Here is a 53,895-nt window from a genome sequence, read left to right as displayed (position 1 = left end):
ATTACAGTGTCATCCAAAGAGTCAGCTAGTCCAGGAAAAGGTTTAATTCTGAGAAGAACACAGCAAGCATGGAGAGACCTTAAAAGTGCACTATGGTTTTGGGGGTGATTGCCACTGCTGCAATAGGAACACAGGGACCTTTGGGAGGTCTGCACAATGTATGCAAGTATAGTGTGGGAAAATTCTTAATGCTGATTCTGGATAGTTTAAAATTCTCCTCTTCAGATTACTATTCCTTATAGCATACTTGTAAAATTCCAGAGAAAAATAAACACATTCACATTAAGACAACAAACACAAAATGCAAAATATGGTATAGGATAGGTAGGTAGATAGGAATGTTTTTATACAACTGATAAACATGCACATATGTAAATAACTGTGGGAAATAAGATATTTAATGTAGAACACAATTTTCATTGGCATAGTTTGAACATTAATCTCACCCCTTTCTTTCGATCACAAATACATTTTTCACTTATTCATTTTGTTACTTTTTGTTTTGGGGTTTCAGGGATTGAACCCAGGGGTGCTTAACCACTGAGCCACATCCCAGCCCTTTTGATTATTTATTCTGAGACACAGTCTTGACAAGTTGGGAGGCTAGCTTTGAGTTTACCGTCCTCTGCTCTCAGCCTCCTGAGCTGCTGGATTACAAGCATGTGTCACTGTGCCCAAATTTTCAATTGTATTCTTAACATTTTTTACTGAGTATATATTAATTATGACTATAAGGGTGTGTGTGTCTATTGGTGTCAATATAAATTTCAAGTTGTGCAACATTTGGAAGCATATTTCAATTTTCAGATTATATGTAACTCAGCATTCCTCAATGGCTTATCAAAGATACTAATCAATTTCCTAATAAGGAAAATGTAATTTAGAAATAATTAATTCTTGAATCTTTCAAAGCAAAATTTTTTTAGCAGCTTTGAAATGATCTATTTATCATATATTTAATTATTTGAAACACTATCAAGAGCAATACAAAAAAGAAAAACTCCTGGTTTTTCACTTCCAGAGAAAGCACCTGGGCAGTCCCTCTTCATGTTCCTGGAGTTAAAACATGCTAGATTCTCCTTACACACATTGTCCTGACTCTCACTTTTACCAACACTTTCTGTTATTTATACCTTCATCTTATTGTCTTTAAGAGGGAATCATCTATGGGTATTTTTTGCCCCTTAAATGAGGATGTCATACTGAACCATATTAAAATTTTAAATTCAACCTATGCAATCTAAGCCATATATTTTTTTTAAATCCAGCTTCAAAAATCACCATATATTTAAAATCTACTGAAATTTTCTCAGGCCCTTTGTAAAAAATAGGTGGTGCTTTGTACATTTATCTTATTGTATTTATACATGACTTTGCATCAGTTCTCCATAATTGAAAAAAGAAAGTTGAATTGAGATGAATTTATCAAACTATACCTAAATCTCACAAGGAAAAGAGGACATGAAGTAAGTTCCTATAATTCAAACTAGTTGTGGAGAATTTTCTAAGTTCTATTGGAGAAAGAAAAGCAGTAAGTGCTTTAGTGTTAAAAACCATAATAAAGAAAGAGCACTGGGGACATATGACAGTTGATGGAGTGCTGGCCTCGCATGCACCAGACTCTGAGTTCAACACTCAGCACCACACACACAGAAAATTAAAACTTTTTTTTTTTAAAGAAAATGTCTCTATAGTTCTATGCAACTTCTAGATTTAAACCCAAGTTTATGTTCCATCTGTATGTGACAAGATGTTCTGCGATGATCAACAAAAACTCCTGAAGATCCCAGAATCTAGGATAGAAGGTGAAAAACCTGGAAGATTTCCATAAAGAAAACTGAATAGTCTCATTGTGGTGAGCCGCTTCTGCCATTTCTGCAGACTATGGTCGCCATTACGAGATGGCGCTGGCTCCGCTGAGAGAGTTGGCACATGATTTTTCACCACCCTGTACACCACCCTGTGAGAAAGCTCCACGCGGCAGCTTTGCATTGGGGCTTGGGATGCTTTATTAAGGCTGGGAGGGCATCCGGGAAGAAGAAGAAGAGAAGAAGAAGAAAGAATAAGAAATATCAGGGACCTGAATAAACTGCTGAAAGAAGATTCCCGAGTGTTGCGTCTTCCTTGCGGGCAAGGGGTCGCGACAAGTGGTGCCGAGACCCGGGAACCAGAACTTTCAACAGTCAGGGGTGGTGCACCGGTTAGTCCCAGGTAAGTGGGATCCGCGACCAAAGCGGGGTTAGTCCCAGGTAAGTGGGATCCGCGATCAAAGCGGGGTTAGTCCCTAGTAAGTGGGACCCGCGACTAAAGCGGGGCAGTTCCTCTGTAATGAAAGAGGAAGCCTTGCATTTTATTGCAGCTGCACCGTGTACTTTCGCTTCTACTTTCGCTTCCGTCTTCTGTGTTTTTTTCGTTGTGTCAGTGTGCTTTTGTTTTTTGTGCTTCTTTTGTTGTTGTGTCATGGGTGCCGCATCTTCAAGTCCACTTCTTCTGGCCCTAGATGGCCTGTTACGTTCCAAGGGACTGGAAGTGAAACATAGTACTTTACAGAGATTTTTACAGAAGATAGATATCGCTGCACCGTGGTTTGCATTTTCGGGCAGCCTTACTGTACCTAGTTGGGATAAATTAGGCAAAGATCTTGACTTTGCTTCTGAGCAGGGCATATTAGAGGGTGGGGTGATACCCCTTTGGAAAATGGTCCGTAGTTGCCTTACAGATGGTAAATGCCAAGAAGCTGTGAGTGAGGGTCAGGCCGTTCTTGAACAACTACATGAGGAAAAATCTGAAGGATCACATAGTGAAGTGGCAGAGAGTATCAAAAGTAACAGTAGTGAGAAGGCAAAAGAGCCTGAAGATAAAAATAGGAGAAGGCTCTACCCAGACTTGACCGAATTCAGAACGCCTGAGAACACAAGCAACTCAGAGAGTTCTGAGGACCTTGATATATTGTTACAACAACTACATAAGATAAAAATGAAAAAGAAGAAAAAGGAGACACAAGGCGCGCATGCCTACTGTAAGAAGGGGGAGGGATCTAATATTGGTCAACAGAATTCTGAGGAGGAGGAGGTTGAAAATTTAGAAGAAGATATGATGCCTGTTGCCCCACCCCCGTATGTGGGGGGGAGCCAAGGTTCCTGGAGATCTTTTCATGCGCAAGTTTGGAGGACAGTTAATATAGATATGGGACTTGCATACCCTGTATTTCAGGACAATAACAGGGGAAGATATCATGAGCCTTTAGACTTTAAGATAGTTAAAACCTTGGCAGAATCCGTCCGCACTTATGGCATAGATGCCGCTTTCACTCTCACTCAGGTGGAGGGACTTACTAGATTTTGTATGACTCCCTCAGATTGGGCTAGTCTAGTCTGCGCTTGTGTTTCCCCAGGGAAATATTAGGAGTCCAAAGTTGGCTGTTTAATGTTTCTGGCAGTACCCAAGACTCAGAGCGAGGTAGGAGGCTTAAAATTTTTGCAAATAATTCACAATTATCTAATGCTACATTACCCTCCGCAGCAGTCTGTCTCCAATCTCCATTCCTGTTTCTTTTGGCTAATGTTACATTACAGGGGATGCTTAATTGTTCTAATGTTACTTGCTACTTGTCTGAGTGTTGGAATGGCTCCTGGACTATGGCAGTGATTATGAAAATTCCAACCTTTGTCCCGATCCCGGTTACTGCAGATCCAGAATCCTTTCCTATTGTTGAATTGATTAGAACCCGTAGAGATTTTGGAATTACGGCAGCTATAGTGACAGCTGTGGCGGTATCTGCTGCTGCAGCAGTTACAGCTGGAGTAGCCATGGCCAGCCAAGTACAAACTGCTGCCACTATTAATCAGGTTATTCAACAAACATCCACCATACTTGAATCCCAAAGTAAAATTAATCAACACATTTTATCTGGGATTTTGGCTGCTAATCAAAGGATAGATCTGCTTCAAGCTCAAGTTGAGGAACTGTCTGACCTAGTACATTTGGGTTGTATTGATCAACGTGCACATTTATGTATAACCTCTGTCAGATTTAATGATTCCAGAAATGCCTCCCGCATCATTGGCGAATATTTGGCCGGAAATTGGTCCATGGCAGCGGAAGACATGATCCAGTCTCAACTAACCCAGATAGCTGTCTTGAACAGTACCCGTGTCGATCCCGTGACTTTGGGTCGATTCACCGATTGGATATCTTCTACTTTTTCCTTCTTCAAAGAGTGGGTGGGGGTAGGCATTTTTGGTGCAATGTGTTGCTTCGGTGTTGTACTTTGTTTGTGGCTTCTCTGTCGCCTTAAAACTCGCCATGCACAAGAAAAGGCTATGATCATACAAGCTCTTGCAGCTTTAGAAAATGGCAACTCACCTCAAGTCTGGCTTGCGCATCTTAAACAGTAAACCTTTGTCATGGTCGTTGCACCCCAAGTTATTATAACATTGCACTGGGATCGACATGACTTTCCTTGTTATTCTCTTAGTGTTGGAAAGCCCTTGCACTCTGCCGGTCTTGCTGCCATTGCACGCAGATGGGTTTCCACACTAGTGCTTTACTATCGCTTTAAAGTCCGTGCCTTTCTTTCAGGGTGCCGTCAACTTGTTTGTCGTTATAAACAGCCACAGTTCAGCCTCAGCTATCCCCCTTCGTCCACCATCGTCACGATACAGGATGCGAGGCAAGGCACTGCACTTGAGTGATCCTTGACGTGGACCTCAAGGAGAGCATGTCCTATTGCATGCGGGTTAGACGCATCCACGCCCCGCCCCACGAAAAAAGGCGTCGGCTGATATGGCCTCGGATCTGGGGAAGGGCCCTCCTTAGGACTGAGCCATACTATGCAGCCACTTCTGCACAGTGGGATAGGACCTCTACTCTCGCCTGTATTGTTTTAATAAAACAGAAAGGGGGAACTGTGGTGAGCCGCTTCTGCCGTTTCTGCAGACTATGGTCACCATTACGAGATGGCGCCGGCTTCCACTGTGGCCTGTGATAAACAACTCCTTTTTTGGAGTGTTGGCACGTAATCCCTTATCACCCTATGAGAAAGCTCCACGTGGCAGCTTTGCATTGGGGCTTGAGATGCTTTATTAAGGCTGGGAGGGGCATCCGAGAGGAGAAGAAGAAATATCAAGGGCCTGAATAAACTGCTGAAAGAAGATTCCTGAGTTGCGTCTTCCTTGCGGGCAAGGGGTCGCGACACCACAGACCCCTTGACTGTCCCATGGCTTCTGGTTATCAGTGCTCCAATGTTCCCTGCTAGATCAAAGGACACTCAGAGGACCCCAGAAGAATTCTGCAAACTCCACCTTCACATGCATTTCCTCCCCAGCTATAGCTCACTGAATCCTAATGGATGGTATTGAAGTTTTACGTGATGCAGGTGGCTAGATAACTTAATTTTAAATTTAATGTAAAAGCTGGAAAGTAATTAAATAATAAACACCATTTTTTGTATAGATTATAATTTTATTTGTTCTAATTAGTTATACATGACAACTCAATGCATCTTGACACATTTTACACAAATGGAGCACAACTTCTCATTGCTCTGTCTATACAAGATGCAGAGTCACACCAGTCATGCAATCATACATGTATCTAGAATAATAATGTTCATATCATTCCATCACCCTTCACATCCCACATCCCCTCTCCTCCTCTTAATTCAAAGTTCCTCCATTCTTCCCTAGCCCTACCACCATTATGGATCAGCATCTGCATATCAGAGAAAATATTTGGCCTTTGTTTTTTTGGAATTGAGTTATTTTGATTAGAATGATATTCTGCAGCTCCATCTATTTACGTTCATATACCAAGATTTCATTCTTCTTTAAGGCTGAGTGATATTCCATTGTGTATATATGTTATATTTTCTTTATCCATTCATCTGTTGAAGGGCATTTATGTTGGTTCCTAGTTTAGCTATTGTGAATTGAGCTTCTTATAAACATTGACGTGGCTGTGTCACTGTAGTGTGCTGATTTTAAGTCCTCTGGGTATAAACCAAGGAGTGGAACAGCTGGGTCAAATGGTGATTCTATTCCAAATTTTCTGAAGTATCTCCATACTGCTTTCCAGAGTGGTTACACCAGTTTGCAGTCTCACTAGCAATGTATACCATTTTACTCACATCCTTGCCAAAACATCATTTCTTGTATTCTTGATAATTGACATTCTGACTAGAGTGAGATAAAATCTTAGAGTAGTTTTGATTTGCATTTCTCTAATTGCTAGAGATGTTGAAAATTTTTCATATATTTGTTGATTAATTCTATTTCTTCTTCTGTGAAGTATCTGTTCAGTTCTTTAGTCCCTATACTGATTCGATTATTATTATTATGATGATGATGATTGGTGTTAAGTTTTTTTAGTTCTTTATATATTCTAGAGATCAGTGCTCTATCTGAGGTGCATGTGGCAAAGATTTTCTCCAATTCTGAAGGCTGCCACTACATTTTTTGTTTGTTTCTTTTACAAAGAAGTTTTTAGTTTGACTCTTTCCCAAAAGCAGGCCCAAATCTTCATCCTGTTGGCTTGGGACCTGATTTCCTTAAAAAGACTCCTAAAGTGCAAAAAGTAAAATCAAGAATCAACGAGCGGGGTGGATTCAAACCTAAATGCAAACACCAGTTCTACTGAGGGGGTGTCCCTCTTGATGAAAGCTTTGTATATTAAATGTGTGTTTTAAGAGGTTTTATATCAAGAAAACAGGTGGCAAAGGATATGAAACAGGAAACATTGACATAAGGACTTTATGATATCTCAAATCTTGTGTCAAATAATGTAAAACCCTGCAGGTGAGAGGGTAGTATAGTATTTCTGCAGAATTTAGCAAAAAACATTTTCTTTGTGTATTAATCATGAACAAAGATTAATACACAAAGAAAATGTGTATTAGATTTTTATACTAATATGAATTGGAAAGATATCTATTGGAAAAGGAGCTCTTCTGAAATATTAGGTCCACCCTTTTATGGAAACTGCATTTAAGAGTACTTGTTAGAGCCTTTTGGTGATTATGTTTTTTCAGTGTGTTGTAGAACTGAAATTGTAGAAGACAAAATACTTAGGACACCCCATAGTTAGAAATTTGATGAGAGTTTAGCAACCAACAAAAAGTGTAGTAACTTCTTCTTTTTTTATTCATTTTATTTGTATATGTCAAAATACATTTTTATTTCCAATATAGTGAGTTTTGCAACTAGTTTCATGTTGAAACAAGGCCTGCTCAATACTACCAATAAAATCAATATAGCACAGTAGCTGTTCAATTTTAAATACAAAGAATAAATAACCTAAATATAAAACACTAAAATATTAGAAACATGTATTTAATCATTCTTCACAGGCATCCAACTTCACAAATATAAACCACAGCTTGCCTAACTGTTGTGCAACCAGAGCATGTTACAGTCTCTCAAACTCATCAACTACTGTATATTTTACCTCCACATTAGACCATGACCATGAAAATTCTCTGTATTCAGACCCACCATTCATACAGTTCAAATATAACCAAAAATAAAATTCTACAATTATCCTTGTACCTTCAAAATCAAGAATTTATTTCTTATATGAATACTTTAAAGTCAATTGAGATCAGGTCTTTTAAGTCCTATTTTCTGCCTTCATTGGTCACTTTTTGTTTTTGTTTTTTATCGTAGTATGTTAGATTCTGTAACCTCCACATTCATTTTGGCAGGTAATGAGTGATGCTGAAAATATAAATAAGTGTATTGTTTTTATTTTTAGAACACCACATGTGCTGCTTGACTATTTTCTTATTTCAGATGTCTGTTAATGCAAACTAGGCTACTCCATGATAGTGTTAAAAACAAAATGTACTAACAATGTGATATAAAGACTTTAAAAGTTAGGCATTATGTGGAGCCCTATCTTTACAGAAGTTTTGTACTGTTAAATGCTTTTACTTTTATTTTCAGCTTTCATTTTCTAGTATTCCACCATAATTAAAATTGCATAAGATAATTGCTTCACATTTCACATACATATATTTACCTGTAGTAACTTCTTCTATAGCATGTTTTAAGGTACTATTCTTGACAGAGAATATTATGCCAGAACATTCAGACTTTTCCAAGTTTTGTAAAATTTTTAGAAGATTTGTATCAATACCAGAGAAACATAGCATTCTAAGAAAGAAGATGTTTATATTAAAGTCAAAAAACAGATTGGATCAGAGTTTTAAAGGGATTGTTTAAAAAAAAAAAAAAACAGGGACTAGGAAGGTGTGGTTGTAAGAGATAGCAGCACCTAAAGAGACTTTAAGCATTTCACACAGAGACATTTGAAAATGAGCTGAGGGCATCGAAAGAATTTGCAAGACCACAGCCATGACATGTTTAAAAATGTAGAAGGGAAAATTCCCTTGAGAAGGCTTATGGGGCACCCTGCTTGCAAACAGGGCCCAGGAAGTTGCTTTACCACACTCAACCAGAAAGACATTCAGAAACCACCAGGGCAGTAATTCCAGGGACCCAGCTACGTGTGAGTTGGCAGCAGACTTTGGCATCATCTCTGTGGTGCTGGCTCTTTAGGAATGTAGGGTGCTTATGTTAGGGGTCACAGAAGTTTCCACTGTCATTGTTAGAAAGGCCTGGGAGGTCAGGCAAACTGTCCCTGCAGGCTGCCCCTGAGAGGGTGATATGTGAAGCTGTGAAAGTGAAGCCAAAGTTGGAATGGAATCCCCAGAATTTAATGGATGCAAGTAGCATAAACTCCACCAAGGAATCCTGCTGGCTGCAGAGAAAGCCAAAGGAAAAGAGAGCCCTGTGCTATGCCCCCCCCCCCCCCCCGCAAGGGGGAAAAGGCAGGCATTGTCAATCCCTCTGGAAATAACATCTTGCAGTCAAAGGTCCTAGATGTTCTATGTGAAATTCCATGTGGAGTTATGGTTGCTCAGCTGGGTTTGCATTTCCTTTGGCCCATCCATTCTTTCCATAGCCTTGTTATTTCCTTTTTGAATGGGAAGATTTACATTCTACCAGTGGATATTGGATGTATATAATTTGCTTTTGACTTTTACAAGGGCTCACAGCCAAGAGTTTACCTTCAGTTTCAGGTGATATTTTGGACTTGGATTTCAGGGCAAAGACTATGGGACCCTTGGAGATAGACTAAATTCATTTTGAATTGTGAAATGGACGTGAGTTTTGGAGGTCTGGGGTTGAAATGTTATGGATGGGTGTGAAGTGTCTCCCAAAAGTTCCTGAGTTGAGGCCAGAATTTGCAAATGTAAAATAATTGGATTGTGAGACCTCCAACCTAATTAGTCTCTCCTAGTTTGAATGAATTGACTGGGTGGTAGCTTTAGGCTTTGGGTCTATTGCTGGAGGAGGTGAGCCATGGAATTAAGCCCTGGAAACAGTCACCTTCCTTGGATTTCCTTTCCCCTTCCCAGTCTTTGCTTCCTGGCAGCCACATCCTGAGCAGCTTCCCTCTGCAGTATCGTTCCTCAATGTGCCCACACCACGGGCACAAAGCCATGGAATTGGCCAATGATTAAACTGAAACTCTGAACCTAGGAGCCAAAAATGTGCTTTCCCTCATCCGAGTTGTTTTTTGGGTTTTTTTGTTTGTTTGTTTTGGTTTGGTTTGTTTTTTTGGACCAGAGATTGAACTTGGGCACTGAACCACTGAGCCACATCCCCAGCCATATTTTGTATTTCATTTAGAGACAGAGTCTCACTGAGTGCCTCACTGTTGCTGAGGCTGGCTTTGAACTCACAATCCTCCTGCCTCAGCCTCATGAGCTCTAGGATTATTGGCATGCACTACTGTGCCTGGCTGGTTTTTGGTTTTGATCAGGTATTTTTGTCACAGCAATGCAAAGCTCACTGACACAATTACTCAGCACAATCATAGATAGTTTAAAGTGTTTACAAGAGATGTCAAATATGGAAAAACATACGATAATCAATAAATCAGTCACATTATATTAGCAGAATGAAAAATACATGTCTACAAATGGATGTGTCGATTAAATATTTCTGGTATATACATATAATGGTATGTCATTCATCCTTAAAGAATGAACAAGTGATACATGCAACAAGGTAGCTTAATTTCAATGATGTTAGGGTAACTTCAGCCAGAACACAGATCATATACTGAATGATTACATTTATTTCACAAATATGTAAATTCAAAGATACAGAATAAATTTAGTATTTTCCAGTGACTGCAATTAGCATAATATGGAAAATGTGTGTAATGGATTAGATGGTTCATTTGAAGTAAAACAAGTATTTGGGGACAAGATGTAGCGGGAAGTTGTGCAATGGAGCAGTGTGGTAAATAAGACTAAGCCAATAACCATGAACTGTTGCAAAGCTTAACTTTATGTCACATAGATTACATCTCATTGATAAGAAATTTTGGTGCCGAACTGCAGACAGCCTTAGAGGTTTCCCACTTACAGGTTGGGGAGTGAGTGAGAGTTGTCCACCACCCTCAGTGTTAACTGATCCCCATAAACACCCCTAACACACTGAGGTGAAGGAGGGCACAGATGGAAACACACAGTGAGCACCATCAGTCTCTCCTCAGTGTTACCCGATTCTCAATAACGACTCAGGGCGATGCCCAGTAGAGGAGTTCCTCTGTGCCATCCACTGTCCACATTGGCACATGCCCAGGTCCTCTCTCCTGGGCTCTGGAGAGGGAAAGAAAGAAGTGGGGTAAGGCTGCAGTAGTTATGGAGGAGCTGAAGACAACAATGAATCTTCATGGTACCAACAACTCCATAATGAATCACTATGGCTCTCGTTTATTTTATAATTCATGTTAGATCAAGCAGCTAGCTCCTTGTATGCTTATCAATTAACCCAAATCATATACTCTTGGAAATACAAAGATCAATAGGTACTTCCTAAGTAGAACCCCTTTGCACGTTGTTCTCCAGAGTGGCAAACAGATAAACAAAGAACTTGTTAAAAAACAAGAGAACAAGAAGAAAAAAAAACATAAACTCCCCCATGACACCAGCAATGCGACCACAAGTGCAGTGACCCCAAGGTCCCGGTGATGTTGGGATGATGCACAGTGCTGCCGCTCACTTGAGCAGCTTTGCTCCTTTTATTACTTAGTTTAATCACATCAATCTCTAACCTACATTCTAACCACCTCTAAATATAAGCCCCTCTTTCTTAACAGATGACCCTTTTTTCCTCAATTCAGGCAAATTCCCCTGATACCCTGCAGGAGTGATGGTCAGTCAGAAGCACAGTGTGGCTGCCAGCCCTGGTGATGTGCCCCTGGCCTGGGAGACCCGGCTTACCTTCCTTGATGGTAAATAAAGTGAGGCCAGTGTGCCACCTGGCATGACAGATGACTTCAGGACTCCTGTCACCTTCTTGCCTGTTGGCCACAGATGATGTATGTCTTCCCACCTCCTTGCATTCCAGAAGCACTGGACATGTAGATTGTATCAGTTTTGAAAGTAATCATGATCTTGTGCTGGTAGACACACAGATATGTCCTTGACAGCCTGACACCTGGCAGGGGACACACAGCCTAGTTGTAAGTCCAAAATCATCTTATTGGCTTCCCCAATTTCAAAGAAAAAAGCTTGGTTTGGGAGGCTGAGGCCAAAGAGTCGGATCATAGGTTTGTGGCCAGTCTCAGCACCTTAGCAAGGCTCTACACACTTAGTGAAACCCTCCCTCAAAATTTAAAATAAAAAGGGCTGGGAAGTGGCTCTGTGGTTAAGCATCCCTGTGTTCAGTCCCTGACATGAAAGAAAGAAAGAAAGAAAGAAAGAAAGAAAGAAAGAAAGAAAGAAAGAAAGAAAGAAAGAAAGAAGGAAGGAAGGAAGGAAGGAAGGAAGGAAGGAAGGAAGGAAGGAAGGAAGGAAGGAAGGAAGGAAAGAAAATTGTCGAGAAGTGTAAATTTCCCAAATTCCATCCTCCTCCAAGACACTTTTTATATTCAATGTAAATACAGTACACATTTTCTACAGTAGTATAAATTCCAAAGAATTATAGAATTATATGTGGAAGCACTTTTATTTACATCCTGTAAAATTAGAAGAACCTATGATCTCCCTGGACTTCAATATTAATGACATTTTGTCTCAGTAGTTTAAAACCACTGTGTTTACACTATCAAGCTCACTTATTTTTTTTAATTTGTTCTTTTTAGGTATACATGACAGTAGAGTGCATTTTGACATATTATACATACACAGAGTATAACTTTTCCTCTAATTAGGACCCCATTCTTGTAGTCGTACATGATGTGGAGAATCACAGCTCACTTTTAACATTGTGAAATCTGTGCTCCCCTGTCCTTACTGAGGCACCGTATCAGGCTGCTGGGCACCTGTGGCTGTCACAGGTCAATGGTGGCTTACAGGGTAGCGAGAGCGAGGGAGCAGCCAGCGTCCCTTCCAGGGCTCTACAAGGTCTGAAGTCTGCACAGTGAGTCTCTGCTAGGGTTAAAGCTGGCCCCTAGGTCACAGGACATGCCCTGTGAACCCGGGATGGAGACAGGTGAGTAAAAGTCACTAGGTCAGCTACTGAGACACAGTTAAATGATGTCAAGAAGTGAAATGCACTGAGAAAACAGGATGAATAGCAGCATAGAGGAGAAGCTCCAGACAGGAGTGGGACTATGGGAGGGCTCCTTGTTGGCTCTGGATCCTGAGGACAGCTGAGAGGAGAGATGGGGAGGAGGAGGGAGGGGAAGAGGCAGGCTCACTCCCAGGTACTCCCTCTCAGAACCCTCGGGAGGGGCCTCCTTGACTGCAGCAGGCTCCTTAGAGCCGCAGTGACATCTCTGTTGCGCAGGCTGTAGATGAGGGGGTTCAGCACAGGGGTGAGGATGGTATAGAAGGCCGACACCATCACATCCTGCTGCGCTGTGTGGTAGGAGCCGGGGAGCATGTAAGTGTAGATGGCCGCACCAAAGAAGAGTAGCACCACTGTCATGTGGGAAGAGCAGGTGGCCAGTGCCTTCCTGCGGCCCTCGGCTGAGCTGGTGCTGTGGATGAGGAGCAGGATGAGGGTGTAGGAGCTGGAGATGACCAAGGTGGGCACAAGGAGCATGAGGACGCAGCACAGGTACATGAGCATCTTGTAGAGGGAGACATCCGAGCAGGAGAGCCTCAGCAGGGCAGGGGCCTCGCAGAAGAAGCTCAGGATCTTCCTGGACTTGCAGAAGGGGAAGCTCATGGTGATGGGCGTGAGCAACAAGCCGTCCAGTGCTCCCAGGAGCCAGCAGCCGGACACCAGCAGCCGGCAGACCCTCTGGTTCATCAGCAGTGGGTAATGCAGAGGTCTGCAGATGGCAGCATACCGGTCATAGGCCATGGCCGACAGAAGGAAAAACTCAGCCCCTGCCAGGGTCAGGTAGAAGAACATCTGGATCCCACAGCCTGCAGGGGAGATTGTATGGTCTCCCGTGACCTGGCCCACCAGCATCTTGGGCACAGTCACAGAGATGTACAGGAGATCCATGAGAGAGAGCTGGCTGATGAAGGAATACATGGGGGTCCAGAGGCGGGGCTCTGAGTAGATGAGAAGAATGAGGAGGGCATTCCCAGCTAGGGCCATCAAGAAAATGATGAAGGTCAAAGTGTAGAGGAGGGTAGTGTGGGTGGTGTTCCCAAAGAGTCCCACGAGGAGGAAACTGGTGCTTAAGTTTGATTCCATGAAGTTTCCTTCCCCACATGCATATCTAGCAGGTAGTTTCACCTACGAAGAGTGAGGGTTGTCACTCTCCCTCCATCATGCCTACGTGACTGTCCCAGTCTGCTTGGGTAAGATATGCACAAGGAGCTATTTCCCCACACACTGGGTTAAACCGAGGTGTAATCGTAAATTCAAATCTCAGGGAAGTGAAGCTGTAGGCGGCCCCAGGAGCAGATTAAGCTGCTCCAGAATCTCGGGACCTGCGGGCTCATCCGGGTCTCACTGCTGGAAGTCAGAGTGAGGCAGCTGTTGAGGTTGATAATGTCAGTGGAGCTAAAAATCACACCTCACATCCTCTGAAAACCACAGTCTCCTCCAGTATCCTCTCCTCCTATATCTCCATCATGTGGACCCCGTGCAGGGCAAGGAGCAGCAGTGGCTGGCCACCCCTACAAGGGATTTAATCCACTAACCATCCTGCAGGAACATGATATGTACAAGAAATGGCAGAAATAAAAGTTGGAGATGCTCTAAATATCAACTATTTAGTTTAAAAACAAATTAAGCACTTATTTTTCCTTCTGAGGGTGCTGTTTCTCCCCTAAAACAGTGCCTGGGAGCTCAACATTCCGTGTGCCGTGATGGGGGAATGGAGTTGAAGGGCCATGGGAGCAGTTGTATTAAGACTCGGTGCTGCAGCCCCTGCCCGTCTTTGGATCCTTCCAGCCCTGAAGTCCACTTAGAAAACCAGTAGAGTCATCCCTTAGGATCCACAGCTTTGCTCAGGAACAGCTCCACCTGAGATGCACCTGCAGGTTTTCAGCTGACTGGTGTGAGTCACACTGGGCATGAGGAAAATCGTCCTGCACTCAAAGTTAAGGAGATGTCAGGCTGCAGACTACTGAGGAGTGGGAATTCTGTGCTGTCAGGCTGGTTGTCCCGGGACTGCTGCACTCATGGTAGAACAGCATGCAGAGGAAAAGTCACACAGCACCTGAGTCCCAGGTACACACAAAGCAAAGCGCAGTGAACCGTGGGCAGGCAGAAAAGGCAAGCCTTCAGGAAAGCTGAAGTGGGACTCGTGCAGGAGACAGCAGCAAGGATCAGCAGCTAGTGTTCCCTGGCCTCCCCTCCTTCCTGGTACAGAGTCCAGCAGACCTGGCAGAGCAAAGCCTTGTGCTTCGCTTCTCTGTTCCCCAGTGAGTGAATCTGCACCACAGCAGCCCAGCAAAGTTGTCCCCGTCCTAAAGATGGGCGATGGGTACACTGGGGAGGCAAGTAGGGAGTTTCATCAGCAGGTTCTTGGCCTGAGGGAACTGAGACACACACCTGCTGTGTGACCTCCACGCTGCTGACGAAGCCTGGACCAGCTCCCCAGGGGAACCTAGGAACCTAGGAACTGCAGCCACCACTTGTCATCTATCCATCTTCCCCACGCTTGGCCTGCACTCAGGACGGGACGCCTGCTGTCCTAAGCCTCTCCAGAAGTCCACCTTTCTGGTTTCTGTTGCTGTCCTGCTCTTGAATTTTTTCCCATTTGGTTTTCCAAGTATATTGTAACTTTCCACTTACAACAAACATGGCAAAGTTGTACATATTTGCCAATTTGATGGGGTAAAGCTATAAAAATCTCCATCTTTTTCAGTAGGACAGGCATATTGTTTTTTAAATTATTTTCCCAGCTTAAAATCATGTTTTCATATTTGGTATTCATTGTCTCTCTCAATGAAATAAATCTGAATTTCAGAAAGGCAGGATTGTGCAGAACACACATAGTCAGACTATGAACCCAGACAGGATTGAAGGTCCCAGCTCTCTTCTCCTCAGTCTGTAATTGTTCTGTGCACCACCCAATGACCGCTTCAAGTCCTCTTCAACACAACCAAGCATTGCCCTTCAGTACCCTAATCAAGCAAGGATAGGGGCCATGTAGGCACTCTCCTGGCAGACTTGTAAGCCCATAGTAGGTCCACAAGAAACCTACTCACAGTTCAGCTATTTCCTAGTTGTGTCCAAGTTCACTCCATAGCCCCAAAGTTCAAAGGAATTCATGCCTGACATGTTATCACCAGAACAGCTTCCCACTGTCCCTTCTGTTTCTGTGGGAGTGCCCGGTCCCACAGACTCGGAGCCATGTGGAGGCCGCCAGGGGAAGGCAAAGACTACAACTGAAACGGGCATCAGCTAAAGCTGCAGTCCAGCTGCCCTGCTGGCTTCAGACTGCGTGATCTCAGTGGAGACCCTAAAATCCCTGTGGCTTCTCAGAATCCAGTCAAGCAGCACATGTACTCTTGTGTCTGTGAATCGCAAGACACATTCAATTCCAACACCTGGCTTGGTCTAGGCCTTCTTTGGGGCAGGGTAAGCCTCCTTTCTCATTGCCCTCTGCCTCCAGGCCCAGAGACCTCCCTTGAAGGTCTGTCTCTTTGTTACCTAACTTAAATGGAAAAGCATGGGACGCCAATCTTGAGCACCCTTGCGCACTTCCCAGCACAGGGAGGCACAGGCATTGACTGGGCTTGTGTCTGTTCACACCAACTGACTCCGGGACTGAGACCCAGCCCATCTCCACCTTGACTCTGAGGCCTGTCTGCTTCCCCCAGGTTCCAGCTACCTCCAAACTCCACGCCTCTGCCTTTGCGCCTTTGTGCCTTTGCATTTTGAGACTCCCCCAGGCTGTTCCGTGCCTGGTCTTACTCAATCAAGCTGTCTGAATTCCAGCACCCTACCCACTGCACTGCCAGCTCCTGCAAGGGTCTTCTGTACCCTAAAGGAGCTGACACCTCTAAGGGGACCCAGAGCTTTGACAGTGCCATTCCCAGAGGCCTCTGTCACCTACTGCTGATTTCATTGCCTCTTTTCAAATTCCAACAAAAATTCTGCATGAATGACATGTATATCTATAATTAAAATGGAAGGTATTTTAAAAGGGTACCTGTTGTATAAGTATGAAAGTTAAAAAATATGAACTTTTTAAAAATTATAGGTGGAGGATGAATGTATTTGAAAACATAAAACCACAAAATTCTCCCTACATAAATTTTATAGTGTAAAAGCACCCATGAGCTGTACACTGATAATATGAATGTTTTACTCACGTATATCACACTTCAGTTAATAATTTATAAAGGGGCTGGGGATATAGCTCAGTTGGTAGAGTGCTTACCTCACATGCACAAGGACCTGGGTTCGATCCCTAGCACCACCAAAAAGGAAAAAAAAAATAGTTTTATAAGGTTAATCTAGAAAACACATAAACAGATTCAAGAGTACAAAGAGAAATCAATAATGAAGCTCTCCATGGCCCTGGATCCTAGAGACTGAACCAGGGGATGCCCAGTGCCACCAACAGACTCCAGGTGCTCACGGCAACACGGGGTGCACTTGGCATCACCTCAAGCAGTCGCAGGGGTCACTGCCTCTCAACCCTGCCCACTCGGAGGGACCCAGGTCTGAACCTAGAGCAACACTCCTTCCTCGCCTCCTGCTCATGTGGCGTGAGGAGGTCACATGTTCTAACCATTCACTGTTTGTTTGTGCTAGGAGGTACAGTGCTTGTTTCCTTCCCCATGTCCCCTAGCAATACCATCATACCTGGCACATAGGAAAAATTAATTAGCATCTGTTAAGTGAATAAATAACTGGAGAAGGCAAATTTATGTTCAAAAATTAAATTAGTGCCACCCCTTTGGGAGTGAATTAGTAATGGCTTTTAACTTAAAGAAGTTCTTCCCCTACACCTTAGGCATTCCAAGGAAATGTACAAAAATATGAACCTTGAAAGAAAGTGGGAAACCTAAATACTTCTCTATGGAAAAATGCATGCATAAATAACAACATTAATGTCAATTCATTGAAACTTTTCAAAAAAACAGGGCTGAAAGAAAAGAGGTCAAAAAATGATCAGTGTGACACCATTTAACAAAACACCACCCTGCAAAATCTTGACATATTAACATTTTAAATATGAGTACACATATTTGCTGCAGTCATTAAAAACTGATAAGCAAGATACACACCCACTGCAAGGGAAGAGCTTTTTCTGAGAACAGTGAAGCAGGGACCCAAAGGGACACAGGCAGGGCTCCAATGTGTCTATAACTTATTTTAAGAGTTGATATTTCTTTCAAATTTTTGGAGTGGAATTTGAGCAAGGTGAACACTACATTAATTTATATGTATATGTGTGTATATATATATGTATATGCATACTCAGCTATGAAATATTTTAAATAAATTATACTAAATAAGTTATTTCCATTCAAAAGGCAAAACACACTATTTCTTAGTGGTATAGGTTATTAACTGTCATTAGTCTTTGCCCGTATTAGAGGACAATGATCACAGTAGACAATATTATATGTAAATCATTAGATTTGGTAAATGTTCAGATGTCAGTCTCAAAAACAAAATGAAAAGATAGAATACATCAGTAGTTATTCCCTCCTGTAGGAAACCATTCATAAGCCATCAGAGAAATAATGTGTCAGTTAAATTTCAAAGCTCTGTGTCATGCAAAAATGTTTCAATCCTGTTTTCATACCTGTGACCGTGGCTTTATGCTGACGCTCCACCTATTCTGGGTAAACATCATAGGCCTTACAAGTTAATGTTTAAAGGTAACTACTTTAACTAATGGAAAGTTTTCATTGCCATTGCAATTTGAATTGTTCTAAAAATGAAATCACAAGCCAGGTATGTTGACTTGCACAGTTTCAATTACATATCACCTAAATACACCTGGTTCTGTGGAAAGTTTTCCTGTAGCTTGCAGCCATTTGCATGTCTTCTTGCAGATCTCTTACCATTCTTTTATGAAATTATGTTCAGTAAGCATAAGAATAGGATTCTCTCTGCACATAGCTGGTGATCTGTGTCACATGGCTTCTTATGTCGGTGCCCACACTGCCCTGACTGCTAAGCGCTGTGCCTGGTGAGGGAAGGACAGCCAGTCTGCACCCTGAGTCAGGATGGAGAACCGTGATCTGTGGGACTTCCAATCTGCTGCAGCAGAGACTTGTCAGCATTCTTTTGTGTGTGTGTGTGTGTGTGTACCAGGGATTGAACTCAGGAAGATCACAAAGATAAAAACATTATTCTTAGAATTGGAAAGAATAAATACATGTAATTTTGATTTCTTCTTCTGGTTCATTCTGATCAGACACCAAACATCTTTAGCAGCATTATAATATCATCTATGCTCAGATTTACATTTCTCACTAAATCAAAAATTGGGGATATTTATTCATATGTTTAATAGTTATCTTCAAAATAGAGAATTCACTGAGAAATCAAACTTTTTCCATGCACATTTACATTTAATTTACATTTAGTTGCTGCTATAAATTAGATATTAGTGGTTTCTCCAGCTTCAGTCTGATCATGTAACTTATAGCAACAAGATTCAGATTCTTACAGATTTCCTAATTAGCTGAAAGACCCTCTATGAGCCACTCTAGGTCTCTGCCTTCGCTCACACCAAACAGGGATAATAACACTACAACCTTATATATGTGCCTTCTAGCTAAGCAGACTGAAGACCATGTGAAAATATTTGCTGAAGTCACCTAATATGTGTCAGGAAACATACATAATGTTCTGTCTACAAAAATGTGCCAAGTCTATCCTCACCAGTTAATCCCTTCTTAGTTTTGGGTGGATTCTATTTATTTTCACTCTCCACACCAATTCAGTCTTATGGCAATGGCATATTATTCATGATTTTTGAGTTGTTTCCCCATTTGATCATTGTGAGAAGTAAAGGAATTTTCAAAACTGACTTCAAATGTGAATATTGTCATTTGATTTTATATTTCCACTCAAAAATAGACATAATTGAAAATTAAAAACAGAAAAGTCAATAAAGCAAACACTTGATTGCTATAGTTGGGATCAGAAATGTCCCCCAAAGCCCAGGGTTGAAGGATGGTCCCCAGGGTGGTGCTACTGGAAGGTGTCACTTTCAGGAGGCGGGGCCTGGCGGGAGGCAGGTAGGTTGTTCAGGATGTGTCTTTGAGGGAATGTTGGGACCCCAGCACCTTCCCGTCTTTCCTTGCTTCCTGACCACCGTGAGTGACAGCTTTGCTGCACCAGGTGTACACCATGATATTCTGCCTTGCCACAGGCTGAAGTGATGGGACCAGGCAACCACAGGGAGGAACCTCGGAAGCTATGAGCCAGAATGATCTTTCCTCCTTGTAAGTTTTTTATCTCAGGTATTTTGTTACAGTGATGGAAACCTGACAGTGATTCTTAAAAAGATCAAACAAATGGATAGATTAGTAACCATATACAGAGACAGAAGAATCAATCATCCCCACATACGTATACATTCCACTTGCAATGGAATTGGTCTTATGGTGATTACAGGAGATAAAACAAGTCAAATAGAGAATACAAGAAGCAAGTAAGAGTAGATTGGTTCAAATTTTTTTGAGATATTAGTTTTATTATTATGCAGGTATTGTGAGGCCAAGATCGGGAGAAGGCAAGGAATGAATGAGGTTGAAATGCTGTACTCACAGATCTCAAGAGAAAAGGGAAAACTGTGCCATGCGGAGAGTGGGGGAATGAGGGCACATCAGGAGGATGAGGGAGCCAGGAGAAAGAGCAGACAGCACACCGCTCAGACACATGAAAACCTCCTAAGGTGAGGTGTCGGGCCAGGAGGGTTTCATTACAGCAGGACCTCACAGGAGTGGCCGGTCTCCCAGGACCTGCCATGGTGAAATGTGAAGCCATCTAATGATCCCAGGAACCAGCAGCCAGATGCCAGGAGGAGTCTCAGTCCATGGCTCATGTGGACAGAGGAACAGGGAGGAATGCAGACAGCCACATAGCATCATGGGCCAGGCAGCATGAAGGCAGTACTCCGCACCTCCCACATCAGGTGAAAGCTCATCCAGGTTTCACAGCCGAGGACTGAGATGCCCTCGTTTTGGCCGATTGGTTCACCAGCATTTGGGGCACAATGACAGAAGTATGTATCAGTCCATGAGTTGAAAACTCACTGATGCAGAAGCAGATGGGGACATGCAGAGAGGAGTCCCTGTGGCTCAGAAGTATCAATGCAATGTTCCCAGACTCGGCCATCAGGAATGTTCTGAGAATGAGCAGAGGCGGCCAGGAGGTTGAAGGACTGGCCAAGATCCCCAACAGGAAAAGGTGAGTACCAGAGCCTTCCTGCCAGCCACATAATGGACCAAATGGTCAAAGTGACTTTAACCAGAGGACAAAGCAAATCTTTTGTTATTTATCAGCATACAGTTATCATTCCTGGCAAAGTTTCCTTTAGTGTATTTTATAGTCTCAACTTGAAAAAAATTTCAGGGTTTCCAAGATCAGATGTGAATTTGCACAAAAAAAAAGAGACATCATTTTAGATTATGATAGATTCTCCACCTGGAGTGGGAATGTACCCTTTATATTTAACACAAGGTATACAGCAGAAATCACAATGTCATTTTTATGAAAAAGGAAATTGAAATCAGAAAACACAATTCCCCATGAGAATGATTTGGCGATATCAGTGGGCTGCCGTGAATGGACATTAGGGGATGGCCCCTGGGACCTGTTGGCTCTCTGTCTGATACTGTGTGTCACACACCTCAGTTGTGGCCACCAAATTGCAACAAGGAGATCAGAAACTTCTCCCTGTGTGGGCTGAGTCACTGGCTAAGAACTGAGAACCGGATCTTGGCGACAGTCGTGTCATTTGGATGTAGGTGTTTAGCAATCTGTGGTTTCCGCCCTGCCCACTGTTACCTGCTCTGTCACTCATTCAGTTGCTCACTCAGAGAGCAGCTGGCTGCCATGTTGGGGCTGACCTATGGAAAGGCCCAAGTGGCCCTGGCCATCAGCCAGCCATCTAGTACCTAGATTCTGTCAATGGTCATGGGAAGGAGCTTGGAAGGGGGCCATTCCCATCTGGGCCCACAGTGGATAGCTGCCCCAGCCAATATCTTCACTGGTTTTGTGAGAGACCCGGGACCTGAGACACCTGCCGAGCAGTACCCAGATCTGGCTCAGAAAACTTATAACAATGTTTGTTGTTTTAAGTGGCTAAGTTTTAGAATAGCCTGTTACACAATCATTGATAATGAACATATCATCTATTGTATTTTTAAAATCAAAACAATCACAGTCTATTTGAATCAAAACTATACACGAAATGGGTAATGTCCATAGAAAAGTATAAAAGAATGAAGATAAATAGTGAGTTATATTTGCACAAACATTTGTAATAGCAGTGAAAGATAAACATTAAACAGCACCAGAAAATATATTAATGTGAAAATGTATGAAATAGAAATTGAAGTTTGTTTATTTAAGAAAATTGTAACAAGCACAGGGAAATGGAAATCAAGCCTGTGAAGCATTAGAAAGAAGAAGTTACAGAAATCTTCACAAAGGTGAATAGCACTTACCGATCGATCTCAGCTCACCTTTGAAAGAAAAAAACTCAAAGGAAAGTCAAAGGTGTTCTTTAAATCTAAAGGTAGCCAAGGACATGATAAATATGAGGTTACATGTCCTCTCAGTGAAAAGAACGGGAGAGTAAACATGCACTGGGAAGATGAAAACCAAGCCTGAGCATGAGTTGCAGGAAACGGCAGGTGCCCAACAGCACAGAGAAGCAGCAGAGCAGCCGTGGTGTGGGGTGGCGAGCTTGCTGAACTGCAGAGACCTCGATGACAAAGGCTTGGCTGGGAGAAAAGATAGGCTTCTTAATAAATGGCACAGGAAAAATGCAGATGCATTGGGGAAGAATGAAGCTAGATCCCTGTCTCTCACCCTGCCCAAAAATCAGCTCAAAGTGGATCAAAGACCTAGAAATTAGACCAGAAACTCCGCAACTGCCAGGAGACAACATGACAGAAACACTCCAACATCCTGACCCGGACACCAGCTTCCTCCACAGGACCCTTAGCGCTCAGGAAACAGTGCCAGGAGTTCATAAACGAAATCGCATCCAATTAGAAAAGCTTCGCACTGCAAAGGAAACAAGAGAAAAGAGAGAACCTACGGAGGGGAAGAAATATTTGCCAAGTACATATAGGGGACTAATATCCAAATATATAAAGAACTCAAACAATTTAACAACCAAAATACGAATAACCCAATCAATAAATGGGCAAAATAACTAAACAGACACTTCTAAAAAGAAGAAATACAAATGTCGAGCAAATACATAAAGAAATAGTCAAGGGCTGGGGATGTGGCTCAAGCGGTAGTGCTCTTGCCTGGCATGCGTGCGGCCAGGGTTCGATCCTCAGCACCACATACAAACAAAGATGTTGTATCCGCAGGAAACTAAAAAATAAATATTAAAAAAATTCTCTCTCTCTCTTTCTCTCTCTCTCCTCTCTCTCTCTCTCTAAAAAAAAACAAACAAATAAAGAAATAGTCAACATTTCTAGCAGTCAGAGAAATGCAAATCAAAACTACATTGATATTTCATCTCCTTTCAGTTAGAATGGCAGTCATCAAGAATACAAACAATAATCAATGCTGGTGAGGATGTGGGAGGAAAGGAGCACTTACACACTGCTAATAGGATTGTAATTTAGTACAACCACTATCAAATAAGCATGGAGTTTCCTCAAAAGCAATGATATGACCCAGCTATACCACTCCTTGGTATTTATTCTAAAAAATTTAAGTTGGCATGCTACAACAATATATGCATACTCCTGTTCATAGCAACACAATTCACAATAAGTTATGGAACCAGCTCAGATGCCTGCCAACAGATAAACAGATAAAGAAAATGGGGTCTGTATACACATGGGGTTCTACTCAGCTATAAGGAAATAGATGAAACAGGACAACATCCTGCTAAGGGAACCAGCCAGACTCCGACAGTCAGGGTTTGTGTATTTTCTCTTCATATGTGGAAATTAAAGAGAAAAAGAGAGGGAGATGGAAATAGAAGGGAGACCAGTACCATAGAGGATGGGGATTGGAGAAGGGAGGGAGGGAAAGAGGAAATACAGGAGAATGAATATAACCATAATTCATCAATACATACATTCTTATAATTAAGAAACAGGGCTGGGGTTGTGGCTCAGTGCTAGAGCACTCACCTAGAATGTGTGAGGCCCTGGGTTCAATTCTGAGCACCGCATATGAATACATAAAAATAAAGTTCTTCAACAACTAAAATAAATAAATAAATAAAATTAAGAAACATCCACAAGCATGCTACTTTATAGTACACACAAAATTAATAGAAAAAAAAAGTATACAACTTAAACTATGGGCAAACATACAAAAAACCAAAAAAGTATTAAAAAATTAAAAGTGGTATAATTTCACACAAGTAAAATTCTACTTACTAAAATAATAGGGTTGATTTCATATTCAAAAATGCCCAAATAGAGGTCCTCTCCCTCCCTCCCTCTGCAAGGAATCTCTGACCTGCTCAGTTCCTGAATGGAACGGTCCTTTCCTGCCCTCAGCCGGCCCTCTCATGTTTCCTTAACTACTGCCTAGTGGATTTCCTGACTTGGATGTGTCCATCAATGGGAATAATAGAAAAGTTAAATTAAAATACCTAAGTAAAGTTAAGATACATGCTTCCCGAATTTAAAATAGATTATAATTCAATTTTGGGTGTATGAAGAAAATCGTTTTAAAAGACAGCACTATTTGTACATGATTTGTACATGATTTTTGTGTTTAAGAAAATGTCTTAATGAAAAAGGAGAGCTGCAATGAATGATCAGCTACACTTGCTCCATCCTCTCTATCTGACAGTTCCTTGCTTGTGACTTGCCTGCTCACCAGAATTCGTCATCTCAAGATCATGACATTTCTACAGCTTCCCATGAACGTGCACAGCACTGGAGAAACTTGCACCAGATGATCGTGTTCCCAGTTACATAGGAAATTGTGCTCTGCCTTCCCAACCGGCTCTGTAAAGAAGCATTTTCCTGTGGCACTTTTGTGAGATGCTTTTCATGTTTCTGTGCTTTTCTAGGGGACAAGTTTGCTGCTCAAAGTGGTTAATGTGACTGGAATCAAGAAAGTTGTGTGAGGCTTACAGAGCGAGTGGAGCTAGCTCAGCCTCTCTCGGCCAGGTGCTGAGTTCAAGTTCAGTGCTAACTGATGCAGTGAGGTCACCACGTTACACCTTCATGAGAGTCTCAAGGGTAGTAAGTCCTTAAAGAGAAACACAGGAAACACATGAAGATGATGTGATCAGAGGCGCCCAGGCACTTAGCCCTGTGTTTGCCTTGGGGCGATGACTCATTATTCACTAATTCAGTGTGCTCAATGACACTATTGAACACAAACACAATATATAATAAGAGCCAACTTGTATATCAAAAAAAGGTGGATCTACTGGGGCAAGTGAGCAACGAATGTTTCTTCCATATTGCAGAATAAAGCCCTCCTTCCTAGGAGGGGTGGAGGGGAGTGTATCTTTTTCAAACATGACATGCAAAAATATCTTGTGACAAGGTATGTGTTTTCATCCTGGAATACTTTTTAAAGGATATGAAGTCACCTGATAATTCTGTCTCTTATAGTTTCTCAGGGAAATCTGGAAACCTTGGGAAATGATCCAACTGGATATGGAGCCGAGGACACCCACCTTAGATTTCTGATCCACCCTTCACCCCAAATGGCAACAGAGGGAAACAGCAACCCATAACCATCACAAAAGAAGCTGAGAGAGTCCCAGGACAGTCTCTTATCTACAGGGAGTGATGGCCTCCTCCATAAAGCACCTGAGAGGAAATTCATCTGTCCCCACCGGGTGGGGAGTTAGCCTAGGCTGAGGGTGACCCTAGTGCCCTTAGGGAGTGCCCCATGGTCTCTGGTCTGCTCTCACACAGCTTTCCTGATCCCTCTATGTCCTGCCTTGTGAGCAAAATGGTCTTCTGAGAAACCTTTCCCCTCCCAAGAGCTCCCATCTCACTCAGTCCCACTTAATGATCTAAAGAGTTATTACTAGAAGATAAAATGATTTGACTTGTTGAATGCTTTTCTTTAGATGAGATTTCTTGCTAATTCTATAGCTGAGCAAGTCACACTTGACACCACCAGTTCAGTTTAGCTCGCCCTCTCTTCAGTGAAGTGGTGTGAGATGAACTAACCCTCCAGCACAGGTGACATTGGAATGGGTGCAGTGGATTGCCTTGTGACACTTGCTGGCTTTCTCACCCTGGATTGGGCTTCAAGGATTGTGTTTGTTTGGAGAATCTTTTTTTAAAAAAAATTACATTTTCTCTCCATTCTTTAAAACTTGCCCAAGCAGTTAGTTATCACATTTGCAATATGGAATTTCTTCCCCCACCCCCATACCGGGGATTGAACTCAGGTACACGCGACCGCTGAGCCACATCCCCAACCCTATTTTGTACTTTATTTAGAGACAGGGTCTCACTGAGTTGTTGAGCACCTCACCGTTGCTGAGTCTGGCTTTGAACCCCATGATCCTCCTGTCTCAGTCTCCTGAGCCACTGGGATTACAGGTGTGTGCCACCGTGCCCAGCTGGAATTTCTTTAATGCTTCCATTTCCATAGGGGCAGTAAAAAGTCAACTGTGTTATTTTGCAATCAAACTACAGAACAATGAACAGCATTATGCTTCATAAGGAGTTTCTAAGAGCCCAACATTTATTCTGGGCTGTCATTAATTAAAGTCTGGGGACAGACTCCCATGAGACAGCGCTCAAATGTTCCCAGGTTTTGCAGCACCCAGAAGCTGTGGGTGGACTAAATCGGGTCCAGAAAATGCTACTGAGCCATCACATGCTATTCTCAGACCTCAGCCAGGTGTGCAACAGAAATGCAGTTAGTCCTTTGAGATGAGATGTCAGAAGTCAGATTCCTCAAGACAAGACTAAGTTAATGCCAAGGAGCCATGGGACCCAAGATGAGCCTGTTTACCTGAAGCTCACTGGGCAGCAGCAACCAGAGGGAGCACGCTAACTCACTATTAATAAACAACTGCTTTCTGTGCAGTAGGTTAACTCTGGTTGTCTAGAGCTCTTACCATGTCTTACTGAGCAGAAAATTTGCTAATACTGGACAGGGAAACAGTACGTAAAAACAGAGGAGTGTAAGAACTGCATATAACTATAGGAGCAGAAAATGCTGAAAAGCAAGAGCAGGTAAGTTTGAACCAGTGAAATGGAAGGATGTCTCTCACTGAGTTATGACCTGTGAAATGTATTTGCTCAGCCCGTGGAAGAGCGAGGAAGCAGGAACCCAACTCCTATGGTAAGGATCAGTGTGACAGGGGTAGATCCGGGTCCTGATGCAGAGGGGTTCTGGGTCCTGGTAGTGCATCAGCCAGTGCCTGGCCGGGGCCAGCTGCACAGCTCCCTGCCGCCTCCCAGGCTGCCCTGCATCTTCCCAGGCTGAGGACAGAAGCGTTCACCATTCGACAGAACTCCCAGTTCCTTGCTTGTCCTTTAGTCAAGACAGTCTCCGACTAGCTGTGTAGTTCAGTACTGCTTTTAACTTCATGTTCTAAAGTAGGTGCATGAGGGCTTTATCAATGACTATTGATTTATTATGATTTTGAAGAGGAGAGAGCAGCCTTTTAGATCAAATAGAACATAAAAAATCCAAATCCCTGAGCTATACGTTGATTTTTCAGCTTACAAGTTTATTGAAGAACCAAGACATTCCTAATGAAAGCACCTTTACCACGTAGTCCCATAAAACCTCATAATATTTTCATCATATAAAATATCACATGTGGGGCTGGAGTTGTAGCTTAGTGGTGGAACACTTGTCACACATACGTGAGACACTGGGTTCTATCCTCAGCAACACATAAAATAAATAAATAAAACAAGGATATTAAAACAAAAAAAAATCACAAGGCACCTGGGTCTAGTACCTCGAGGAAACAAAATTCTCCAGATGTGAGGTGCTGAGAAAGGCTTATCATGACTCTACCCTATAAAGGCGGCTCTTTCCACTGGCTGTTAACACTGTACAATGCGTTATTTTCATTATCTCAAATAAAGGAAGCCTTAAGAATATGAGATGGGAAGACAGGCCTGGTGGTGCACACCTATAATCCCAGCTATTAGTGAGACTGAGGCAAGAGGATCACAAGTTCAAGGTCAGCCTCAGCAGCTTAGTGAGACCCTGTCTCAAAATAAAATTAAAAGCCTCAGCATATAATGCAGTGATAGGGACTTTGCCCAGCATGTGTGAGGCCCTAGGATTAATCTCCCATGTTGAAAAAATGTAAGTCTCCAAAGTATATGAGTATATGATAAATAATGAAAGTAAAATTTCTAGTTGCTTGACAAAAGCAAAAGATATTGAACATGAGTCATTAGGGTACACAAAGGAAATCAACTTATGGATTTGGAATGGAATATTTGTCTGTCTGCCACAGCTAATACCCCTTGCATGCTAATCAAAGACTCCATGTTACATTTTACATGTGATAATCGAGCACCATCTGATATTTGTTATCAGATGAGGGTATAAGTCTTCACTTGTCCTAAGGGGAAAGAGTAAGGTGTTATCTACTGGCCTTTAGACAGTACCCTTGCAAACATGGGATCTTAAAAATTATTTATGGGACTTTATATGACACCTTAAAATATTTTAAGAAATTTTATGTTACTCTATGGCCAATGAACAGTAATTGAAGAACTACAGACCCAGCAATAAAAGACCACTCGCTTAAATAGGAGATTATTTTATTTAATACAAAGATACAGTTTAAAATTATTTTTACTTAGAATAAAATGGAAAAACCTGAATGTAATACAAATTATGGATCATCACAAGCAAAGCAGAATAAACAGCCCTAGTTAATTTGGTTGACAACTGAAATTTTTGAGTATTGTTGTGTAATAAAGGGCCACAGGGAAGGCCTCTGGGTCGAGGTGGATACACAGGACGCTTAGAAACAGAACCCCCACCAGGAGAGAAGGCCAAGAGCCCGAAAGACATAGAGACTTCAAAATACAGGGAAGAATGATGGGCTGGGAGATTGTTATCAGACAAAGGGACTAACGTTGTCATATATCCAAGTCAAAGTAACTACAGGACATGACTTTGCTAATTTCCAGGTAATGGCGTTGTTTGATGGAATTATTTAAATGTCTCTTTATTGGGATGCAGAGTTTTAAAGTCCTGGTGAGCAGCAAATGAAGAAGAGGTGCTGACCAAGAGACAACGATTATGTCAACAAAACACCACAAGCCCTGTGGTATTATTTTGCCCCTGTAGATTTTCAATCCAAATTTGAACACTTGAATGAAAACATGGAGGAGAACGAAACCTCGACGGATTTCGTGCTGCTTGGGCTCTTCCCCAGGTTCGGGCATCCCAGCCTCCTGGTCCTTATCATTCTCCTCTTATACACCATGGCCTTTGCTGGAAACTCCACGCTGCTCCTCCTCATCTGGCTGGACCCCCGTCTGCAAGCCCCCATGTACTTCCTACTCAGCCAGCTGTCTGTCATTGACCTAGCTTACATCTCCAGCACGGTGCCCAAGATGCTAGCCAACCATTTCTCAGGGAAGAGGAGCATTTCCTTCCTGGCCTGTGCTGCCCAGATGTTTGCCTTCCTCACCCTGGGCCTTGCTGAGTGCATCCTGCTGACCCTCATGGCCTATGACCGCTACGTGGCTGTCTGTAACCCCCTGAGGTACACAGTCCTCATGAGCCCCAAGGTCTGTTTGCAGATGGCTGTCTCGGCCTGGGCTGGAGGAGCTCTTGCAGCGCTTGTGCACACCGTCTACCCCATGCACTTCCCCATCTGTGGCTCCAGGGAGATCGACCATTACTTTTGTGAGATGCCCGCCATTCTGAGGATGTCTTGTGTGGACACGTCCGTCTATGAGATGGTGAAATTTGTGTCAACCATTGTGTTTCTGCTGGTCCCATTTCTTCTCATCCTGGCCTCCTACACTGTCATCTTCCTCACCGTCCTCAGGATGAACTCTCGGAAGGGCAGGAACAAAGCCCTGGCCACCTGCTCCTCCCACCTGACAGTGGTGAGTCTCTACTTTGGCCAGGCCATCTTCATCTACATGACACCCAGCTCTGCCCACACGCCGGAGCAAGACCAGATAGGAGCTGTGCTGGGCACCATAGTGACTCCCACGCTCAACCCCCTCATCTACAGCCTGAGGAACAAGGAGGTGGTGGGCGCCCTGAGGAAGTGCCTGGGGAGGGGCTGCAGCTGCTCTCAAGAGTGTTCTAGCCTCAACTTTCAGAGGAGCCACCTTCACCTCACATCCTGAGGAAATGACTTTGTGACAGGGAGGGAGGGAGGAAGGGCGTCAGGATCCTGAGGAATCTATTCCTGGGGGTGGGGCTGCTCTCAGTCCCACAGTGGTGGCTTCAGCAGAACACAGCCTCCCTGACCACTACTGACCAGTTGGGGAGAAACTTCCTGGATTCTGGCAGTGACGGCCCAGAGACAAGTAAGGGCTCTGGCTCCTTTTTTGGCTTTAATGCACTGGGTCACAAAGGAAGCACTAGTGCTTCTAATGTAAACTGTCCCCTCTGCGTCCACTCCCTGTCACCCGTCACTCCCCAAGCTCCTCCTCAACCTCCCCTGCCTGAAACCCGAAGGCCTCTTGTTCCATGACACCTCCCCAGAGAATCCCCCTTTCCCCAGCTCTTGTGGGTCCACTTACATTATTGTTGTTACAAATGATTTATGCACTTGTATTCCTTTTCCTTCTGATGTAGCCATATGTAAATAGAAAAATCTGAGTGAATTCAGGAAATTCTTTAATAGAACTTAGTCTTTTTTCTTCTTGTCTACCAGATTTTACCATTTTTCATTTTCATTGTTTTATTAATATTTATATTTATCTATATAATTAGAGGCCTTAACTTTAGGATTTTGTAATCATCTTCAGTGAGAATTCTGAGGCTTATGGTAAACTTTGATATAATAATATGGTCTCTAAACAAAATTAGCAATAATAAAATCTGAAGTTCTAAAATCACAACTGGTCTTGGAAGATGCCTTTCAACTTATTATTGTTGACATCATCATATGATCATCACAGTCATAGTGTTCTAAAAAGAGTTTTATTTTAACAATTTTAAAATGACATGGTGTTTTGCTCTTAAATGTAAAAGTAGTCCAATTCAACTTAGCAAACCCTCACCACTGGAATGGCCAGACAGGTGGCCTTTCTTCTGAAACACTGGAAATTATTTTCCCCTTCACCATGAAATGCATTGAAGATCCCCCGCCCTGCCCCACACAGCCCCATGCCACATCAATCCTTCCCAGACACCTGAAAACAGCAGGCTTCAGCCACCTCCAAGGTGCCATGGCCCTAAATCTGGGAGCAGTTCAGAGGGGCAGCTCTGGTGAGGGACTGAAGTCCAGCTGTCGTAGCAACTGCTCTCCTGTCAAGCCTGGGAGGACCCTCCGGGCACTCACGCCTTGCCCCACAGTGCTGCCCTGGCCTGCAGTGACTCCCACAGTGAGCCCACAGGTGCCCACACAGAGACAGACTTTGATGTCCCACAGCCTTTCAATCACTGTTCTCAGAAGACTTCAGGAAAGATGGTCACAGACCATCACCTGGAGAGTGGGGACTCTCAGAGGACATTGTGGGAACTGTCACAGGTGACAACACATGCCACCTTCCTTATCTACCAACCACATCACCCTAGGACTCAGGCTCAATTGAAATCCCATCTGGTCTGCATACCCTCACATACTTCTGGTGAAAATTGTGATGCATAGAAGACTTTATCCCTGACAACATGTTGCCTTGAAAGAACAACAACTTGACCTGGAGAAGTAGCTCAGTGATAAAATGCATGCTTAGCCTGTGCGAGGCTGGGGTGGACCCCAGAAAACAAAACTAAATTAACCCTACATCTTGAGTAGCTAAGATAACCCCGCTTTTCTTTTTCACGTGTTTTCATTTTATTTTTATAAGATGAATACTTTAAAAACATAAAATATGTTTTCGCAAACTTAAAAATAATGGAGGTTCTTTTCAAATCATGGTAGACGATGTAGAAATACACTGAAAAAGAATACCTGGAATCTTGTCCCCCAGCCACAGTTCTAGGATAACACACCCCACATTCTTTCATGCATCTTATTCATGAACACACACTTTACACAACAGGTGGGACAACACGTACCCTAATAGTTTTGCAATCATGGACATGCTTTCTTTCCCTCTTGTTAGAGTCTGTAAACAAGTCTGGATGGCGCCTGGCAAAATGCCAGAGGGAGTGGTTTGTGAAGTAACGCCAGCGAGCCATTAAGTGTAGAGATTTCTTATTGGTTGACTGATGTATCTAGTTTATGCTAATTAAGATAAGCTGTGTGGAATGTATATATACCCCTCCTGTCCTACAATAAACGGCTCCCATTCCTGCTGTATCAATCTACACAAGTTGTTCGTCACCCCCCCCCCCCCGTTAGTTTGCTGCAGCCGAACTGCGGCACCCTCTTGCTTCTCTTTCCTAGATAAGGCTTCAAATTCCCAACAGACTATGGAAGCAACCTGGTGACCTTCCATAATCAAATCATCAGCAGGTGTATATTCACATACAAACATATAAATATACAATAGATATTGTGTCACTGTTTTTTAATGGGCTTTTATTGCTACATTTCCATTGAATTTTATTTTCTTGCTCACTCTTTGTGAGCTCAGAGATCCTTCTGAGTATCTGGTATAGCTTTAATTCTTTATAATGACTTCCCAATATCCCATGACATTATTTGGATATACCACACTGTATCTGTTATTACTCCAGTTACTCTTACTCTTTGAATAAATTATTCTAAAAATACCCATGTATATACATCCTTGTGCACTGGCATTTCTATTTCTATGGGAATGTTCCAAGAAGTAGAATTCCAGAGAGGGCAGTTTTAATTTTAATAGATGTCATTCCAAAGAAGTCACAACACTGCACATTTCTACCAACCAGGCACAAGAGTGCTGTTTTGTAAACTTCCTGTGCACCAAAAGAGGTTCAAGTGCTTTTTAGTCTTTGATGGCCTGATGGGTGTTTACACAAACTGAATGCCCATTCACCTTTTCTGTGGGCACAATTGCTTATTGTCAACAAAAGTGTGATATGTAAGTTGTAAAAGTTTTATAGTGATTGATGTGAACTAACACCTCTCAACCATGGCTTTTATCAAAGAAAATATTTTTTCCAATCAGAGAATCTTGATTAGGGACCTAATGTTGGAACTCACAACTCCAACAAGATTTATGCCACCAAGTCAGGGCAGCAAGCTGGCCTGGTTGCACCACACAGGCCTGGCTCTTGGCAGTGGAGAGCTGGGTTCTATGCTTTGGGCAGTGGAGGACCCCTCTTGGCTGGTCTTAGGAGGAGATCTGAGTCTGCACACGCAGTTGTGGGTCTCCTCCTGAGGACCCCAGTAAACCCCCCTCTGACGCTCAAATGCCAACTGTGAGATTCACTCATCCAAGTCAACCTCCTAAGGGCCTCCATTTTTCTCCAGACTGCTTCCTTCTGTGTTGAGACTTATGCTTGCTTTACCTTGACTGACAACCAGGACACCAGTCTCTTCTGCCTCTGCCTCCATGAGGACCTCAAGAGTCTCAAGAACTCAAGTATCCCATGAGAGGACTTAGCTCTCAGTAAGCAGTGGCCCCAGAGGCTGCAAAATAGTTGCTATGGCCAGAAGGACACTCCTCTAGACAGGCAGCAAGCCTTTCCAGCCCCACTCTCCTGCTCTCTGCCTTCAGTTCCAATTGCACTTGCTGCAGGAGGAGGAAGCTAGAGCCAAGAGGATGGAGAATCCAGAGAGAAGCCAGTGCACCTGCCAGCTCACATCAGATTGCTATCACTGGAGACTGGGCGTGCTGGTCAGAGTCCTCCTGCCCCACACAGGAGCTGCTGCCAGAATTACTAGAAAGTTTCCACCCAAGGAGGAAGGGAGAATAGAGCCAGCTACTGGGACAGCCAGAACAATCAAGAGGGAAAATATATTGTATCATCATTGTCCCTGACAGGACAAGACACACTGTCTTCCCCAGGAGGCTGGATTTCCAACAGTGACTATTAGCATACCTGAGCCACTAATAATTCAGGACAGAAGTGAGCCTCAAAGGAACTAAGAAGTGTCCGAAGCAGGTATGCAGACAGAGGACCGGAACTTTGTCTACATTTATCAGCTGGTTTAAAAGAGAACCTCAGGGGCTGGGGCTGGGGCTCAGAGGTAAAGCACTCCCCCCTAGCATGCAAGAGGCACTGGGTTCGATCCTCAGCACCACATGAAAATAAAATAAAGATACTGTGTACACCTATAACTAAATAAATATCAAAAAAGAGAGAGAGAACCTCATTGTTGTAGAGATGCATTCAATTTGTTGAGACTTGTGAAGCTGTTTCTATAATATATGATCCTGGATTGTTGTGTCCTTCTTATGTTTCCAGCTCTTCCCATAATGATTTTCTTCTTTCTGTCGCTGTCAGATGTAATGTCTTCCAAGCCTGTTGGATGGGATGTGAATAAGTAAGGATGTGTCAGTGACTGACATCACTGTTCACTGGGGCTTGAGTTGCCTGCATCCGTTTTGTCTGTGGGGCCTCTTATTCTTCCTTTGCTGCTGTTCAAATAGACAAGGTTACCAAGACTTTGGTTCATTCTAGACATTATATAATAAAATACTGTGATTTCTTGTGTTAAAAGGGATTGTTTAGCTTAATTTTCAGAAGTTCAGATACTTTTCCAATAGGTTTTTTAGTGACTTTTGTAATTGAATATTATTTAAAAGTAGATTTCTCTCTGCTTTTCTGGGGGAAAAAAAGAGAGGGAACCTCAGTTGTTTAGTCAGCTTGAAACAATCTCAAATTAATTACTAAAAAATCCCTAAACTTCTTGATGAATAATATTGGAAATTAAATTAAACAGGCTTTGAATGCTTTTTCTATGCAGATGTGATATGCAGATGCTAGTTCACGATAAGGGGGGGATGGCTAGGGAAGAATAAAGGTAAATTTGGATTAGACAGAGGGAAGTACAGGGAGGGGAGGGGTGGAGGATAGGAAGGACAATAGAATGAATCAGACATTATGACCCTGTGTGCTTATAGGATTACATGACCTGTGTAATCCTATATCATATACAACCAGAACAATGGGAAGTTACACTACTACATTTATGTATGATATGTCAAAATGCATTCTATTGTCATGTATAACTAATTAGAACAAATAAAAAATAAAAATAAACTGAACCTAGGCTTTTTCCCCAAGAATGGAGCAAAGTCCCTAACTGTGCTGGGAAATGAGGTGTGCATGCTCCCGGGGTCCGCTGTTGGCCCTCCACACAGCTGTTTTTCACACAGACGTCTTTGTGGTTTTTTTAGAGACTGGATGTGCACCCAGAACTTTAACAGGTCCCTTACCACATCCTTGCTTCCCAGGCTGCAGATGGAGGCAGCAGGTTTGCTTGGATGAGGACACACAGCAAAATACTGAGGGGCACAGGAGGAAGCAGCTGTCACCCACTGGTTAACCCAGTCATAGGGGAGATGGAAGGAGCAGGCAGCCAAGGTTCCTGCTTGGAGGGATTCACATGAAGAGCAGAGAAGAAGGGGAGGGCGTAAAAGGCCATGACAAGTCCAAAGGGGACGATCTACCGCGAGCATCCATCCAGCATGGTGGAGCTGTCCACCTGCCTGCTTGGCTCTCAGGTGGAAGAGACTGTGCACAGGATGGCCAGGATCCCCAGCACCACCCAATATGGATAGTGGATTTTTCTGGCTCCACAGATCAGCAGACCATGGCCTAGGATGCATGAGCCGTGGAGGGACGGATAATCTCCCACAGTAATTACTTCAAACTTCAACAGAATCTATGAAGTTCAATAGGAAAGCAAGTTCCAGTGTTCCTCAGCACCGTGGGCGACTGTGCTCCACAACACCCTGTTCTGTTTCTTAGGAAGAGCTGAAAGAGAGGCACCCAAAGGCCACAAACATAATGAAATGACAAAGAGATGGAAACGCCATCATCACAGTGTCCCGTAAGCATGTTCAGCTGCTTCATGTTAATTAAAAACAAAACACTTTAAATGTCAGAAATATTAAATAAATGAATTGAGTCAGGAGGAAGACACCGAGTGGACCCTCTGCTGGCAGAAGCTGTTTGGGCTTCAGCCCGAGGCCAAGGGCTGCTGACACAGCACCAGCCACCATGTCTCAGTGTGTCCTGGCTGCATGTGAGGATGTGTCACACACTCCAGTGAAGTACAGCCTCTGCCACCCGACTGCTCTCCCAGCTTCTAACTCTTCACTTTCCTTAACACTTAATACTCCTGGATCTATGGAAATATGTGAGTCTGAAACCCAGGAGCTACTTTATATCCACAAGTCCAGATGAATAAGTAAAAGGTGTAGTTGAGCAATCCGGGTGACACTGGCCACCCAGAGCCCCTTCCTGGGCACACAGAACCATCTAATGAATGCCGAGTTGGTCACAGTATCTCCCAGCCCTGGTCACAGCTACGGAGCTCTCCAGGGCTCACCAAGTGTCTGAGTTTGAACCTCCTCCCAAACCTAGAACAATGAAATAGGTGGTTCCAGGAGCTGCTCTCTGGTGTCCTTTCTGCTCTATTCATTTTCCACAGGACAGATCCTGATGCCACCAGGTATCCTGGGTGTCCTCAGCCCCTGCACAATGCTCCGGCCTGGCAGAGCTTCACTCCTGCTCTGCTCCTTGGTCTCCAGGACCCCAAGGTGTCAGCTCCCTGGGGGATGGAGGAGAGCTCCCTGGGGGAGCGAGGAGGTGACTGCCTCTGGATCACATGGCTTTCAGAGCTTTCAGAGCACACATGATGCAGCCAGAGGCCTCTGGAAGCCCTGCACATTTGCTAAAAGAGACTTTTGATCTCCTGTGCTGCCTGGTGTCAGACTGACAGTTCTCAAGTGAGTGGCTCAACATGACAGACCACTGACAGGCTTTCATCCGGGTTCTCCCAGGACCCCGCACCTGCATAAGGGCACCTAGAGCTCTGGCCACTCGCCTGCCCCCCAACCAGCCTGGCAGAAGCCCGAAGGTCTTGCTCTAACACGTAAGCCATGGGGTCAGGATCAGAAGACAGCACTGAAAGGAAAAAGAAAGGAGGGCAGAGGCAGCGAGGGAGGGATGGCTCAGGACCTTCAGGACCCGCCACTCCCGGGAACCCCAGGCCATGGCCTCAAGCACTCCTCTCTAAGTGCTGCCTGTGCCACTCTGTCTTGCACCTGGTTCTCATCACCTGTGACAGCACAGTGGTCTTCCACCTCCTCACAGCATCCTGACAGGGTGGCCTCAGAGTCTGGGTGGAGGGGGCCCTGGGCCAGGCCCACACATGCCAGGGTCTATCTAGTCTATCTCACTGGACATGCATGGCTTAGGTTTGCACTGCCTGGTTCTCTTCTTCAACCAGGTGATGCCAGAATTACAGTCTTCTATCAAAATGCAAGTGGGAAAAAGTAAATGATTTCTACATTTAAAAAATATTTCTAGATAGGAACAATGGTCCACCTACAAGCCAGGTGTTGACACTGAGGCCCCTGCAGTTAACACTGAAGGGCTAGAACATTGCTATTTGGGGTTTTGTGCACTCACCACCAAGCAGCGCACTGTGTACTGCTTTGCAGATGAGGGACTGGAGTAAAGGGGCCACCTAGCCTGCCCAAGATGGAATGAATAACCAAGACAGGGCCTGGATCTGATCCAGGCAGCCTGACTCAGAGTTCCTGTGCCATCTTTTACCTGTGATGTCACAGCTGCTGTGCCCCCTCCTCTCCTCAGGCTTCACTCTTGCCCTGCATGCCTCCCTCCTACCCCATCTCACCTGGGCCACTTGTCCCCACACTTCTCCATTTCTCACCCTGACTGTGAGCCACATCAGGGTGATGTTGAAGAGGGAAACCAGAACTAGTGGGAAGGGATTTCCCTTCGGGACATTTGCTCTCTGCTATCCCCAAAGCCTGTCTGATTACTCCTCCTTGACAGAGCTGACCTGGAGTGAGCTTCACTCCATTCCAGCCAAGGATCTGGTTTATGCAGCCGCTCCTACCAAGTCGGTGACCACCCTAGAAAAGGGGTCTTCTCTGAGGGCATCAGATCATTCTCTGTGGAAAGCGCACTGAGATGGGCAAGTTGAGGTTCACAGGAGGGAGTGGAGCCTGGCCAGCACGAGCCACATTGCCCTGGGGCTGTGTCCCTGCGGGAAATGGGGACAGACTTGAGAAGGCGCATCAGGAAGGGAGCCGTGTGATGACACCATTGTCTGCTGTTAGGCAACAGCCTCTGGGGCCAGCCTCTTGCCCACTGGGATTCTGCCCCCAGACATTAATTAACCTGTGCTCCCACAGCTGCTTGATGGCCCCCGACTCCACAGCAACTGTCTGAAGAATGGGAGGGGCTTTGGAGAACATGGCCCAGATCTCTCAGGGCTGCAGACGAGCAGAGAGGGCAGGAATGCTCTGCACCCATAGCTTGTGAGAGCTCCCTTTCCACGGCCCTGAAATTGACCATTAGGGGACGCCCTGCTGTCTGCTCTGAGGAGGGACACTGGCACTACGTGGAGGCAGCCAGAGATGAGCTGGACTGGGAAATGGAACCCTGACTGGGTGCTCAGACCAGGTGAGAGATGGTGCAGAAGCGTGGGGTGGTGGCCAGGTGTGATGGGGTGGAGCATGGTGTCCATGGCAGAGGGGAAGGCAGTGTGGCAGGGCACAGGGGAGGACACCCACAGGAAGGGATGGCACAGGGACTGCGAGTCAGGCTGCCTGGCTCAGATCCAGGCCTGTCCTGGGTTCCCACTTGACCTTGGGCAGATTAGATAACCTCTCTGGTACTGTGGAAACCCCTAGCCCAAGGCTGGTGGCAATAATGAGTGAAGAACCTAAAGCAGTGAAGGCTGCCTCGTTAGTACTTAAGATACACAACTATTTCAACTACCATCATTTTCTATATGTTGGCATTTCTGCCTCTCCAGAAATTTATTTTAAACTTCATGATTAATTTTTTTTCTTTCTTAAGTAATGATTTTTATGTAATTGTTCTTCAAGTTTTGTTGAAAAATGGTGTAATGGTGTCACCGAGTTCAAAACAATAACCAAGCAGAACCATACATATAGCTTCCAAGTCAAAGACGGGACAACGGGACCTGGACCAGCCCAGGCTTTATGACCAGCCAACCATGAGGCCTGAGGAGACAGAGGGTAGCTCTTCCACAGGTGGTCCTTCACATTGAACCAGCCACAGGCGGGTCACGCCCCAGGCACTGCTTCCATAGGTGAGTGCAGTGGGATTTCCAGGACTGGCCCCACGGGCTCCCTCCCCCTCCCTGCCTCTGTCCTTCCTCCTCTTTCCCTCCCCCAGTATTGAGGAGCACCATGTGCCATACTGTGTCAGCACTGAGAGACAGGCACAGAGAGCCAAGCTTCCCCAGCAGAGACAGTGACAGCAACCACTGAGCCTGTTGGGAGCATCCAGGTGAGGCTCCGTGAGGGCCCAGGCGAGGCTCCGTGGATGGCATGTCCATGCTGCGGGCAGTCATTTTGAGCTGGTACTTACGAACCCACTGACCTCCACTCATCAGTCCTTGAGATCAAAGCTAGCTTTTTTTATTATCTTAAAACCCTCCTATGAAGAGTGAAGGCTAGTGTCGACTGTAGCTCGGATGATGGTAATGAGATGGCACAGGTCAACTGCAACAGTGTTCAGGAAGGCTGCTAACGGGGGAAGGGAGCCGTGCATTGGGTCAAGTGGTATGAAAATCCTTGCTCTCAATTTTCCCATGAACTTGAAAATGCTCCAAAATTATAAAGTCCATTAAGAGTCATCTTCCAAAAAGAACTTCTAAACCCCCTTCCCATGTCAGTACCCTGATGTGCTTTGAAAATGGAAGGCATCTTCGAGGTAAGTGTCTGGCCAGCTCTCTCTCTCTCCAGAGGAAGAACCATCTCATTCAGGTCCCAGAGACCAAAGCAGCAGAGGAAGAATGAGGCTTTCTTGGGGAGGCACATTGTGCAATGGGCTGGTGGCGCTCAGGACAGCCAGCAGCCTCAGGGGGTGTCCTGTGGGCACTGAATAGAGAGCTCAAAGGACACAAGAGACCAGTCTCTTGAATCACCTATTTCGTCATTTTAAGAAGGACACCAAAAGCTAGGCATTGCAATTCTCTCAGACTAGCCCCATGATTTCAACCAGGATTATAGAGAACATACTGACAGCTGGGTGTGGTGGTGCAGACCTGTAACCCCAGTAGCTTGGGAGGCTGAGGCAAGAGGATTACAAGTTCAAAGCCATCCTTAGCAAGGCCCTAAGCAACTTAGGGAGACTTTATCTCAAATTTTTTTAAAAAAAAAAGAGCTGGGGATGTGACTCGGGGACAGGGTACCCCTGGGTTCAATCCCTGGTACCAAAAGAAAAAGGAAAGAGGAGGAAGAGGAGGAGGACATTCTTAGAGCTTCTTTATAAGAATCCATTTCTTCTTAAGCTGTGTTGGCCAAACAACACATGGACAGATCCACATACAGATTTGGCCACTGAGCAGCCAGCATGCTGGACTCAAACCAGTGCCTATGATTAGAACATTTGTGCCATTTTCTATGACTGCATTTGAGGACAAATATCAGGAATGGTGCTGAGTTTAAGGCATTGACCACTGGTCACTATTACTCTTACTTTAAGAAGATGAAACCAGTCAAGGCCTGAAGCACTATGATTTCTCACAGAGAGCAATGTCCACAACCCTGTTCCAATCAAGCCACTGTAAGCCATTCTCTTATGTGCAAGGCAGCTATAAGGGGGGGTCCCTACGACCTCCCAAATTGGAATTAAGCTGATATGAATGTATGCCAAGTGCAAAAGGAAGTCTATACCACCTATCCAAACTTTCTATCTGCCTCTTGTGGGTCATAGTTTGGGCCAGAGCTCAGGACCACCAGCTCTGAAATGTGGCTTCCATGGCTGTGGGTGATGGGGTGGTTCGTGGTACCAACAGCTCTTGCCACATATTGCCTCTGCCCTGCTTCACTCCATGGATGCACCCAACAGGTTTCAGACCAACCAAGGTTTCATAATAATGAAAGGCATCTGCAGGCAGCAGCACACGCAATATTATCAGGCATGCTGTGTACTCCTGTTCTTAGATGACGTTTGGCCCTGATCCTGATCCCTGGGACTTTCTCGACAGTTACTCTTCTCTGAAGAACCCAGTCGATTCCTTCCATGCCTCTCCTCTAGTCTATTCCTGTTTGTACCATTCCCAAGTCCATGTCAACACTGCGTGCAGAGTTCTAAGAAACGCTCTGGTGCCAGCTGTTGAGTTTCCCTTTTATTTATTTATTTAGTTTTGCACTGAGGTTGCCATTCAAGGGAAGTACGTGTGACACGTTTTAAGGGAAATAAAGCCAGCCCCTCTCATCAGCACTTGTTTTTTTCTCCTCCGTCTAGTGCACCTCTGGGAGTTCCGAGCATGGAGAGAGGGAATGACACGGGGACGGGTTTCTTTCTCCTGGGGCTTTTCCCAGGGCTGTGGCAGCTCGGCACCCTCGTCACTTGTGTCCTTCTTGTCTATATCTTCGCCTTCACGGGGAACTTGGTCCTGGCACTCTTGATCTGGGCCGACTCTCGCCTCCACACGCCCATGTACATCCTCCTCAGCCAGCTCTCTCTCATTGACCTGGCCTTGATCTCCACCACGGTGCCCAAGATGGCCATTAACTTCTTTTCAGGGAAGAAAGACATCTCGAAAGCTGCTTGTGGGGCCCAGGTTTTCTTCTTCTTTACCCTTGGTGGTGGCGAGTGCCTGCTGCTGGCCCTCATGTCTTATGACCGCTACGTGGCCATATGCAGCCCCCTGCGTTATCCAGCCATCATGAACTCCAGAGTTTGCCTGCAGATGGCGCTGGTGTGCTGGGGAGGAGGGGCCCTGAATTCCCTGGTCAACACCATCTACACCATGCATTTCCCCTTCTGTGGCTCCAGGGAAATCCACCACTTCTTCTGTGAGATGCCGGCCATCCTAAAGCTCTCCTGCGGAGACACCTCCCTCTACGAGACAGTGGTGTCCATCATCTGCATCGTGTTTGTGCTTCTCCCCCTGGGATTCATCGTCTCTTCCTACATCCTCATCTTCCTCACCGTCCTGAGGATGAACTCTCCAGAGGGCAGGAGGAAAGCCCTGGCCACCTGCTCCTCTCATCTGGCTGTCGTCAGCCTCTACTATGGGCCAGCCCTAGTCATCTACATGACCCCCCAGTCTGCCCACACTGCAGAACAGGACCAAGGGCTCTCCATGATCAACACCATCTTCACCCCCCTGCTCAACCCCCTCATCTACAGCCTGAGGAACAAGGATGTGCTTACTGCACTGAGAAAGGTGGTGGGGCGAAGGGGCACTTTAAATTGGACATGAACAGCCTCCCCAGCTGCAGACTCAGGACCACCCAGCAGCAGAGAGCCTGAGCTCCACACCTGTGGCACCTGCGAGGTGAAGCGCTGTTCCCTCCACCGCCCTGTGACCTACGGTCTAACTGAGCTGAAATGAACAGAACCTAATGCTTGGACACCTAGCTTGGACACCTGTCAGCTGTGTGAAAAAAAGAACTGTATTTAACTTCTCTGTGCCAATTAAGACGTTGAACTTGACCTTGAAGATCGTTTCCATACTTAAAATGTTTCCCAATTCTCTCCTAAGATTCTAGGAGATGTATTTGGCTCCATCCCTGATTCATATTTTTGAAGTGCCTTTTGAAGTTTATCCTGTAAAATGTGTCAGCATAATTCCTCTTTCATAATGAATATTGAGATTTTACTTGGTCATTATTAAGTTGCTCTGGGGTTTTGAGGGTGGTTCTGCCCAGTGTTTGGTAGATGTGTGATTCCCTACAAAACTGTCTGTGGCCAGTTCATTAATAAAGAAATAGTTTAGAACAAAACACATCCTGGGAACCAGGAAGGAGAGTGTGCCCTTGAACACCCAGTCCCTGGGAGGTCACAGGAACAGCCTCTCGTTCTTATGGAACAGGAAGCAGATACAGGAACCTGTCTGGGTTGGAAAAACAAGGGCTCAAGAGGAAGCAGGGATGGAGAGAGAGGCCCAGCGCACATGGAGTGTCCACAGCAGTTGCACACTGGGGTCTCCAGGTGAGGACAGGCTCCCTGGGAACGCGCACCTCTAGTGGAGGCTTGGGTAGAGGCACACCTGAGGGCCGCGGGCTGAGCTGGTTGCTCAAAAGAAATGCATGTGAAAAACCCATCGCACTCACGGCTTCACATTACATAGACCAAGGAGAGGCATCCTGTGGATGGCCTTGCTTTTCACATGACCATCTGGACACCAGGAGAACGTGGAGCACTGGTTCTTGTTCCTGTCCATCTCCCAAAGTCTCCACAAGGATGATTCCTGGGCTCTTTCCTCGGCACTATTGGCTCTGCCACCTAGCTGTGTGCCTTAGTGGCTTAGGAGATGGCACAGTTAGCCTCCACTGCACTCTTTTTGATGATGCAGGTTAATCATGACATCTTTTGGTATCACTCTCAATTCTAAAATGCTATTATTCAGAAGTGAAATTATGGAAAACAAATTGCAAATAAAAACACATAAAACAGTGTGCCCATCAGGAAGGTGGATTGATGCCTGGGACTTTCTGACAGATGCTAAAGTGCTCCATACCTTGGACACCTGGAGTCATGCCACACTCATGCCCCAAGTATGAGTCTGATGACTCAGGAGAAGCCCGACTCCAGGCTCCCAGGATCCTGTCCCGACCTTGCTGAAAAGCAGCAAATGCAGGACTATTCCCTATGCATTATTTATTTATTCTCAACATAACAGTAGGGACGCTGTCTTCCCTGAGTCACAAACATGTTCAGTGAGCTGCCCCAGGTCACACCTAGTTCTGAAGCCAGGCTTCTAACTTCAGGGGGGTCGCTACAACAGGACAGTAACACTGAATCTGTAAAACCGCACAGTGGGGTCGAGTCTTCATAATGGTGGCAGGAGAGGGCAGAGAAAGGAGGAACCTCTCCAGAACTGAACCACGTCAGGCCCCCTCCTTAGTACCACAGACACAGGGCTGCTGGGGAAGGGAGAGGGCCTTCAGCAGTGCGTGGCCTGTTGTCCAGGGCAAGGGTGAGGAGGAGGGGTTGTGCAGGAATGACTTGTGGTCACAAAGGACATGAGAAGACTCGGCTGGCGACTGAACAGTCCCCCTGAGCCACATCCCACACCGTCCACCACTAGAGAGCTACCTGGGCTGGAACCTCATCGCTTCGGAGCGTGCCGTACACTCACTCACCGAATGACCCAGACCAGACACTGAGAGTCCCTGGCCATATGAAGAAGTGAACAAGGCTCCTCTGGTGCTGTGGTTCTGGTCAATTAGCTGCTTGGCTACCTTGTCGTGGTGGGCGGAATCAACACACAGACTCCAGGAGCTAGTGAGAGAACTGGCAGGAGACAATCCTTAAGTTGTCGTCCAGTAGCTCAGTTTATTTTTGGAATGCATACAATTGTTATAGGGTTCGAGTGGGGTGTGTGCCCGTCAATCATACACAAGCAAGATAGTATCCATAAGCCAATCATCTTTTGCCTAATGTAACCACACTATGAGGATATTCTAAATATTGCTATCATCAGGAAGGGTCTTTGTCCCTAGGGGAGGGAGTTTCTAAGTTAGAAGTTCCATGTCAAAGCTCCTGGCTATCAGTTTCCTGGCCTGACAGCTTGGTAAGGCTAACCACAAGTGCTAAGGATGTGGTTTCACTAACAGCTCGCTAGAGCAGAGCATCCCATCCTGCAGGAATCCCTATCAGGCCTGAATGAGTGTCGATTCTTCAAGCACTCCGAGCTGCTCACAGCTGCTAGCTGCTAGCTGTAAACTGAAAGTTATTCCAACACTCTGGGGAGGGCTTGGTCCACGCTGAATGCTTTTTATTTTGTGAAAAGCCACCATGAGAACCCAGACTCCAGGAAGTCTGGGAAGATGTGGCTAAGAGACATTAAAGTGTGTACCCTAAGGACATCTGACCTCCACTGACGCGTTGCTGCAGAGCCCCTTTTATCAGCCTAACTCCACGCCGAGATTGAACCAGACAAAACGGCTGGCATAACTCAATTCTCTAAGGATCTTTATTAATAATTTGTTTAATTGATTTCTGTGAACCAGGAAATCATGGTGTTGTCAACTGGGAGAAAACGGGATTCCCAATAGCACATGCCCCCCACCCCTGGTTCTGCACAGGTGAGTATTTAATAGAAGAATGTGGGGACATGGGCATACTTCTGTGGACTGAGTGACTTACAGAGTGACCTTCAAACCAAGTCACTTTTTTTTTTGATGAAGGTATTTTTTTGTTTTCTTTTTTTTTTAAATTTATTTATTTATTTATTTTTTTAGTCGTACATGACAGCAGAATGTATTTTGACATATAATACATACATGGAATGTACATACATCAATCATATCACTTTTTAAAGGAGCAACCACATGCAACACAGCAGAACTGGGCCTGAGGAACGGCTGTCCACAGCAGCAGGAGCCGAAGACGTCACCACAGACAGACTTGGCTGCAATGATCATGCAAGTTTCTCTTCAGAATATCTAACCATCCTTCAAGAAAAAATTGACAATAAATGTACCTAAAACACGTCTGACTGATTCTTCTACCCAGTTAAAAATGAACCTAACTTTGGATTTCAACAACAGCTCTAATTCACTAGTCTGAAATATACTGACAGTGCTGATAGAAACCACCCTGAGGAAGTAAAGGAAAACTACATACATCCATAAAGAGACAGAAATTATAGAAAGAAACCAAATTGAAATTCTGGAGCTGAAAAGCACAATAACCAGATGAAAACCTAACTAGAAGGGCTTAACAGCAGACCAGAGCAGGCAGAAGAAAGAATGAGCCAATTTATACTTGAAATTACATAAACAATTAAAATTATCCATAATGAGGGGCAGAGGGAAAAAAAAGAATTAAAAGAGTCAACAGAGCTGTTTGCCTGTAGGACATTACCAAGAAAATCTCCGTGCACAGTACAGGAGAGTAGACTTGAGGCCAGAGTGAACCACCGTGGTGTGCACCTGTGTGTGCATGGCTCCGGAGGCCAGAGGACTGCAAGTCCAAGGCCAGTCTGGGAGACTTAGCAGGACCTGACTCATAATAAAATTTAGGAAAGGGCTGGGGTTGTAGCTTAGTAGTGGATCACCTCTGAGTTCAATCACAAAAACAAAACAAAACAAACAAACAAACAAACAAACAAACAAAAAACCCAATCACAAAAATAGGGTTGGGGGTTAAAACCACTCATGTGGCATTCACAATAAGATGACCAGAGAATTCTCCACAGACACCATGGAGTTTAAAGGCAGTGGGGGAAAAAAAAATTAAATATTGAAAGAAAAAAAATAGTCAAGGGTTCTGTATCCTCCACAACTCTCCTTCAGGAATGAAAAAGAAATCAACACATTTCCCTGAAATGAAAGGACACTGGATAGTAACCCAAAGCCATGGTGAGCAGATAAAGACACTGTCAAAAGTAACCGCAAAGGTAAATATAAAAATCAGTATGTTTGTGACTCCTCTGTTATCTTATGTGGTTTTAAAAGGCAAATGCATAAAACAATAATTCCAAGTTTACACAAAAAAATAACATAATCTATAAAAATCTGTGAAAGAGCAACATCAAGGAGAGGTAGGGAGATAGGAGCAGAATGTTTCCATGCTATTTAAACTAAATCTACTTAGGGGATCAATTGTAATCCTCAAACTAACCACTTACAAAATAACAAGAAAATATTCAGAAAATGAGAGAAGAAAGGAATCGAGACAGTGCACTCCCAAATAAATATCAACTACCCACAGAAAAGGAAGTAGAGGGGTTAAAAGAACCAAAAGTACATAAAACATTAAGACAGCCTAAACAATCTTGGAAACCGATGAAGTTGTGGGATGACTTGATTTTAAAAGTTATGACTGAATTATGACAACCAATCAGTATGGACAGAACAAATAGTCCCGATTCAGTAAATAGGCAAATGATCAGATCAGACAGTTCTCAAAGGAAGAACTACAAACAGCCAATAAGTACATGAAAAAATGCTTCCAATCTTTAGCCATCTGGGAAATGTAAATCAAAACTACACTGAGATGCCCACTTACCCCAGTCAGAATGACTATTAAAAAAATTAATACAACAAATAAAAACAGAACCCTTACACATAGCTGGTGGGAATCTCAACTAGTATAGTCATTATGGAAACAGTACAAAGTATCCCCAAAAAAACAAAAATAGAAGTGCCATATAATCCATCTATACCACTTCTGAGGATGTACCTGAAAGAAATTAAATCAACATACAAAAGAGACACCGCATGCCCATGTTTATAGCAACACCAGGCTAGGTGCCCCTCAACCAATGAATGAGTGAGGGAAATGTGATGTAAATACACAATGGAGTGTTACCACTCATAGGGCATTTACAATCACTATTTCTTTTTCTTTCAGCCATTAAGAAGAATCAAATCATGTTCAGGAACATGAATGGAACTAGAGGTCCTCATATTAAGTTAGACACAGTTTTTTCTGATATATGGAAATAACAAACAAAAGAAAGAGGACATGGAAATCTGAAAGCAGAGAGGTACTAGTAGGGAAAGGAGAGTGGATGGAGAGGATTGGAGTGAGGGGTGGAGGGGGAGGGAAAGAAAGGGTAGTAAGGAGGATGGGTACAATCAAAGCTTGATACATGCATGTATGGGAATGTCACAGTGAAATCCATGATTCTGCACCAGTAATGAGTTAATATTTATAATAAAGAGGCAGTACGGTACTTGCATGAGGATCTACATATAGACCAAAGGAATAGAGCTGAGAGCCTGAAAGAAACTTGACACCTAGGGTCCATTGAATTTGGCACACTATTTCCACAGCCTGCCAAGATCATTCAAGGGGAAAAGAACCATTACTGAAAACAAATGGTGCTGGGAAAATATATCCACAATCTAAAATCAAAATTGGACTTTACATGATGTACAAAAATTAGTTCAAAAAATCCAAGACTGAGACGGAAGAGTAAAAACTATGAAACTCGTTAAAGAAAATATAAGGGATAGCTTCGTACATTGGATTTAACAATGATTTCTAAACTATGACACCAAAATCACAAGTAACAAAAGAAAAAGGAGATCAGCTGGACTATGTTAAAATTAAGAATTTTGTCCATCAAAGAACACCATCAACAGGGAGAAGATTCCAAAGAACAGGAAAAATCAAGTCATTTATCTAATAAGAGATTAATGTTGCTGGCACACCTGTGATCCAGCTACTCGGGAGGCTGAGGCAGGAGGATTTCCAGCTCCAGACCAGCATGGACAACTTAGAGACCCTGTCTAGAAGAAATAAACAAAAAACCACAGGGAGATACCATTTCACACCTACTAAGATGGCCTTAATTTTTTTTTTTAAATGGAAAACCTGTGTTGAGAGCAATTGGAGTCCTTGTGTTCGCCTGGTGCTGGTGAGACACAGCAGGCACCCCGTGGGATGTTGGCAGAGTCTCAGACAGTTACACAAGGGATGGGAGAAAGATGGCGTGGGGTTTCTCTGCACTCGTCCCCTCAAGAAAGCATGAACTGGAACCACTGTCCATGCACACAGCTCTGTGTAGCATGAGGGAGGTGCAAACCGGATCACATGAGATGGGCCCTCAGACGTCAGAATGGCCAACAGCAAAAGATGACATGGTATTGGTGAGGAGGCTGAGAAGGGAGACCCTTCAACACTATTGGTGGGAATGTACACTACTTCAGGCAGAATAATGCAACTACGTATGGAATCTCCTCAACACAAACTACAAACACAGATTCCCATTGATGTGTAGTTATCAAAAAAAATTAAATCAGTATGACAAAAAGATATCTATGCCTCATGTTCGATGCAGCACAACACACAATAGCCAAGATAAGGAATCACCAAAGAGTCCATCAACAGATGAGCGGATAAAGAAAATGTGGAATACATACACATGGACACACCATTCAGATTTTGATAAGTAAGGAATTTTGCCATTAGTAAGGAATTTTGCCATTAGCAACAGCAGAGATAGATTGGAAAACATTACGATCAGTAAAATAGAGCACACACAGAAAGACAGAGGCTGCATGTTCCCACTCACTCACGTGTATGATTGGAAACAAACCCACAAAGCAGAGAGCAGGAGGAAAGGGACTTGGGCAGCTGCAGCTGAAAGCCCCAGCTAGGAGCAACAAGGGCTGCTGCACTGTCTTTGAGATGCTCTGGACAGGGTGGTGAATGGAGTGAATAATGATATTTCAAAATCACTGAGGGCACATTTCAAGTGCGCTGGCTACAAAATGTGATAAGCATGTGAGTGATGAGGTGCTCATTAGCTCCATCTAATTTTTCCACCTTGAAGTACTCCATGTGGTAGTACTCATGAGTCACAGCACCCTTTTGTACCACAGTAGACATAACTATAATTCATCATTTATATCTAAAAGTACAACTTTTAAACACTAAGATTTTGCACGTGCCAAGAGTGTGAAATAATCAGCTTGTTAGGGAGGCTCACCAAAGCGAAAAGTGACAAAGAGGGTAAGTTGGCTCTGGCCAGCCAGGAGGCATACCCTGCCCTCAGAGAAGGGACCACCTGAGTACAGGATCCTCTGAGGACAAGACAGGTGTGGCAAGGAGGAGCAGTGCTGTTTAGAAAATATCACTTAATCACCCACTGGAAGTGCCAACATGCACAGGCTAATTGTGGGGATGCCCAAGGGGCCCAGGAGCACCCCCTGGGTCCCCAGGCCCCTGAGAACCAGGCTTGTTGGCTGGTGCTGATCACCCAGAACTCGTGCTGCATGCCCAGGGAACTCCCGGCTTTCCAGAGCTGCCCACCAAGAGTGCTGGGGTGGGAGGTAGCAGGATCACATGCCCAGGGCAAGAGAGACCAAGTCCTACCAGCTCCCCCCAGATAGCCGGAGCCACCCACGGACATAGCTTTGCCCTCCTGGGGTTTAAGTCTTCTACCATTAACTCAAGTCTGGAGAATAGCTTCATACAAATAAACAAAAATAGTTATTTCTGCTGTTATCCAAGCAGGGGAGTGTGATAATCAGTTTTAAGTCCCACAAATTCCTTATGGATGAGCCAGAACCAAACATGTATTCTCGTAAATTGTTGCACACAGAAGTCCACCTAAACAGCCTGACATCTTGAACTTATCAAGACTTGATTGACTGGACATAATCCATTTATGTTCTTACATTTATTATTATAAAGGAAGAGTAAGGCTTGGTAGTCAGACTAAAAGTAAAAGGTGAAGAAAATTCTCATCATGCACCATCTCCAGATCCTGAATCCTCCCGTCTCTTATCAACATGTATAAAACAGTTCTCTGCAAGTGAGAGGTCCACACTGCTGGGGAGGCTCTTGTGCTCGCTCTCACCCCTTGGGCCATGAAGAAGAGCGTATGTCCTTTGCAGTCTTGCTTGGGTTCATTCACTGTCACAACCTCTGGTGGCCCTCAGCAGATGAGATCAGGACCAGCATGGAGTCCTGGTCCTGGCAGTGGACACTCACACGTGGTCAGCCCTGTCTTGGAGGGACCTGTTTTCCCCCTACTTTCTTCACGTTTTCTGAATGCTGTAGTTGCCTGAGTGAAAACCCAGCTACCCACACATTTCTCCTAGGTAAGAGATGATCCCAGGCCTTCCACTGCGGGGTTCATAGTTTCACAGTCGAGTTCCCCCATGGCATGACTTGGTCATGCAGTTCACTGGTTTTGTGTGTGTGTGTGTGTTATGACTTAAAGCTGTACTAGTTCCATTTTGGCATTGCTGGGTTTCTGGACCTAAGCTGACCATCCTACATTAATCCCTACTGGAATTTCTTTTCCACAGGCAACAATTGAACATTCCTGTGTACAATACAGTGATTCTTATATTTTTCACGCACATTGAAACCTTTCTGTTAATATTGCATGTTGACATAGGCATTATAAGCCTTTGGTGCAGTTATTAGTATTATTCTGGATACCAACAGTAACAACAGATACTGTTTGCCCTGCCCTTGCCAGTGGCCATGATTGGGCTAGGATCTTTGTGTTGTCACAGCAAACACATGAAGTGTGGATTATTATATCTGTAGGCCCAAAGGAGGCTGTAAGTTAAGTAACTTTCTCAGGGCCACGTGATTAGTAAGGAGAGAGTCAGGATTAAACCAAGGAAGCCATTTCCCAAAGCCTCACCTTCTTAGGGATGCTTCTTTTTTTTTTTTTTTTTTTTTCTTTTGGTGCTAGGGATTGAACCCAGGGCCTTATGCATGCTAGGCAAGGGCTCTATCCCTGTGCTGCATCCCTAACCCTTCTGATATTTTGCTTTTAGAGACTCCCCAAGGGACTAGATGGATCAAGGATATGTCCTTGCTTCCCTCCCTGCAAGCCCTCCTGGAGGGAGGCACTGTCACATGAACAAGCACAAGGCTGCATCAAGAGGAGAACAGGCCGCAACCCAGCCCCAGCAGCAGGCAAGGCTTCCCCTGGCATTGGCAGCAGGCGCCCTGCAAGGAGTCAGCACAGGACCCATGTGGGACTGAATGCCAGGCCCACACCAAACTCCCAGACAGAGGGCTTGTGTGAAGCCCTGCAGGCCACTTTCGTCCCACTAAGGGTCAGTGCCTTGGATACAAGGTTGTGTCACCACGACAGAGACGGGATAGCTGGAAACTGGAGAGAGAAGAAGCAACAGGAGTGGGAAGGAGGTTGAGGGAAAATAAAAGAAAACCAGACTCCCCAGTCTCGCCTGTAATTGTGAAGCCCTTTCAATATGGAGCAATTTTTTTTTTTTTATCTGACAATGGAGTTGAACAAAGGGCCACACACTTTTTAAAAAGAGACTCGTATTTTCCATTTCACTCTCTACACTCACAGCCACATGAGTGTGTGCAGTGTACTCTCCCTAGAGCAACGTGCCACAGTGAGCAGAGAGCCACCCAGCCTCCCTGCCAGGTCTGTGTTGGTAAGGGAGGGTCTTCCTCCCTGGCCTCTGGCCTGCACATCCCAGGGCTTCTGTGGCCCTGGGTCCTGGGGCAGGTGAGGAGGTCTGCATATGAATGTTAGAAGAAGATCAAGGCGATGCTACCAGATCTCCCAGGATAGAGTGAGCAGCTTCCAGCCCCAGAAGTGAGTCCAGCATGAGGCCAAATTATGCTTAGGGGACAGCACAAATGAGTTGAGCAAGCAGAAGGAAGAAGGGATGAGTGGGACACGCGGTAGTGAAGCGTGCTTACATTTGGTTATAAATGAACACACTTGGCAGCTGTGGGAGCCACCGGCAATCCCAGGCTCCTGCTCCCAGAAAGAGGCGATCCTGTTGAAGTCCTAATTTCCATCTCTGCAAAACAAAGTGATAGGGTTCACGATAGGTCATGGCTCCTAGTGTTGAGGCCGGACTCTGAGCATGCTGCCGCCTCCAGGGACTGGGTGCACTCCTCGCAGCAACACATGCTTGCTTATCGGATGCGCAGCTGCCTCAAGAACCAAACTGCAGTCATGAGACACTGGGCGTGGAACATGCCTTAAAATCTGTTTTGCACTACTCAAAGCCGGGCGGGCGGTCACTCCACTGCTTATGAACAATCAGGAATCTTCTGTTGAGGAACAGTCCAGAGTCATTGTTTCCAGCAAGGAAGTTTAATCCAAGATGTCAGTTTACTGGGCCTGCGGAGACCTGAGCTCTGAACAGGTATGCTGTGGGCACACCGGCCCCACCCAAGCCCCAAGGGTGTGCCCAGGGCTGCTAGAGGGCCTGCTGGCTGCCACCTAGACCAGGAGGCAAGGCTCTGTCTGGACCTCGATTGGGCCCACAGACCAGACGTGCCATTTATACAGAAGACCATTTTGAGCACCATGCTAGTTAACCTTCTGAACTTCTGTTTTCTCGTGTTTAAAATAATGATCTATTACCCCTTCATACTGCTGTGTTCAATGAGGAAATGTGCTGCATATCTGACACAAATAGGGCATAAAGAAACCTTAGCCTGCTTCCCATTCTCAACTCTTTCAAACTGAGGAAAACACATTAGAACACGTTGGAAACAAGCTGAGGGAGGAAGGAATGGTGGCAGGAAAGAAGGACCTCAGCTTGTCTACCTGTCCCCTGGCAGGTGTTTCCCCAGACACGAGATGTCGATCTGTGTACATCCCTCCAGCCTGCCCCAGGAGCCTTGGGAATGCAGACAGCCCTTTACACAGCGCCCTGGGCCCCAGGCCCCCAGGGCACATCGTCACCACTGAGGAGTCCCAGCCTGTGTTCCTGAGGAGTCCAGCCTCTCAGGACGCCAGGAGCTTTATCTCTGACTTGGACGCTTGCTCTCTTAAAACACACTGAAATCTAGGTGTGTCTCCCTCCTGAGTCACTTCATCCCCTCACAGAAAACCCTGGGAAACACTGGGGAGCCAGCCAGGAGGAAAGCACTGGCCGTCGGGTTTGGAAGACTGACCATTCTGGCTATGGGGCTCAGGGACTGCACAGGTGAGGCCTGTTACCCCCCATCTGTAAAGAATCTGGAAGAAAGAACCCAGGACTTCCTCAAGCAGCTGTTCTGAAACAAGCACGCTCCTTCCCCGAGGCTCTTCCCCTGTAAACCCCTTGCCTGTCTTTAACCCTGTGTCTTCTCCAGCATTTAGCTGAGGATGCGGGGGTTCGGAGGGTGGGAGCTGGGAGAAAGCTTCATTTCTCTCCCCCTGCGTTTCCTTTGACATATATGCAGCATCTTTGGATGTTCACACTTGGGTTTGATTGGATCCGTTTCTAGGAAGCTTGTGTCGTGGGGTTAAAATAGGTCTACAGATTTCGTTTTTTAAGGTAGCTATTTGAATCAGACTATCACTTAGACTAGTCACTACCAATTTTGGATAGCAGATAGAATGTTGTTAAAACAAGCACAGGATGTGGCCAGAAAGAGTCAGTGGTCTCTCTGCTCCTCTGGGTCCTGGCTTCCTGCTGGCCTGTAAGAGGCACACTGGGCACAGGGCTAGAACACAAGGCAGGCGGGTGGGGACATGAGCCACCTGTGTGCCCAGAGATGGCAGAGCTGAGGAGCCCCTGCTGCAGCAGACTGGAGCAGGAGGCATCTGCCTCTCCTCCCTCAGGCCTGTGTCAACTGGTGACAAAACAGCTCCCTGCTCTCTCATTCTCATTGTGTCCTTGGTGCCAAGTTCTGATTCCAGCCACATTTGCAGAACAGC

The 53,895-nt window shown here is 44.7% G+C and overlaps 3 protein-coding genes and 1 long non-coding RNA gene across 4 annotated transcripts; 2 read left to right on the top strand and 2 right to left on the bottom strand.

The window, feature by feature from the left end:
• Nucleotides 1-9,988: 9,988 nt before the first annotated feature.
• Nucleotides 9,989-44,050, bottom strand: LOC139703614 (uncharacterized). The gene is made up of 3 exons (XR_011705790.1): nucleotides 43,919-44,050; nucleotides 11,297-11,513; nucleotides 9,989-10,672 (listed from the first exon to the last, which is right to left on the bottom strand). It is a non-coding gene; the product is annotated as an uncharacterized lncRNA (long non-coding RNA).
• Nucleotides 12,714-13,670, bottom strand: LOC114079510 (olfactory receptor 2T3-like). The gene has a single exon (XM_027920735.2). The coding sequence runs from the start codon at nucleotides 13,668-13,670 to the stop codon at nucleotides 12,714-12,716; it is 957 nt and encodes a 318-aa protein (XP_027776536.2).
• Nucleotides 28,901-29,884, top strand: LOC114079511 (olfactory receptor 2T27-like). Its single transcript, XM_027920736.2, has one exon. The coding sequence runs from the start codon at nucleotides 28,901-28,903 to the stop codon at nucleotides 29,882-29,884; it is 984 nt and encodes a 327-aa protein (XP_027776537.2).
• LOC114079512 (olfactory receptor 2T2-like) lies at nucleotides 41,092-42,033 on the top strand. Its single transcript, XM_027920737.2, has one exon. It carries the CDS (start codon nucleotides 41,092-41,094, stop codon nucleotides 42,031-42,033), a length of 942 nt encoding a protein of 313 aa, XP_027776538.2.
• Nucleotides 44,051-53,895: the final 9,845 nt, after the last annotated feature.

The sequence above is a fragment of the Marmota flaviventris genome, assembly GCF_047511675.1.
Source record: "Marmota flaviventris isolate mMarFla1 chromosome 5 unlocalized genomic scaffold, mMarFla1.hap1 SUPER_5_unloc_1, whole genome shotgun sequence".
NCBI classification, from domain to species: Eukaryota; Metazoa; Chordata; class Mammalia; order Rodentia; family Sciuridae; genus Marmota; species Marmota flaviventris.
This window is presented reverse-complemented; position numbering and strand designations above follow the sequence as displayed.

What these genes read in the sequence shown, in the direction of transcription:
- LOC114079512 (XM_027920737.2), top strand. Translation starts at nt 41,092, where the DNA reads ATGGAGAGAGGGAATGACACGGGGACGGGTTTCTTTCTCCTGGGGCTT.
- LOC114079511 (XM_027920736.2), top strand. Translation starts at nt 28,901, where the DNA reads ATGGAGGAGAACGAAACCTCGACGGATTTCGTGCTGCTTGGGCTCTTC.
- LOC114079510 (XM_027920735.2), bottom strand. Translation starts at nt 13,670, where the DNA reads ATGGAATCAAACTTAAGCACCAGTTTCCTCCTCGTGGGACTCTTTGGG.